The sequence below is a fragment of the Zonotrichia leucophrys genome, chromosome 3, assembly GCF_028769735.1.
Source record: "Zonotrichia leucophrys gambelii isolate GWCS_2022_RI chromosome 3, RI_Zleu_2.0, whole genome shotgun sequence".
NCBI lineage: Eukaryota > Metazoa > Chordata > Aves > Passeriformes > Passerellidae > Zonotrichia > Zonotrichia leucophrys.
This window is the reverse complement of record NC_088172.1, coordinates 88071480-88142503: the sequence shown is the minus strand read 5'-3', so window position 1 is coordinate 88142503 and position 71024 is coordinate 88071480. Positions and strand designations below refer to the sequence as shown.

Genomic DNA, 71024 nt, shown 5'->3' with positions numbered 1-71024 from the left:
TTTCCAGACCAAAAAGCTTAGGAAAATTTTATCCTCTGTTTCACTTATAAGGCTTTTTAAATTTTTTGCCATAAGTAACAAAGTTACTCAGCTTTGCTAGTAGGGGAAAGATTTTAAATATCCATGGTGCTTAGATTGTTTCCCCGCCATGAGCTACTGTCTTGATAATGTCATCCAACAGGCACAAAGGAAGAATTAACTACTGCAACTCGTTAATAAAAATAGTTTTAGTCCTTGGGATTGTTTCAAACATGTTCTTCTTGCATGGATTTTTGTGCTAAGAACAACGTTTATCCTCACCCACAAATCATCTAAAACAAAGGGCCATGTAGCTGTTGATTGTCTTTTAGCAGTTCCCAAGTAAAGAAGGAAATTATATTCAGGCAGGCCTTTTAAATTGATTTGGAAGTCTCATCTGGACTTGTCTTGCATGAGAGCCCTCCACTTCACTACCCCTCTGCTGTGTGCAAGCTGGCTCTACTCCTCAGCTTGGCAAATAATAACCTCAAACGTGGGTTAAACTGACAAGCGGCTCCTCAAAAAAAGCCTTTTTAAAATGGCTCTATGAGAATTTCCAGCAAAATGTTTCAGGAACATTGGATCCAAAATTAGCTCCTTCTGATTGACTTCCATGCAGCAGGCTATTGTGGGGCCACCTTGATTCTTCCTGTTAATATGGTTTACTTAAGGGGCAGAATAATTATAGTCTTGCAAAGTGCCTGCTTTTTCAGGATTTTTGCTACAGTTTTGATGACTCAGAATTATCAGATGAGATTCTTTTGAATTGCATATGGCCAGTAACTGTTAACACTTTTGCAGGGTATTAAAAATTTGAAACTGCTTCATGGTAGCATTTTTGTTAGGAAATAGGAAATGAGGCTTTGCAGGCTGTGCAGAAATTTAGTGCAGGTTTTGGTTTCCTCTTTTTGTGAGGCTATTTTCTACAAAAATAAGTACTCCTTAAAATAATGTTTTAGTTCATGTAACATTAAGAAAGCTTTTCATTTGGAGCAAATAATTTCTCCAAACTCTAGATAAGGGTGTGCCTAATGAACTTGAAGAATTGATTTTGCTTAGGAGCCAGCACCCCAAGTCAGACTTTGGGACTCACCTTTCATGAGACAAAACTGGGAATGGAGCTGCTAGCTATGGTACAGCCCACATCCCTGAACCCAAGGGGAATAAAAAAATCACTTTTTGTGTGCAGCTCCAGATCACTGTCTGCTATTACCTTGCTGAACATTTACTTGCTATTTTGATTTAAGTGGAAGTCTGTTCAATGTCTCCCTTTTTTTCATCTGAAGTGCTGACTTCGGAGGACATTTTCTCTGAGACAGTGGGGAATGAGATACAATTTTCCCTTGAATTGCTTCCCAATCCTGTTCCTATCTAGCCTAAATTAGCCCAGCAGGACCAAAGGATGGCCATTTGTGTTTCCCAGTTGGGAAAGGATGCAGCCTGGAACAGCAGGGAGGTGGTTGGCTGTGTAACTGGTGTTTCTGATTCAGAGCAGGGAGACAAGAGATGGAAAGGACTGTGACCTGAAAATTAAACTATGAGCCCACTGAAAGTTTAGAATAAAGATTTCAAGGCTTTTGTTGACTCTCAGATGGTTTAGATGTAAATGATCCATCTGACCTTCGAGTGAGGAAAATGCCATTATTTGGAGAAAATGCAATGGAGCCACAAAACTCTCAACTCAAGGGATGGGAGCGGGGATGCCTCTGTGGATCCACTGAGATGCTCTGAATATCCTACCCAAGGCTGTTGCAGGAGAGGTGCGGCTGCAGTGGAGTCTCCACTCCATTTTGAACCTTGCCACATGGATAGTGCAGCCTGCACTTACTTTCTGTCTGAAATACTTAGGGGGAAGTGTGGTGCACTAATGGGAAGCAGCTAAAAATGAGCAGGCTAAATCTGTTTGGATCCACAATGTATTTCAACTTTGGCCTTTCATAGCTTTGGCTGCCACTGTCTCGCATCTTCTTTTATCAGAGACTTCCAGTCTCATGTCAATTTTAAGGCATGGGCTGAGGGCCCTAGGGCAAATATTCACTGGAGATTAGGAGAAGACTTTAATGAGCACAGTGCAGCAGAAGCACTCGCACGACAGTGCCTTTTGAAAAACCTTTCTCAGGGCAGTTGCAGTAAATCTGGAGCATGCCCTGATTTTGTTCACTTGAGATGCCAGCTGCAAGGCTTGTTGTTCCATGTGAATTTTCCTTTGCATTTCATCCACTAAAAATGCCTGCTCTGTGCCTGCTGGGGGCTTGGAATGAATTTGGGAACATGTCCAAAAAATGGTGGGTGGGTACGGTGCGTGGGTGAAGGGTAGTGGATGGAAATCCTCATTAGATGAGGGGATACAGAGAAAAAATGGTGCCAGTGCACACCCTGGCCAGAGCCAGGACAGAGGGAGGCAGGAAACATTTGTTTCTACAGGGAACCTCAAGATGCTGACCCAGATTTGCAACACTGCGGTGGTGGGGTTTTCGCAGCTCTGACTGCACTGGCAACAGCTCAGCAGGAAATGGCTGGTGCAGCATGAACCTTCCATCACATCCCTTCCAGGGTGATGAACCAACCACCTGAATGTCTCTGAAGCCTGATGGATGGATTGGGAATTGCTTCCCGCTTCTTCCCCTCTTCTTCTCTAATTACCAGAACTCTGTAGAAAAACTGAACAGTGGGATCAGGCTGCAGAGCCAGCTGCATCTCTGAGGCAAGCCCTGCTGTGAGCAGGTGATTGTACAAGGTAATCCCCAGAGATTCCACCTGGATCACCAAAATCAGTGGGTTTGTAGTGATATGAGTGTGGTGTCAGGTCCCTCAGGATATACCCACCCGTACAGAGCTGGCTGCAAGTGCATCCACCTGCCAACAACCTGCTTCAGTAAGAGTTTATCCCTTTTACCTGTGTCTTAATTAGTTGCTCAGTGACTAGAAAATGATCTGATCGCTGCTTAGTCTTAGAGTTTCCCCACCTTCAGTCAAGTAAAACTGTCAGTGTTCTTTTATGTCTCATACAGTTTTGTTGAAGGAAATGGTGTTATTCAAACACATACAAGATGCAGAATTTGGACTGACTTAGAGCTTATTTAATAAAACTCTGTAGACTTTATTGACTTCTTCTTTCTGTTCAAGTTACAGATCCACATCCTCCTTTCATTTTCACCTGCCTTCAGAGTTCCAAGCTCAGACCTGTAAGAAGCACTAGGGAAAACAGGAAGGCTGGAGTTGCTGCTAAGGCAAGTCTAAGGTCTAACTCAGTCCTGCTGAGATCTGTTTAAACTGTCATGGACTTCTGCTTCCTGTTTTTGATCCCTTTTCTCCCTCTAGAACCTGGGAGTGATTCTATTGGCTTGCCATCAAAGCATTAAAAAGCTAAAGAAGTAGAGGCTTGGAAAGAAGCAGGCAAAGCACCAACTGTGGCAGCATCATGCAGTCCTCAAGGAGATTGTATTTACTTCATCACAAAGCAAGGCCACTGGGAAGGTCATGGCAGTTCGGCTTCTTGCTCAACCCCTCTCCACAGGATTTGGAGGGCAACTCAGCCTGGCTCCAGCTGTGTGTGAGACCTCAGGTCTGTGGATGTGACTGTAGGGTAGCAGTTCTTGGGATTTTTCAGGTTTTTCAATTTCCATTTCTGATGCGGTAGCAAGAGAAGAGCTTCTGGTCTGCTCCATGTACTGAAACCCAGAAATGTCACTACTCCAGTTTTGGCAGATGAGTCACAACCAATGTTACCCTAAGTGAAAATCACCTCCTTATGTCCCATGAGGAGCTGTGATGGGTTATCTTCCTGCAGGCCCACTTCTCTAGTGACTTGGCCAAGCAGGAGTTGGGTCCCTTATGAGGGACAGCTTCAGGCTGGCAGCAGGGAGCTGTATTTTGGCACCATGCTGGGCCCCCCCTTCATGCATGAGGTGACATAATTTTAACCCTTTGTGCGGGGAGGTGTCAGCTCCCCTCACTGCTGAGATCCAACACATCACTGCTGTGTGATGCCAGCCCCGTGTCTGTCCTCAGACATGCTCATCGTGCCTGCCAGCATTGATTTAATTGAAGGGAAGCCCTCAGTTCAGTGAGCCAAGTTGTTGGGGGTTTTTTTTGGTTTTTTTTTTTTTTTTTTTTTTTTTTTTCTTGTGTCAGGATCTCCTTGGCACAGGAGAGAGGGGTATTTGTCAGGAACTGCAGCTATCCCTGAGGTTTGCTGGTAGTTTTTAAAGTTACTACAGTCTGTGAATGCCCATGGAGGCTGCACCTTTCAGGTCACCCAGGAGGGACTCAGTCGCTCCAGGCCATGGCATTCTGTTGGGCTGCTTGTTCCAGCCTGCCCAGCGAGATGAAGGAACAATTCTTCCAGCACTATGCTGGATAAGGCCATTCTCCATAATGGAATGGCCTTAATCTCCATAATGACCATTCTCCATAGTGTGGTTCCTGTGGTCAGGATATGTCCCCTTTGCCTGGTTTGGGTTGCAGAAGGGCTGGAAGCATGGGGAAGACCTGGCTCCAATCCATGTGACTCTCCCATTTGCTGCCTCTTCAGCTGAACTTTCCCCTAGCCCTGGTAGGGAAATGCCAACTCAGACATGTCTAATTCTTCCCTGTCTTTCTCAGCCTGGACTTCTTTCCTTATCAGAGCGGCCAAAAATAACCTCTGCCTCCTGTCCAAATGTTCATGCAAGATTGGCCTCCCACTACCCACATAGGAGAGTAGAGTGCACAGCTGGGGTTTTGTCCCTAGGCAAAAAAGGACAGTAGTGCAGTGAGCAGGGGATTTCCAGAGGCAAGGTTTGTCTGCAGCTACTAGGGATTTTCCAAAAAGGATGATCCAAAGTGGAAGCCTTGAGCAGTCCTCACTGCATCTGTTTGGGTAGGTCGTATCTCATGCCCTATGTATCACAAAACATTGCAGGAAAATATTAGTGTTTTGGATTCAGAGGGTTTTTCTTTCTTCTCTTTTGAAACATAGATTTTTTTCCTTAATTGCCTTCTTATTTTGCTGGGCTTCTTTGTGGTTACTAGGTGAGAGACAGAAGCACTGGTGTAGAAATGACCTGTATGGAAACAGAGACCTTGATATGGGTAGATAGAAAGGGGCCAGATCTTCAGCAGAAGGTAGATGGGTGCAGGGACATCTGATGCGCTCAGAGATTGTTCCCTGCACACGTGAGCCTCCATGGAGGTGACTGCTCAGGCCAGGGCAGCCCAGGCACAGGGTGCCCCATGACCATGAGCACATCAGGGAGACGTGTGGGAGTGGCAGAGGCTTTACAGCAGCTGGGACTCTGAGGAGAAGGGGCATGATGTGGCTAGAGCCTGCCTGATGCAAGTGCTGCACGTCTCTTGCATGTTTGGTGCATGAGATACAAGGAGGCATGGGGAAAATACTTGAGCTTTGTAGGCAATTGTATTCATATGTTATTTTAGAAGGCTGTTCAGCCATCTCCATCCTCCATCTCTCATTCATTCAGCAGGGCACTGCTTCTCCTGGCATACCAGCACAGGGGAGAATGGTAGCACTGGCTAAACCTTACGGCTAGCAAAAGTGTCACTTGAAAGTCAGGATTAGAGCCAGGCTTTTGACATAGCAATCTCCCAGCATGGCACTTAGTAAAATTTTCCTTTTGCCTTGCTCTTGCATGATGTTCAGCTCTTCCATATTTATCTGGAGACTGGATTTAAATCTGCAGCACCTTCAGTAGGGCCAGGATGTTGATTTCACTGCCATACCTGGAACAGAGATTCTTGAATTCTGGGCACCACTTATGCATCATTAAATAACCATTGTAATTATTTCCCAGGGCTTTTCTTCTCGGGAATCAGGTAACCTGAGCATATATTAACTTTGAATGTGAGCTGGAGGTGCTGGCTCTGTCTTCAGCTTCATCAGGCAAGCCTGGATAGACCAGTGCTGCTGTTATGCCCATCCCTGCTGGCTGCAGATCTACTCTATCCATGACAGTGGAAATAGCTGGGGGGGAAGACTCTTCCCTGGCGTCAGGATCAATGTATCAGGACATTGAAGCAATATCAGAGTTCACCACTAGCTTCTCTGAGGCAACAAAATGTTAAATATTTGGCCCGTCAGAATTGCTCGAGGGATGTGCTTATACGGAGTGAAGCCTTCAGTCAGCAGACTAATGGGTCTGATAGCAATGGCAAAATGTCTGCCCTTCTTCAGATTGTTAAAGGGATTTCTCAATAGCTTCCACTATCTCTTTGTAAATGAGGGCATGGCCTCAAGTGGCCTGGGAGTCCAGCTGCAGCTATTCTGCCCAGTGTGATGGGGAGTGCTGGCCTGATTGTTACCACTGGCCTTCATTACTTGTTTTTCTGATTTCCACTCAGAATTACTCATACCACTTTTTCAAATGGGATATTTGTGGTGATTAAGCAGAGTTGAATGAGTCTAGGACAGTTCATGATATCTTATGATAAAATAAGGTCTTATTTTTAATGTACTGGTTTATGAAAAGTATATATACTGGGGGAGGATGGGTATTATATATGAATATACTATATACAGGATCTCTGCTTGTTGTATCAGCTTTCAGGCAGTTGAAAGTGATTCCTATTTTGTATGCAACCATATAGAATTGGATTTAATGCTCCATGGGGCTATGTGAAATGATGCACTGAGGGAACTGGGACGTAAAAAGGCATTTAAATGCACTGTAATATTTAGCTCCCAGTGTCTGTACAGAAAGGAATGGTCTGAGACATTTGCCAACACTTGTCCACAGCTGTCCCAAGAAATACTATCCCTGATGTTCCTGCTGTGTGGTGGGTGTGCAGTACTGACAGGTTATTGTGCTCCTCTGACACTGGAATACCAGCTTTACACGCTTGGTGGGAACAGCTTTCTGGTGTCCATTTGCCTCTGTGGGCCTAAAAAGCTGGGAAAAGTTAGTTAGCAAAGAAAAAGACTAGGAATCCTTTGTTTTTTGCTAAAAGAGAGGTATCTTCAGAGGTAAACAAAAACAAACTGGCTGATTTTGTCTTGTAGATCTGAGCTGAAAAGTCAAGATCCTGTGATATCCTGCCTGTGAATTTGTATCATGCATAGCATGTGCTCAGGAGGCTGTGGAGCTGCAGTATTGTACCAGCAGGAAGGTGTGCTGCAGCTCAAGGAGTCTTGAGTTCTTGAAGTCTCTCGAATCTCAGGAGGGACTGCAGTGTCCTTAGGGAACAACTGTGTTTTACGGCACATCCACCTGACTGCTGAGAAACTGTGGCACCACAAAACCCTTGAGAAGATGTTACATCTTCCATTGAAGGTGGCATTTCAGCAAAACCCCGCTCCTTGCACCCAGCAGGGCTTATTCTCAGAAAAGAAAATCATCTCTCTGCAAGGTGCTGGTGAGCTGCATGCAGGTTGGAAGGTAGTCACTGAAAGTTTTCACTACCTTCCCGGTGTAATTACCACCCCTGTGGCAGTTTTGATTTCTGAATGGTTAAAGCTTATGAGTCACCTTCTGTTTCTCTTTTCCACAGCTTGATAATGAATGCTTTTTCCTTTAAGTCTAGCCATGACTGATGAACTCCAGTCATCACTGCTGTAAATGATTGCAAATTGTGCAATATTGTCCCTTGATGAAAATTTGTCCCTGGATTAAAAGGGGTGACTTCATCGTTTAGGACCCAGTGTGACTCTTCTCCCAGGTATTTTCTTCATTAACAGGGGTTAAAGTCACAGAGGAGGAGGAAGGCTCCTGTAATGGGAAAGATCAAACCCAAAGATTTGGGAATGGCTCACTGAAACCACCTGAGATTGTCACAGCCCTTTTCACTCAGTAGCTAGCACATGAATTGAAGTTAGCACACCAAATTTGTATGTGGTTCTCACAGTGTGGGAGTATCCCAGAAAAATTAAGAGGCAGTGAGTGTGTGGCAGAGTAATAACACTGCCACACACTCACTGCCTCACATTTTACACACGGTATAATTAACACGTGGAAATTCCTTTCACAGAGAGTCTCCAGGTCAAGATGCAGGAGAGAGAGATTAAGAGAGTGAAGGAAACACTTAGAAGGCTAATGAGACTGCTCCTAACAGCTCTGTTAGAAGGAATCAGAAGCACTAAGGAGTTTCCCTTCACAAGTGTTTGCCAAGGCTTGGATATTGTTGCTGTTCCTTGGTTGTCCACTGAGGGGGTCAGTCAATTTTTTGCTGGATCTCTTTGCTGTCAGAGGCTCAAAATGGAGTAGTTGGTCACAGGGGTTGCACATAATGCCGATTTGTTTGTGTGGCATGGAAAGAATCAGCCAAAAGCATTTTGTGTGTGTGCAATTGTGCCTATGCGCACAATGTTAATTGGAATTATTTAATATTCAGAGTTGTTCAGAGCTCACTAAGTTTAATGGCCAAAAAGTCTGAAGCCATGACATTGTCAAGGACCAATGTTGCATTTATCACCTTTTTGCTTGCAATCCCCATTTTATATACTGACCTCAGCAACTGTAGCAATGATGACAGCAATATCAAGGGAAAAAAATAAAAACAAAGCCTCCTGGCTGCTTACACATGCATGTTCCCAAATCCTCCAGTGTGCTCGGTTTGAGCTTTGCAAAATCTTTTCTTTATACTGGGCTGAACAAGCAGTTATATTAAAACAACCTCCTTTTTCCTTCCTCTTCCCTCTCCCTACCCAAATGTGCACTAAGATCTTCACTCCAAAATTTGCTGTTGAAATTAAAATTTCTGAGTTGTTCCTGATATCGGTGTTTCTTTGGAATATCTTAGTGAAATGTGCATGTCCTAATCCTCTGAGCAGTGGCTCAAGGTCCCTGCTGCTCCCCAGCAGGCCAGGCTGCAGGACATTGAGCCAGCCAGGATGACAGAATGCTTGGAAGCTCCCATCACTCTCCTGAGCCCAAGCTAAAGTTTTATTTACACGATTTGTCAGAAAAATGTTAGTCATGAATTAAATATCCATAAGATCACTGTCCTCCTAAGCTTTTATTTAATCTATTTTGAAAGGATGTATAACCCTATAATACAACAAAAAAATGCAGTTGTTTAAGAAATGCTGTGGATGAGAGATGACTTGTATTTACAGTGACAAATGGAACAGATGAAGAGACCTATTGTATATGGCCCATGGTGGCAGTTACATACATCTTTGCCTGATGATGTAATTTCTTATTTATGTATTGAGCACTAATTGTTTGTGTTTGCTCCATGTTGAACACAGAGGACATTGCTCACTCCCCTGTAATTAACTATGAGTGCTAATCATGAGCAGTGGAGTCAGACTACCACAGCGAGTAGTATACAGAGGGCTGCTGATTTTGCTAAACCTCGAGGTAGGAACATCACTATTACCCTCATCTGGAGCAGACTTTCTCCCTGCCAGGTGTCCTGTAGTATCCCAGGCCCTGCTGGGAATGAAGGTGGGATTGAAGGGTTGGGAGGGAGCCAGCCAGAGAACAGGATGAACCTGGGATTCTCTTCTGGTCTTGAAGCCCTGATGAGAGAGTGGTGGGAGGATGAGGGCAAAGGAGAAGCAATGCTCTGGCTGTGCTTGGGATTAAAAATGTGTTCGCTGGCAGGGAAAGCTTTGGAGATTCATTATCAGAGCCTCCATGGGTCTGAAACAATTTTACTGCACATTTCTCAATCCCTGTTCTGCTCATTCTGCAGATAACTAGGTGACAGGCAGAGACTTTTGAGAAAAAGAAAAAAAGAAGAAAATTCAGAAGTCAGAAGCAGCATCAGAGCAGCAGCTGGCAGAGCTGCTGCAAATAAGTCTTTTGACAATTTCCATTAATCTGTTGCTTGAGTGTTTACGGTTCAACCATTAAAATTAGTTCAGAATTAAAAACTGACCTTGAATTGCTTATCTCTAAAACTGAACACAAAGAAGGAATGGTTTTTATAGTGAAGATCTCTCATTCTTGGCAAAATTAGTAGTAAATAGATTTGCCCCCTCTGTTAGCTGCAGGCACAGACTTACATGTACGTTTTGCAGGTGCAGGGCACAGACCTTCATAGGAAATTACCCAGGTGTAAACTCAGGGCTTTGTCCTCAAAATGTGCAGGCAGCTGTATGGATGAATGTGTAATGTACCCTAGAGCTTCTCCATGTGTGCCAGTGACAGCAACACACAAACACACAGTGGTGGACTTGGCTGTGCTTGCTTCTGTTTCCGGACGCTCAGCTGGGGTTGTGACATTTGCTGGCTTCTGTCTGGCCATGATACCAGAAAGAATTTTTTTAAATTTGAAGATAATGCAAACTCTGTACTAATCCTTTACATTTTTATTTTTGGAACCTGTTTAGGTGATGAGGTGTGCCCTTAAAAGGATAATGAAGGTCCAGCTCTCATCCCTTTCTGTCCTCCCAACAGTGCTGCTACTGCTAATAGTTGTGTTGTGAAGCTTCTCCTGTGGGCAGGGAAGTACATCTTTGGTATACAAGGAGAAAAGTCCCTTTGGAGTGCTTATTTCTGAAGAGGTCATCCTGCAGTGTAGGAAGTAAAGAAATAGAGAAGATAAATCTTGAATATGCATTATGCCTGTGCTGACACAGAGGGATCTGGTAGCTGCTGTTGTCAATGCGTGTGATATTCTGGAAATACTTCTTGGGACAACTGTTTTTGCTTAGTGATCCTCTGTGGTGTTTCTGAAACACCAGGTGTGCCTGATCACTGCTTATGGGGTGGATTTTCTCCAGCCAAGCAATGAAGCAAAATGGGAATGGGGATGTGGAGGGCCACCAGGATATTCAGGCTAAGAAAGTTGGGGCTGTTCAGCCCAGAGAAGAGAAGGTTGCATGGAGACCTCATAGCAGCCTTCCATTATCTGAAGGGGGGCCACAGGGAAGCCACAGAGGGACTCTTTGTCAGATGTGTAGTGATGGGACAAGTGAGAATGGCTTCAAACTGAGAGAGGGTAGGTTTAGATGAGATATTTGGAGGAGATTCTTTGGTGAATCTCTTGTGAGTGAATTGGTGGGGGTGGTGAGGCACTGGCACAGGTTGCCCACAGAAACTGTGGATGCCCCATCCCTGGAAGTGTTCAAGGCCAGACTGGATGGGGCTCTGTGCAACCAGGTCTAGCGGAAGGTTTCCCTGCCCATGGCAGAGGTGTTGGAACTTGATGATCTTTAATGTCCCTGCCAACCCAAGGCTTCTATGATACCTTACACCAGATGAAGCGTGCAATCTCCTCTGTGAGGGTCGGTGTGGTAACTGCTCATCAGGGAACATTAATCTCATAATAACCCAGCAGACCAGGGTGGGTCTGTTGTCCTACCTGAAGACAATAATCTAGTCCAAGCTCCCACATGGTCACGTGTGACCATGACTTAATTAACACTCAACACTCATCAAGAAAGAATCTTTCGCTTCATTATATCATCACTTTTTATTTTTACACTCCTTTGATAAAAACCTTGAGTAATTACACACATGGCTGACTTTGGCATCTCCTCTTAGATCTCCAGGGATAAGCAGTGGACAGGGAGGTGACTCAGAGCACTCCAGTGATGTGGGAGGCGCTGTCTAATTTAGGCAGGGACAGTTGGGTGCCTCATCTGGGTGGTTTGGCTGCCTCATCTGGATGGTATGACTGCCTAGAAAGGAAGAGGACTAAAATCCTGATTGAAAGTCCTGTGACAGGATTCGGAGCAGACCTGTATGATATCTGGAACGACAGTGTTCACCATGGTATCGCTGCATCTGGGAAGGAGAAAAAAATCTGTTCTTTACTATCTTGCTGGCCACATAGGATTAGTCTGGAAATTAGGAAAACTACTTTAATCGGACTAATAGTAAATGTACACCTTCATCTAGGAAAAATCTTTTTTATTTTCAAGGAAATCTGCTTGATTTGCCTGATTAGCACAGCCCAGAAATATTTGCACAGTGCTCTGTCCTGGTGTGCAGCTGATTGTTTTACTTGCTTTTGCTATCAGAACCTTTCTCTTCTGCTAGGTTACAGCTACTTACACTGGCTTCCACAGTATTTTAAGGCTGAGTCACCATCTCATAAATAACATACAAAGTCCTGCAAGTTTTCTGTACTTTTATTACTCTGCAGATATTATATCTCTGTTGTTAATGGCCTTATTTTGGAGAAGAAGGAGAGGAAGCAGTGTTCTTTAAGTGTGTTTATAAAGGCAAAATTGATCAACATTTTAGGAGGAAGAGCAGAATTTTAACACAAGGATGAAGACCACCAGGCATTGTTTATGCCATCAGCCCATCTTAGTGTGTTGCTGTTAATTCACATAGAACTGAAATTCTGATGGATGTCCTGGCATGCACTTAATGGTTTGGTCTTGGGGCTGCCCTGGATTCTTCTTTCTGGGATTGCTTCTCATCCTTTTATGTCCTAAACAGTCTGGATTTAAGTCACCTGGGATCTCTGACCTACCAATGATGCTCCATTTTGGACAGGATCTTATCGCTCAGATGGTCACTTTGGAGCCTGCAGGGTCGCTTCTGGAGTATGGCACCCTCTGTGTGTGCCAGGTCCTCTTTCCCTGTTTCAGGCAGCCAGCAGAGAGGACTGGTCAGCATGCTGACAATGCTCTCAGGATGGACAAGAGCCATTGCTATGACCTCATGCAAAATGATGAGGTGATGAGGCACCAAACCACCATCTGCATCAGATGAGGCAGCCAAATCATGCAGATGAGGCACCCAACTGCCTTTCAGTGATGAGGAAGGAGGAAATCCTGGGGGTCAGTGTGGTTTTCATCGTGAGAGTGGTGTGGGCATTGCTGCCTCAGCCATGGAGGACTGGCACCACCACAGTTTTCATCTGTAGTGCCTCATTCCAGCCAGATCTCAAAGGATGAGCCAAGGGCACCGTGGTGAGGTGATGGAGCAATAGGGTGTTGCAGGGTGATGATCCTTAGAGTAGTGACAGTCAATCCCACAGCTGCCTGAATATGGCAGGCTTTAATCATAGCCCCTTCCCTGCTTTGAGGCATCCAGCTCCTGACATCTGCAGTTTGCTGCTGAACATAGAAACAACGGCTGAGCTGACCAACCCCAGTAGCAGCCAGTGGAGTGGAGCTGCAGCAGTGCTCCACTGAGAGACTCCTGCGGGCAGAGCAGAGCTGTGTAACCCAAACTGGGACATGAACATCTCACTAGGAGATGTCTTTCCAATACATTGCACCTGCAGCAGGGCAAAATGCTTCTTCTGGGATCTGGAGCCAGGGCCATTGGTGCTGGCAGGGATTTTACAGCCAACTCAGGAGCAACTATGTGGCTGCCTAGTGAGAACAGGATACTTACAAAGACTGAAGGAGCTCATCAGAGGTCAGAAGAACGACAAGAATTGGCCTGGACCAAGAAAAAGGACTGGTTAGGTAATGGCTGCATGCCAAATTGCTTTCAGCAAGTAACAGGGGTGAAAACGTTTATTGGACCAACCAACTCATTAATCTCTCAAGGAGGTATCTAAGTAGATGGTAGGTGTGGTGCTAATCCTCAGTGGGCTGGGGAAGCAGGCCCATAGTATGTAATCTCGATTGCTGACATCTCTTGTGTGTGTCCCTGCACCATGGTTTCACAATCCATCAGCTGCAGGATCGTCAGCGTGGGAAAACAGAAGTTATGAGAAATGCCTGGGATATTAAACCTAAAGGGTTTATATTTCGTACCTTGCTATATAAGAAAAGGGCACTGCGATTTCCTACTAGGAACAGTCAGCCTAACCTGAGCTGGGTAATCTCCCTGCTAAGTGAGAAAAAGCATTTTGCACAAGATCTGTATTTACTTGCTGTGCTCTCAGAAGGGGGCACAAGGAAGCCCTCTTCCTCTACTGCCTTGATTACATTATGCCGTTTTCCTTCTACCCAGAGGGGTAGAGGTCCCTTAGGAAGTCCCTCAATCTCATGAGTAAACCAAGCAGGATGTGCCATAGAATGTTTAACAATTTCAACCACTGATTGTACTGTCTCACTGCCGTTACTAAATTACGTGGCAGGAGTGTAGTCTGCCTGCATAAAGTTTGGTCTCAAGCATGCATCACAGAGAGACAGGCTCACCTGGCAAGAGCCAAATTGATCTGTAATCTTCTCTTACCCTCTTCAGCCATCAGTGTCTTTTCCTCATCTCCAGGTGGCTTTGGTACATTTGACCTCACAAAGGAAGAGGGGACACCTAAACCATAGTGAGAGAACACGCTGTTCCCCTTGGAACAACAACTTTTTTAGAGGCTCAGCAAGGCCAGAGCACCACACTAAGATAAAAGTGGTGGTGATCTATCAAGGAAGAAACTTTGCAGCAGCAACAGGTGAGCTGGTGTCCCATATTGCATCACCTCACCTGTAGGGATTAGCAGGAGCTTGGCCTCCTGTACCCACTCTGGCAAGTCTTGGCAGCCCCCAGAATTACAGCTGTTGGGCCAAAATTAAGGGGCATCCCAGGCAGGCTGCGGCACTCAGCTGGCAGCTCTAAGAGCAGAAGGAAGTGAGGAGAGGTTTTCTGGTTGGAGGGAAGCTCTTTGAAGGCAGGAGATGGTTTTAATTAAAATCTCATCCCTTTCAAAGGGAAAATTTATTTAATGAAAGCTGTGTAAACTCCAGCGGGCCTCACTAGCCTTTGGTACAATTGACAGGCAAGGGAAGCACCCTCTGCAGTTAAACTGGTTTGTCATATCAGCATGAAGAAAAGGGTGAATGTAAATATTGCTCACTGTCTCAGGAAAGTGGAGGAGGAGAGAGAAAACCTTGTCCTGTGACCCAGAGCACTTTGCTCATTCACTAATGAGTTGAAATTCTGGAGCCTGTTAACATGAACTCCACTCTCCCCGTTGCCTGGCTTTGGCTGCATGGGGGTGACCGCTAGTTGCTTCACCATAGTGGGAGGAATGGGGTTTGTGAGACAGGCAGAGGGGGCCGAGAACTCGCTGCTGTACCTGCTCACCCCATGCTGGTGATAAAGCAAGCTGTGGCTTGCACTGAGGTAGTCATAAGTAGAACAAGGTCAACTGTCTATTTCAGTCAACATGACAGAAATAGAATTGATCTCAATAAGAGCCCAGCTCTTTCTTCCTGTTAGCTCCTCAGTTCCAATTTTAGGATTGCTGTAATCAAGCTGAGGAAGAAGCTGTTTATCCCATGGAGGGGAAGTTGCTTAAGGCCCAGGCTGGAGAAGAAGAGTTGCTTGAAAATATGCTTGAAGAAAGGTTTTGCTAGCCCATGGGGAGGGTGTGTGTTGTTCAGGAGCTGTTCCCAGCAGTGTAGAAGGTATGCTGGTCAGAAGAGGGCCTGTTCTCCTTCTGCTCTGGCAGCAGCTGCACTGAAGGATGGAAGTAGTTGGGCTAAGCCATCTAGTTGGCCAAGAACAAGTTTCCAGGTTTGCAAGTCTGCACACTTGTTAAACTGTTAAAACTGTGGCTTTGCATAGAGCCTCCCCTGCCTGCTGCCAGGGAATATTGATGTTCTCTTCACTGAAAGTGAGATGCTGACAGCTCTGTCTAATACAGACAGAAATGGAGTGGTGTAGAAAGTGGCACTGAATGCTCATCCAAATGCAGCGACTCGTAGTACAAAGCATTCTCCATAAGCAAATAAGTGAGGATGTTCTCTTAGGACAAATGTTTGGAGCGGTTTCATGAGAATTCAATTAGTTTCTTCTGAAACACCTGCAAATGCCAAAGTGCAGCGCTGCTTGTGGCTGACTGAAGTGCTTTTCCTTGAAGCCTTCTTGTGTGGTCCTCCACGCCCTCATCTCTGTGGGCTGGTGGGAGGGCTGGGAGCCTGGTGTCCTTCCACTGCTTAATCAGGTGAGTGAGCCGCGCCATTCATGCCTCGAGAGAGGCTGAGGAGGCTCAGGTGGTCTTTGAGCAATGGAGCAGAGCTGATGATTTGCCTGCATGGGTGGTGTTTGCCTGTGGGTCCCTTCTGCTCTGCGCCCCTTTGCTGCTTTGACACAGGGCCTGGTGCAAATTCAAGAACACACCTGGTACAAGGAGAGGTAGAGGAAGGGGGATCTGTGCCTCTTCTGCTGGTTCCTGGCCAGTGGAGGCCAGGCAGCGAGGCAGGAGCAGCAGATGGAGGTGATGCAGGCACAAAACCCTGGGTTAAAAAGTTGCCTGTAAATCAGGGCAGCTAATGCCAGTTATCTGGGCTGCTATTTGACCCCTGAAAGTCAGGTCAGTTATGTCAATGAGTGAGGCTGGTGAGAGCTCGGCTCTAGTATTGACACAAATCTGCTGTCTGGGAGGGCTTCTTTTGCATTGCACTTTTCCACACCCCTGACCTTCAGAGCCTGACTAGTGTTTGCAGGCAAGCAGGACCAAAACTGTGGTCCAGGTGGAAGGACTTATGTGAAAGCTTGCTCTGGAGGATGGGAACCAGGAGCTACCCTTCCCAAATTAGAGCTATACAGTGCTGCTGCTCAAGCAGCTACAGTTGAATTTGAAAACAGTTGCAATTGAAACCAGCATCTCTGATGATCTGTCCTGGCACACTTCCAAGTGCAGAAAACTCATAAAGGTCATATTCCTGTCCTGCTTCCCCTTTTGTTTCTGGGAGTGGAGGCAGAAATATACCAGACAGGGTATTCTCACTGTTGTGGCTCAGGAGAGAAGAGCCACATTGGTTCATGAAAGAAAAAAAAGGAGGGAGAGCACACCAAAGGTAAGAGTTGTCACTTTTAGCAGGCAGCGAGCCATCATTCCTGGCATGAGAAGCAAAGGCTTTGTCACCTGGCTTTGCAGGGGGGTAGGAAGGCTTAGGTCTGCCCAGGACGACATCTAGAGCCTCTCTCAGCCGGGGTCCTGAAAGGGTCCCCAGAAGCACTCCGTCCCACTGTGTCAGCCCAGCCTGCCCTCCTCTGCCCTCCTCTGCCCTGTGCACGTCTGCCTGCAGCTGCCAGGCCAGGACAATCGGATATGTGCCTCTGGGAAGGGGACCCTGTGCACGGAAGGCACTGTTAGCTCTCACGGCATTGATTGGGAGCGTTGGGTGTGACGGGAGTGGAATTTGACCCAGCTGGCTGTCAATAGCTCTGCAGCACTCTCAGCTCACACCGATTGTCACAGCAATGACTGTCTGTGCACTTATTTTCCAACAGAGCCAATTTGGATAATTCACCTTTCCTGATCTCTTTTTAAAGCCAGGAGGGACTAGCCTTTATGACCCCAAACTGCTGAACAGAGTTATGGGAGTGGCTCCAACTGGACTTTTTCCAGCCTTCTTGCTCTGCTCCTCATCACCAGTGTCTTCCCCTTTGGCTCTACTAAGAAGAGACATAGTGAGGGATCTCACCCAAGCTCTAAGAAAATGGAGGCAATTTATAAACAAAGACCTTCAGAAAGCAGTTTCCTTTTTCTTTTCATACTCTTTTACTCTTTTCCTCCCAAGCCGTTGTTCCCTCCCGGGCAGCACAGATGTGCCTGCCTTGTCCTGTCCTACTGATTTGCTCTTGGTGTGCTCCTGATGTGTTGCTTCATGCTGGTGGTGTGGAGGCTGTAGGAACACACCTGAAGATTTCTTGTAACCAGAGTCTCTTCTGCTCTCTAAGGCACAAATACCCTGGGGAGACCAGTAACTGCCTGTTCACTCAAACAGACACAGTTTAAATGGGAAAATCACAATGATAAAAGGACTGTTAAGAAAATAATAATCTCTGTCTGTCCTGCTGAGATTCCTGGCCATGCTGCAGCCAGAGATGATAAGAGAACCTTAAATAAAAATGAGCATGTTGGACCCAGGCAGGTTTGAAAAATTAGATGTCTTTACTGAAGCAAACTCCTATTTAATCATTCTTCTGTTGCTTCAAAGGTGGAACATACAGCCAGGTAAGTGGAAATATGGTTTTTTTGAAGTCCTGGGTAAATGTCATATAGAGGAATTAAAATGTCAATCTGTAGCTGCATTTGTTTAATGAAATTGTATAAACAAGGCTGGGAGTACACATCATCTCACTCCAGCACCTTAAAGGTTTTGAACCACTTCCCACTCCTCTGAATGTGCAGCCATCCCCACACTCTGCTGGCAGAAGGGTCAGGGGGATGCTGATGGGGTGCTGGAGGCAAACTCCCCCAGGCTGGCTTGTTCCCTAATTCATCAAACTAACTCATCCATCTGCAGCAGCTCAAGGTATTTGCAGGGTGGTCTTGAGCTGTCACCTGCCACCAAGCACAAGGGCTGCCTGCAAGGGCTGTGGGGTGAATATGTTAGCACAGCTCCACAGCAACGACTCAGAGCTGGAGCAGGCATGGTCAGGAGACGTGGGCTGACTTCACCTGTCTGACTGCTTGTATTGCTGCTTTGTTTGAAGGATGCTGCTCACCACCATGACTTCCTTGCCCTAACTCTCCTGTGGTGTGTCCCAGGGAAGGGACACCTGGCATCCATCACCTGTGCCGTACCAAACCCACACAGGCTGGTAACTGTGCAGCAGAAGCATCCACGTGGAGTTACAGTGCCAGAATTGTTGCATTTCAGTTTCTCACTTAGGTAATTTTATAGCAGCTTCCCCACTGGGGATAAGCCATAAAAAGCACACAGGGTGCATCTTTATGTTTACTACTGGCTCTCATTTTCCCTATAAATTCATGTTGTGCACAGTTTCAATCCCACCCTCTTGCTTAGAAGATGAGCTGTTTGTCAAAAACAGCTTGTTTCTTCTCATATCAGATGATCACTTAGGAGGGAAGCTTGTATTTTACTAAGGTGCCTTTAAAACAGGCTTCCAAAAGAAAGGAGAAGGGGGGACATCCTTTTCTTGCAAAATGGCTAACAGTGGTTTCTCAGCTTTGCCTGTGTAGTGAATTGACATTTCTAGCAAAGACAAACAAAGGCACCATGCATGTATTAAAACCAAACAAGAATCAAAGATTGCCTAAAAAAAACAAATGGGCAAATTTAAGTAGTGAACACATAGATGTTCAGTCTAGCCCCCAAGGACATTTTCTTTTAGCCAGTTCATGTGATACCTGATGAAGTGCGAGCTACAGGTTTGCAGTTGAAATACTGTGCTGATTAGCATCTTTGTTTTCCCCAGTTTCCCAATTTTCTACTCCACTGTGTAAGCTGTTGTGTTGCTTTAGAGAAATCACTCAGCCTCTTGCTTCCCATTTCTGCTGGTAAAATTGGGAACTTGCATTGCTCTTTTCAAATTACAGTCTCAGGAGGGACAGGGGTCTGTCCTTTGTTGTCTTTACACTCAGCCTGTTACTGTGAACTCCTGGCTTTGGTTGTTACTGTGCTCCTAAAACCAGAATAATGCTACCCCAGAGAGCAGCCAACGTTGGAGTGCCCCATTCTGCAGTCATATGTACAACAGGTGAAATTCTTTCTTCAGGCATGACCCCAGAGATTTGAATGTTCAGGGGACAGGACAGCACACCTTCTTCTCTACTTAGGTGCAGGGCAGGTGCTGTACATGGCTGTGTTGATAAAGGCAATTATGTTCTGGGTCTTTTTCTAATCCTAAACAAGATAAAACATCCCTGATTGTAGAGTAGAAGAATGGTTGATGTGCAAGAAATATTTCAGTAAGAAGGGACTGTTGAGTTTGAGAGCACTTAAGGGGTTGGTAAGAATTGTGATGGCTTCTTTTTCACATCTGTTAAATATTCAGCATGTGCTTTTAGCAATTTTTACCCTTTTTGGGAGGTTGAATAGGTTTGATTGGGTTTTATGCAATTAGTATACTGTGAGAGTTTGTGAGGATTTGCTTCAATTCTGAGATGATTTCACTTTGTCTGCCTGTGGTTTTCTTCAAATGTCTGAGCAAGTGCACCATGGTGGCAAAAACATTTGAGGAAAATAAATGTCAAAATCCCATGTGTTGCTACTGCTGAAAGTGGGAATTTAACTAAGATCTTCCAGATTTCATAGTAAGTATTCTTGTGTGCTTTTCAGAAAACAGAAATTTAGCTTTTAGGGAATTGATAAGTATTGTCTGTTTTGGGTGTTGAATTACAGAGAGCAAAATCATTTAGAAAGCTGTTCATTGAATATGCTCAGAACAAAAGTCACAGCAGGCTACGGTTTCTGAGAGCAGGAAAAAAGGCCAACCTTATGTCATAGGCTAATAAAATGTATTAAGCATGAAGTCAGTAAAGTCGTGTAGGAAATCCTCTGAAGCTGGGGTGGAATAGCAACTTACTGTCAACATTCTTAGAAAAATTAAAAGTTAAGTCAAATATCATACAAAATAACATTTGGCCTCTCTTTGTATCATATGAAAACTTGGCAGAGTATCCTTCAGAAGGGAGCATTGCTTGCTGTGAGTAGCTTCTGCACAGCTCTCCTGTGAGAGCTGCTCCACAAGCAAGTCACAACACATTTTCTTGGTGCACATGGTTAGTACTGTACTGAGAAGTTTTGTCAGAAAGTTAAAGGTTGCTAAATCAATGACTCTAAGTGTTTTCTAGCAAATATTTGCCTTAGGAGATGTCTAGCTTTGGGAGATGCACAAAGAGGAACACAGTTTCCAGCTTCCCGGGTGGAGGGCACTGTTTCAGGTGGTGAACTGAACACGAGACCATGGGAAGCTCCTTCCGCAAGTGCCAGCGTGGCCTGAAAAGGGAGGGTTTGAGGGAAGCATGAACCGCCCCTCCTCTGCTGTGAGCCCAGCGCCAACCTCAGCCAGCCACGGACAAAGAGGAATAGAGAGCATGGAAATGCTCCAGTGGTGTCTGACGGCGGCACCTCCGGGGAACTAACCGGTGTTGGTGGACTCTGAGTGGGACCAGTGCATTTCTCCATCGAGCTGTTTGCTCCCTCGCTGGGGAGGGCAGCTGTTCATGCAGCAGGCTGGTTTGCATCTTTGCTGGGTAGCGTGGGGACTTATATTTTATGAATATTTTATTCAGAAGGTAATACCTCCAGACTGTGGTCTTTGTGGGGGGAAGTCACTCTATGACTTAATTGCTCAAAGTCTTTCCCCACATTGTTCTCAGCAGAAGCAGATTGTTGGAGGTGAAGCTGTTACAAGTGAGAGCCTTCCCCCACTTCCCCTTCCTTCCTAGTGTGCAGGGGAACTGGTGCCCGGTTGTGGTATCACAACACTGGAAACCAAAAGCCTCAGCTTGTGCTGGATGAGTTGCTGTCCCACAAGGAACATTAAGGAGAAGCAACTGATTGTTTAAAAATGGCTGTGAGAAAAAGGATTTGCTGTTTACCTCAGAATTATTAATTTAAAAAAATAAAATATTCAGGGCTTCTAAAGTCTTGCTGTCTGTTTCCATAATTTTTTTAACTGAGTTGCTGGATGATGATATTACTGCATTATATATATATATTATTATATATATATATTTATTTTTATATATATGTAATATATATATATATATATATATATAAAATAATATATATATATTATTTTTTTTGCAATTAACCCCGTTGGATTGGTAGTTACAGCTTGAAAATCCCAGTTGAAAAATGAATTATCTGCATACATCCCAGAGCCAAAATCTTTGGGGGCTAATTTAGATTCAGTGTTATCAAGCTGACAACTTCTTACCAGCTCTAACTTCATCTTTCCTCCTGTAGCTCGAAGCTTGGTTGGCATTCCCGGTTGGTGAAATGCTTTGTCACCCCTACAGTTAGGAAGGACATGGGAGGATGCATTGCTCTGGATATGCCACTTTCCCTGTCACTGACTTGGTGGATTGATATGTGATGGACTGGACATGATGAGATGTGGTTGCTGAACCAGGAAATGTGTAAACAGATTGCACAGCGAGAAAGGAAGGGGAGCAGAAATCCTGTGCTGCTGCCAGGTACTCTCCTAGTGTGTGTGAGGAGCTGATCCATGTGGCTTGAAAATCAATTCTCACCTTGTAGTGCTCACGCAGCAAGGGTGAGAGCTCATTATTTTGCCCATGTCAGCCTCTGACAGAAAGGATGAAAGGGATTCATGCTTATTCTCAAAATCTTGTCCTCCAGCCTGTGCTGCTTTCCTTTTTACACTGACTGGACTGGGAGAATCCAACCTAATCCGGACATTCAGGATCTTTACTGGACAATGTGCCAAAGCTGGGTTTTATCTGAGTTTCCATAACGCACCATCTGGGGTTCGGGCAGGCAGGGACCTCCAGGCCTGGCTGTCTCCAGGCAGTGTAGGGCACATCTCCTGCCCTCCCTGTGATTTAATGATTTTCTGTGAGGAAATTACTGTTCTTCTGCTCCCAACAAGTTAGCGTGGGCTTTTTCTTATCTGCTCCAACTTCAGCCTTCCTCCTGTAGCTCAGTGGGTTTGCATGGTGGGCTGTGGCTGAAACTCTGCAGTGCTGCCATGGTCAGGGTGGGACTGGTAGGATGGAGATGCCACTTTCCCAGTCTCTGCCTTGGCGGATTGATGCATGATGGACTGACCCAGGAGCAGACGTGGTTGCTGGGTTTTTCTCCTCCCAAGTACCTCAGGAGGGCTTGTTTCTGTCAGGGGAGGACTGCTTGGAAAAGCATCTATACAGCATCCTCTCGGGTTGGCGCCGCTGGTTCACGGCCGAGCCTCTTGCGGCGGGGCTGGGGCGGACCGGCAGCACCGCCCGCTGTCTCCGCAGCCCGGCAGGGGGGCTGATGCGCTCCTGGCCCCCGTGCCTGGTGCTGGTGCCGCCGCCCCGCTCCCGCGGCCACGGCCGAGCGCGGAGCGCTCCCGGGCGCGCCCCGTCCTGCAGGGGGCGCTGCCGCGGGGCCGCGCACGCGGGCCGCCCCCGCCCGTCCGCGGGGAGCGGCGGCTGCCCCGGGGCTCCCATTGGCTACCGATGACGTCACCGCCCCGCCTCCGGGCCGGCCCCCGCTCTTCGATTGGTCGGCGAGGCCGCCCGTCGACGCGGGCCCCGCCCCCGCCGGGCCGTACATTTACGCGGTAGCAAAAGAGAAAGTAACGAGGATGGTGCGGGCGGCGCGCGGAGCGCGGGGCGGGCGGCGCGCGGGGCAGCGCGCGCGACACGCACCGGCACGAGCGGCTCCTCCCGCGGCGGCCGCCGTCACCTCCGCGCAGCGAGCCGGAGCGCGGCGCGCCGGTGAGTGCGGCGCACGGCGCGGAGCGGGGCCGCGGCCGCGGGAGCCCGCGCCAGGGCTGCCGGGGCGGGGAGCGCCGGCCCGGCCCGCCGCGCGATTGGCGGTAGCCCTGGCTCCCTGCGATCGCGGGCAAAACTTTAGCTTCTCTCTTCTCCTGGGCTCTTTCGTTGTCTCCCCTCGCTGGGGTAACTGGGTTGTCTTCCTCGTTTATTAAATAATTTTAACTGCGTCAGGCGAATGCGCTCGGGGCGCCCTTATCCTAGTTCTTATCCTAAATAGGGCGAGGGGAGGGTTGGGAAAAGAGCGGGCTGGGGAAGTCTCTGGAGCGAGCGAGCCGCCGCTGGCCCCGCTCTGCCCAGCCGCGGCACCTCCGCCGTGCCCGGGCGGGCGGGTCGCGGCGCCTTTCCGCGCTCCGGAGGCACCCGCGGGTTTGCTACGTAGAGCGGTGGCTGCTGGAGGTGGCAGTGCCCCCCCGCCATCCCCTGTTCGGGATGGACATCTCCCAGCCGGCCCGGTGCAGGGCCGGCCGGGCGGCCAGCGGGAGCTGCGAGTGCTCGCCCCGCTCCGGGGTCTTGGTGGAGTTGGTGAAGTTGGTGCCGGGATGGGTTTCTCAGAGAGAGCTGCGGCTGCTCCCAGAGTTGCTGGTGAAGGTGACGCACTGTCAGGCTGGCTTTGGGTGTTTTGTTCCCGTCGTCTTCGTTGTCTGCCGAGTAGAAACGGGGGGATTCAAATCCTGCGTGCTGCGTCTTAGCAAATGGGAAGGCAAAGGTGGGGCAGGCAGTGACCTTGCGTGGGGCGGAGGGGACTACTCTTTGAAGAAGCTGTGAAATGTGGTGGGTTGCGGGAATTTACCTCACGGACTGCTAGAGAACAGCAGACATCCCGAGCCTGGAGCTAAGGGCTTAACTGGGATTGGATTCACCTCTAACAGGGGGAGGGAAGTGCAAGGTGCACGCTTATAAGGATCTCCAGAAGCTAAATTTTTTTTGTTTTCTATTGGGTATTTTTTTGTTTAGCCTTATGTGTTCAAGTTTGTAACTGTCTCAGAAAATTTATTCACAGGCTAATTTTATTCCAGCATGCTGGAAAAGTTGCAGATCACCTCTGACACATTCAGCTATTCAGCTCTTGCGTGTTCCTCCCTGTAGTGGATTCAGCCCAGTAGTTGCTTTCTTTTCAGTGAGCAACGGGGTAAGGGAACATGCCTCTGTCGTTATCAGTGGTGAGCTTTGCAGCCTGGGATTTCGGAATAGCTCAGTACCATCTGCATGTAGCTAAATGTCTTCTCCTGGGTGTCACTGCACGGTCCAGGCTGCTCATGTGGATTCTGCGTGCTATGGGCGCACATGCAGATAGCTGAAGCATTCTCTGCAGCACTGAAAAGGTTTATGAGCAGCTACTGTGAGCTGGCAACTGTCAGAAGGGGTTGTAGGGATAATGAATGTCGGTAAAATAAGTTGCTGGATCTCTTGGTTTATGTGATTTCATGATCTGTTTTCATCACCTTTTGTCTTCTTTCTCTTCTGCTTTTTCTTTTTCAGGGTGATCTTGCATTCTTCTTAACTTGCTAGTGCTCAGCCTCCTCATGCCTCCATCTCCTTTAGACGACAGGGTAGTAGTGGCACTTTCGAGGCCAGTGAGACCTCAGGATCTCAACCTGTGTTTAGACTCCAGCTTCATTGAATCTGCTTCTTCTGCTGGTGAGAGCCACTCCAGTCTGCTCGGCGGAGTTGTCGTGTCCCTAAAGACTGCTAATCTCACGTATATGCCCTCATCCAACGGCTCTGCACGCTCTCTGAGTTGTGGATGCAGCAGTGCCAGTTGCTGCACTGTGGCAACTTACGACAAGGACACTCAGGCCCAAACTCAAGCGAGCACCAGCAGCACCCACGCTGGAGCCTCCCCCGCCTGTGCTGCCAACCAAATGGTCAACAGCAATGAGAACGCCGGCAGCCTGAGCCCACTGGGCGGCGTGGGCAGCCCCGTCTCGGGCAGCACCAAGCAGCTCGCCAGCATCAAAATCATCTACCCCAATGATCTGGCCAAGAAGATGACCAAATGCAGCAAGAGCCACCAACAGAACCAAGGTCCTGTCATCATTGACTGCAGGCCCTTCATGGAGTATAATAAGAGCCACATTCAAGGGGCTGTCCACATTAACTGTTCTGACAAGATCAGCCGGAGAAGGCTCCAGCAGGGCAAGATCACAGTCTTGGACTTGATCTCCTGCCGGGAAGGCAAGGACTCCTTCAAGAGAATCTTTTCCAAAGAAATTGTAGTTTATGATGAGAATACCAATGAGCCAAGCAGGGTGATGCCTTCGCAGCCACTCCACATAGTGCTGGAGTCACTCAAGCGAGAAGGCAAGGAGCCCTTAGTCCTAAAAGGTAATCCTCCTCGTTGCCCAGACACAGTGTGTTGGTTTGCTTTGCAGTGTGTACTCTCTGTTGTTAGCCTTGCTGATGGTTGCACCTTGAAAGCATCTGTTTATCTCTGGGAAGGCCTGGGTGTCTCAAGTCACCAGTGGCAAAGCAAATGCCTTCCTTGGACAAATCATGGTGCTGGTAGCAGAGAGGTGCTTGCTTTTCTCTGGATGTTGTCCTTGAGTAGCAGGAGGGGTGAGAAGTGTAAGGAGGAGGAAATGTGTTTCCTGGTGTCTGTCTGTGCAAACAAAGAATTTCCCCCAGTGCTTATTCTGAGTATTTATAGCTCAAGGAGCAGAGGTCCAGGAGGGGATACTTCTCTTTTAGTTTGTTAGACTGACCTTTACTTAGCAGCCTTATTTTAGTCCATGTAAAACTGGACTCATAGGCGCTGGAGATGGACAGTGGGAGAGTAGAAGGAGGGGGGAGGAAAGATTAGGGAGGTCACTTGGTCTGAGGCATTGTATCATGGACCAGTCAGCACAACTTGAGCAATCAAGCCCAGTTTTGGTGATACAGGGTCAGAATACTGGACAGGGGGAAATTATTTGTTTAAAGAGTGATCTGAAAGTGGTGTGTTTCTGTGTATGAGTGCTTATGTATGTATATGGCTTTCCTGTAAAGGCTCCTGTTTTAATGTGGAATTTGGTTTATCCCTTAATGCTCTGGTGGAGATGAGCCCCACCAATTAAGGCATCATCCAAGGACACTTCACTTTATTCTCCAGATCCTATTTATAACAATGCTGTCCTCTAGATTAAATTTCCTTTCCCCTGGGTGCTTATGCCATTCGGAGGTATGGTTGGCAGAGACTGGCTGTGGCAGTGGGAAACTGTGGAAGGATTTGCTGCTTAGCTCATACTGTATGTATTTAATTTGCTTAATTTTTCTGTGCAGCTTGCTACTTCCAACCTGCACAGTGTGGCAGGAGAATGCAGTGGGCTGGTACTTTATCCCTTTTCCTCAGCTGAGTTTCATGGCTTTGTAGGATCTAGGGATCCTGTGAGATACTCCTCTGTGTATCTTGTGGAAGCTTGAAATTGCTGAACTGTCCCCCTTGCTCCTGGTAAGAGTGTAGTCATGCTGGGCTTGTTTTGATACTTGCAACAGGATCCCAGTATGCTTTTATTGAGTCTCTGGGGTCACGATGATGCCCTGCATATGTGGAAGGAGGAGATGAGGCGCTTGGCAGAGTGAGGCTGCCACTGGAGTTGTGCCTTTCTGGTGGTAATCCTTCTGTTGTACAGCCTTTGCAGCTGGATAAGTGGTTGTAGTCTGCAAGCCTTCCTATCCTTAGAAAAGTGGAGTGCTGAAGGTGTTCTCTGTGTTTCTCTGAAAACACTGTAGCTTCTCGGAGCCTCGCATGGTACTTCTTCAGTACCTGGAATGAGATCCTGGCTGAGATGAAGCTGCAGAGCAGTAACTGGGCAGCGCTGAGCTGCTGGGCCGTCACCATAACTCCACTCCCATTCTCTGAAGCAGGGCTCCAGCTGGGGTCGGATGGAGTTGAGCCTGGGATAAAGCGACATTTAGGAAGGCTACGGCTGGCTTTCCGAGCTGGGGGCGTGGCGCTGGAGGCACTCGTTATTTAGTTTCACTTAACAGGTAGCGTTTTTTCCGTCGTGCTTCAGCCGCCCTGGAGCTGGCTCGTCCCCGTCCCTGTGTTCGGGCGCTAAAACGAAACTGGGGGTGGCCGGGGAGCCCTCTTTGCCTGGATGTGTTACTCTGAGTAATTTCTCTCGCTCTCCGCTGCCCGGCGCCAATTTATTGCGGTCCCATCTGATGCCCGTGTTGTGTTTGCAAACACTGGTTGCTAGCCGGGCTGTCCAAGCGCCGGCCCCGCTGCGGTGCCCCCTTGTCCATGTTTGGTGCTGCTGTCAGCCGCGGCCGCTCTCGGTCCCATCGCCGGGCCGGGGCTTGGGTTACGGCCCTTCCCCACAGCCCTGCCCCACAGCCCCGCCCCACAGCCCTGCCCGTCCCCCGCCAGCGGCTCGGAGGTGCCCGAGGCTTTTTGAGCAGCACAGAAACCCTCTGCTGTTTTCCAAGGCCGCGCCGTGATCTATAGATAAATGTATGTATAGCGTGCCTTATTAGGCACGAGTTAAAGAGGTAGTGTGGTTTATTTTTAATGTAGCATACCAGTGTATAAACTAGCGATGTGACAAGAGAGGGTTTCGTGTATGCTGTGGCATGGAAGATTTTAAGACTTCAGTTCCTCCCTTTCTATCCATGCCTCTTCTTGCTACTTCCTTTAACATTTTTTTGGTCATAAATGTAACACATGCATAATTTTGATTTAAGCTCTTAAGAAAGATTTGCTTATTTCTTTTGCCACAGGGCACAGCAACACTTGAGACAGGCATAAATCGTCTATTTTTACAAAAAATAAGCCCATAAGAATCCTGTATTTGGTAGTCCTGCTACACAGGCAGTAACAGCCTGAGCTGTCCTGGCTAAAGCTGCTGCTCAATCTGTTTATAAACAAAATAGGAAGAAGTCCTATTTCCCCCAACGCCCCATGACCATGACCATGGTATTCCATGTTTGCTGAAAACTAAAGGCTTCACTTTTTGTCGATGCTTTTGTTTTTTTAATTTAGTTTTTTTTTTTCTTAGCATTGAAATGGAGATGGGGCGGTGATATGAGCCCAGTGTCCCTTCTGCTTGAGGCCAATGTCAAAGCTGAATTTGGGGAGGAGAGGAACGTGGTGCTGTGACCCCAGGCTGGGTCAGCAGCCCTGGCCCTCCTTGGTAGGGCTGTGCCCCTTTCCCTCCTGCAAACCCAACAGTGAGGCATCTCTGCCCTCTCTGAGCACCTCAGCTCATAGCAAAAGTTTCCTTGAGTCTTGGGGGCTGGTATGCTTAAGATTGCTCCTAGGACCTCAAAATGGAAAGTGGGAAATTCATTTGCATTCAGATGAAAAGTACTAGCTTTCCATGACTGAAACATTTAGGCTTGGAGTTCAGCTTTTTTTTTTTTTTTTTTTTTTTTTTTTCACAAGCTAAATTCAATCTCCAAAGGAAAATAAAATGAAAAATTGAAGCATCTATGCCAGCACATCTTGGCAGCTTTTAACACAAGAGGAGTTGCCTTTGTCTCGCTGACCAGGGTCCAGTGGCTTTGTCTCCATCCTGCCGTTCTTCCTTTTCCCTCAAGACCCAGCAGCAGGAGCCTTGTGAACCTGCTTAAGTCTTGCATTTAGTTTGTAAGGGCTGCTGTGTTTGACTTCAAGGAATTTAAAAGCAGAGATGAAAAATATGATTTGGCTTTTTCTTTTTAATTTCCACTGTATGCTGTAAACTCATGCCTGGAGTTCTGCAAAGGAGATGGGGAGGAACCAGCTGGTTCCTCCACAAAACCTGGTTGTTTCTTTGTTCTTGTTCACAGTCTGAAGAGTTTATTTATGCTCTGCCTTTCAGTCTTCTCTCTGCTCATCTGACAGGGAAATAAATGAAGTGACTTGCTCTCATTATAGTGGGGAGTGTAAGACCTGCCAAGAAACCACTTCATGCTTTCTGCCATGGTCTAAGAATAGTTTCAGATCTCTTACCACGCTAGAGTCACATATCAGCAAAGTTGAAACAACTACAGAGGGGCTTTGTAAGCAAGTAATTATTCCTTACAAAAGGAATAATTATTTGCTTTATATTCTCCTACATTCATGTAAATACTGTGATCAGCTGCCTTTGGAATACCTGACCTGGTCACTTGTACAAATACCTTAATTATTACTTTGATTAATTATAGAATTTAACAGTGTCAGTGTTGCTTTAAACCCTAATTGGATTACACTGCACAAGTGTATTTGAAAGTAAAACTTGATGTAATGGTCAACAAATCCAGCTGACCAACAAAACATGTGCCTGGCACTTATTTCCACCAGAGATCTCCACTGAATAACTATTAGGTCATGGTTGTAATAGGGAAATGTGTAGTTTTAAAAACACAGGACATTTCACATGAGTCACTTAGCATTTAAAAATAAAATTTATTCCCTCTGTGCTGCAGAGGAGAGCTGGCCCTATCATTCACTGGGGGAAAAGCTTCTGCTAGCTCTGTCAGAGCTGAGATTTCACCTTCAGTGTTCAGGCTCTGATTGCTGGTGCTTAAAGTATCTTTCTACTGGAATAAATAATATTTTTTGCCATCACACTAGAAAATTGTTTGTATGTGTCATTACCTTTTGCATATAGATAAATTGGGATGATGGTGTGGCTGGAGACCAGGGTCTTTGACATATTTTGAGGGTACTTCTGCAGGGGAGAGGTACCTCTACACTTTGCCTGTTCAGCTGTAATGGTAAATGTGGCTTTTTCTCTGAGATTATGGCATCTGAGAGTTTGCTGTGCTGGTTTGCATGGTGCCTATCACATTTTAACTGTCCTTGGAAAGAGAGCAATGGCAGTGCCTTGGAAAGGGAGCAATAGAAAGGAGATTTCCCCGCCCCAGTTTTTGCTCCCCAGTTTCTTATACCCATGGAATAAAGAACCAAAATGTTACATTAGGCAAACCTCTCTGATGCTTGTAAAGAAAAATCTGGTTCCAGTTCTGTATAAACTGGGGTAACATTCCCGATGATGTTCCTGGTAGGTAGATGTTGGATTATAATTAGCTGAATGCCTCATGTGCTGCCCTTACCCTTACCCTTGCCCTGCCAGAGAATTTCCTCGACTGAAATCTCTCTAGGATGATGTGCTCGTCTATCTTCTGGCTTTTTGTTCTCGAGGTGAACAGAACCTTTTGGAGAGGCTTGGGATGGAAGGGTAGCTGTGTTTGAGGTTTGAGTGGTGTCTGGATCTTAACTAGTACAGATGGGCAATTTTAAAAAAAAAGTGTTTTGTACTGTACATGTGTGATTTGCTTCCAAAGCAGCAGCCAAAGTTTTCACTACACTTATGAGCACAGAAGTTTTTAGTGAGATTGCCTTGGCTTTATGATGCATTTGAAGAGGGGGCCCATCCCTTGTCTTTAGGCTATGACTTTTTACTCTGTGAAAAGCCCCATTATATTTAGGGGTTTTTATTTATGCAAACAACTCAAAAGTGAAGAAATGCTATAAATATAAGCAGCATACAGACATCTCAACGTTTCCCTGCTTTGCAATTTCACCAGCTAGCCAGGAGGGAAACACCTCTCAAACATTCAGCATCAGCTTGCAGGGCTGTCAAGTCATGCTATTTAAATAAATAGATAATGGTAATCTGAAGATAACCTAGTGCCTTGTCCGTCTGTGTGTGAGATGAGATTTTGTGTGGTGCTTTAGCCTTGTTGGGAAGTCCCTGGTGGGCTTGGGAGAGTGCTGGCTACAGAAATCACAAGGCTGACCTGAATTACTGTGAGCAGCTGTTTTTCTGAAGCTTTGAGTCTAAGTTCTCACCTGAATCAGTCTGTAGCAGTTTTTTAAACACCTCTGTACTGTAAAAGTTAATTTGTTCTTAATCATAAAGGTGTTTGGTAAGCTAGGGCTTAAAGAAGAGCAGTGTGTTTATCATGGACATCACCTTTCCCTGCCTCATGGAAAAGTAAAGGCTGCAAAGAGTCTGGTTGAGAGGAGATTGGATCAAGGTGCTGTCTTGAATATTGCATTTGCTTCAGCTTCCTCTGGCAGGCTTTTCACCTACTCTTGATCCATTGAGTGTTGAGGGTTGTGGGAAAGCTGAAATGTGCACTAGTGCTCTTGGCTTTGGCCACCAGTGCTGGCAGTGCCACTCAGGACACCCTGTGACAGGGCAGAATGGGGGCTGCTGTGGGCAGGAGGCACGGGGGATTCAGGGGAAGTGTTTTTGCAGCTGGGAAGTTCAGGGGTGCTCATGGTCTGTGCGCAGTGTGTTGATGAATGCTCTGTGGTTCAGTAGTGAAGCTTGGGAGTTTTGTTGTTTCATTTTGTTTAAACATCTTGTGACTTTTTAGTACAGGAAACTCTTTGCTTCAATCAGTGTCTATGGTGAAGGCAGCCTCACATCTGGGAGCACTCTGAAGGTTGTTTTTGGTGAATCCTCTGCTGCTTAGAAAGATGTTGATTCCCCATGGACCTGTGTTCTACCCAGAGGTGGTCTCTGACCTAGTTCTGGAGCAGCATTTTGGGGACTGGAAGGAAAGGGGAAGAGATGGAGAAGCAAGTCTGTCCGCCATGTGGTACAAAAAGGGAGGAACTGGACTAGAGGGATAAATCTGGGCCTAGATAGCAGGGCAGTCTTGTGGCCAGGGGAGCTCTGATTAAGCCAACACAACAAACTTGCCATGAAGTGTAGAGAAGTCATTTTCATCTGATTTGGATGTGTTTGTTTTTTGTTTTGTTGTGGGTTTTTTGGTTGGTTGGTTTGGTTTGTTTTTGGGTTTTTTTGGTTTTGTTTTCGGGTTTTTTTTGTTTGTTTTTGTTTTGTTTTGCTTTTTGTTTGTTTGGTTTTTTTTTAATGCCCTTTGCGCCATTTGTTACACAGAGCTTATCTCTCTCGTTGCAATTGGTGTTAAGTGTGTTTGACCCTGGCTCCATCCACAGTCCCAGTGGTGCCCTGGGACAGCACAGCTGCCTGCTGCAGAAAGTGGGAGATGGATTTTGGAGCACCCTCTTTCTTCCCTTGATTGTGCGTTTTTGCACATAATTTTGCAAATTTTAGGCTCTGATTTGCCTCCAGGAATTTTTTTTTTTAATAGAGGTTCATCTTCATGTGTTTCTCTGCTTGGGTGAGGGAATTGCCTCCTTTTCAAAGGAATGCTCTGCTCCCAGTAAAAAGAGTGGGATCCAGAAGGGGCACAAGCTTCTGATCTCCTGGCACTTGGTTTCAGTGAGCCTGTCCCAGGAGAGTGTGTGCAGAGAGACCCAAACTGGCCAGTCTGCAGGGAGCAACCGGGACCTTGTCGGTCTGGGTGCCACCTCGTCCCTCTTACGTGAAGGAATGAGCTTCTGATTGCTGCTGCCTGGAGCAATGCCACCCTTTGTGAGCCCAGCTACAGCCACCCACAGCTCCTGCAGTGGGAGCTTCTGCCTTGGGCTGTGCCCACCCGAGGGTCTGGGCATGGTGGGGTCAGGAGGGAATGTAAATCTGTCATTGCCTGCTGCTGGAGGACAGGAATGCTCCCACTGGGTGGGAGGGTTTGGGAACCACCGCTCCTGCCAGGGTTAAGTGCTGCTTTGTGTGCATGCAACACCCTGCTTACAAGATCAGGGCTTTGAAGGAGTAAATTGGAAAATATAAATTAAGAGAATAATAATAGAGATGTGAACGCATTTGTTTCCAACTCCTTTACTATGCCCTAGCTTTAAAAAGCCTACAGCCTCTCTGGATAAATTCCCACTTGATTCACTGCAACAGAGAAGAGCTGCTTCTAATTAAAGGTAATAAAAAGAACAAATGTTACTCTGTCCACACATAATTATCATATATATTTTTTTTCTTACAATGGCCTAAAGAAAATAGAAGAAAACTTGCAAGCTTCTGTCATACCAGTCAAATTGATTGTCTCCAGTTCATTATGCCAAAGTGTGATATTAAGCCTTATGTAAGCAGTTGAACACTAATGCTTTAAAGCAAAAGCTGCTGTTGGAGCAGTTGACCTGCACTATGTTGATGCTGGGCTCTTAATTATTCTTGTTTTCTGTTAAGGTAATGGGAATCTGTCTGTCCAGTGGATGAGAGCTAAAAATAAGATTTTTGCTGCTGCTTAAAATTTGCTGGCATATTTTAGGTACACAACCACTCTGATTGTTTACAATGAAATTATTCTTAAATTCATATGTGTTAGTCCAGGAAGGCAGAGCATCATCACTGTTGGAGGACAACAGAGTTCTTATGTTTCCTGGGAAATATTAGTGGAGACAAGGAGTTATTTTATTTGGACACAAGGACTGATTTTCATTTAGCTGGAAATATTCCTTGTTTTGTTGCTGTTTAGCTCTGGATTCTGTTAATATGCCTTTTTCTCTTTGCCCTCTCCCTGCTTCCTTCTTGCCTTGAGTCTGAAGAATATGGATGCAATCTTGGTCAACTTTCTCTTTGCCTATGGGGTTTTTGGGGGCTAGCCTTGGTTCCTTGACCATTTAGACTGGGATGTATGTGCCAGTGGAGCTGGCCCTGAAGCTTTTGCCAAAATGGGGGCTAGCATACACCTTGCTAGTTCCAGTAGTGTGCTGGTTTTAATTTGGACTCTGTGGCACTGAGATATGTCAAGAAACCATCCTTTGCTTTCCTTGTTTTTCCTTCATGTGTTTTGCAATACCTTGCTAGAAAATGTCAAATCAGAGCCAGATATTGTTATTTCTACATAAAAAGGTAGAAACTTTTCAGTCTAAAAAGAGTTTAAATTCATCAGGAATGGATGGTACTCCCAAATGAGAATGTGCTATATCAGCACCCTGTTTTCCTTTCATATTAATGTGCATGGTGCTGGTGTTTCTGATGTAGAGGAGCAGTGGCTTGGACTGGAAAAGAGCCTGTGTTATTCTCAGGACAAACAAAGCAGCCTGCTCTCTCTTTAGAAAGAAATTGTCCTGGAGAGGTTGTCCTTAAAAGGGGAAAGAGAATAAATGAGTGGCTGAAGCATGAAAATGTCAGTGTTCTCTAAAGCACTCGGATTAAACAGAAAGGTCTGCTCCTACGCATCCAGGATTGCGTGTGTCTGACACAGTGCTGGGACCCTTCTGCCTCCTCAGACATGCTGAGCCACAGCTGCCCGCATCCTGCTCCTGGGCTGGCTCTGTCCAGGCCTCTCGCCTGAGAGGTGCCTATGGTCATGGCCAGGGAGGGAACTGATAACAGATTAAAAAACAAATGAAACTTGCTGTTTTGGGCAAATCTGCTCAGCTCTACCTCTGTCTGGGAAAACAGACCCATAGCTCTTTGTCAATATAAAACCATTTGTGGTATTGTATTGCATTAAAATAGTTTCTGTTCCTTCCTCCTCACTTCTCCTGCCTCTTTTGTACATAGCTTTAGCATTTCTTGATGACCTTTTTGTTAATATGATTTCCAGTGGGAGCATTTCACAGTAGAAGTATGTATTCTTTCAGGGTTTATGCTGACATTTCCAGTGATTATTTAATTGGACTTCATGTTAGCCTGCATCCCCATGGGAACACATACTTTTGCCATGAGAAGCTGTAATGTGACTAATTTTGAGTTTCTGCTATAAACGCTTGCCCTCCAGGGAGAGCACGTCCAGTCCTCCTTGGTGGCTGCAGAGTTGTCACCATAGTGTGTTTGGGATGTGGGGTTTTTGCCTTATTCCTATTGACATTCTTGTATAGTTTAGTCCTTGTACCAAAATTCAGAGCAGGCCTTCTCTTTCACCTTCCTGACCGCTCCCCAAGGATAACACAGTGGTTTGAAGAAAGCTAGCTTGTTTTCCTGTGAATACATGAGTTTTTATTTTCAAATAAGCAGACTCAGCACTCCCATAACATAGGGCAGATTTCCAGTTACAAGTTGGAACCACTGCCTTGAATACAGAGAGGGGGTCCCAAATTATTCAGGGTGGCTTCTGGACAGGCTGATGAGCCCAAAAGTTAGTAGCATCTCTTGGAAAAGCTGACAGGTAAAGGGGTGATATGGATGGGATATGTGGGTTTGCTTGGGTGTTCAGGGTCTGAGAAAAAACCCTAAATTTAAGACAAAAAAAGTATAAAGAAGAGTTAAACTGAAATTCAAGAAAGGTTTTCTAGTGGCAGGTCAAGGAAGAAAGATTGTTTTTTTTCTAATTGGAATGGATTTAGATGATCTAGTAATCACGAGAAGAGGAAAAGTGAAGAGGTGAAAGCTGATAGTGGAAAAAAGCAAATCATGTGTTGAGGTGTGGGAGGCTCCTGGGGGGTGATGGTGTGGTTGGGAGGAGACGAGAATGAAGCTGGACAGAGCCAGCAACTCTGGCACAGTCTGGCAGGGAGTGGGGTTTTGGATGGCTTCTCGCCTGCCTCCCCAGGATGTGACCCTGGGAGAGCCAGCTTTGCTCTGCTGGTGTCAGAGGAAAAAAATAAAAGTGGATGAGGCCGGAGACCTCAAAAGCCAGTGAGAGAGGATGTGCTGTGACGAGAGGTGAGAACCATAGTGAGATTAAATTAGAAATAACATGCAAACATGTGTGCATGTCCCTTGATGTTGAGGGGGAACCTTTCCTCTTTATCTGGCGTTGCACTCTTGACTTCTAAAGGGACCTCAATGCCATTGTGTCAAGGATGTCCTTGCGACTCCTCTAGGCCAGAATTTGTGTACAAACTGACCTCTCAGGATACTTCCCACACGGAAAAAAACTGACCTTGCAAGTTCTTTGGAATGTGAAGTTTTGCCTTTTTTTTTGAAGTGCTGTTGGCAGCTCAGTTTGAGGGAGAGACTAGATTAGATTGAGTGTATCGAGGTGGAAGCTGTTCTTTGTGTGTGCTGTTTACTTTTACTTTTTTATGTTTGCTCAAAGCTTAATCTTTTGCAGCACAGCTGTTGCTGAATGCTGTGTGGGTGACAGGGAAAGCCACAGGGTTTCCTTGGAACATCCCACAGGCAGGTGAGCAGTTCACTAGTGTCACCTGGCTGCGCGTGGTCCAATAGGTCCCCACCCCTGTGGATATAAGGGAGTTGTCCTTCCTGCTCTGTGGGCAAATACAGTATTTCCAGCCATGTCAAAGTTGCTACAGCAGTGAGGGCAAGCCTTGAGCACTGCTCAGCTGTAGCTGTGGTGAGGAGATGGCATCTGCTTGGAGAGTAGGAGCACTCCTGCAGTGATCTGCTTGGATTGGCCCTGTTGCTGTAGAAGAAGTTTGGGAAGCAGAGCCCTGCTTGGGCAAGGAAAGTGTGTGTCTTGTGTTGTTCTGAGATCTGAGCATCCCTTCTTTCAGTGCCTCAGGATGGACAGAGCATAATCCCCAGGACACACCAGGAACCATCTTTGTTATGGCTAAAATCACTCCAGCAACATCTGTGAGCAAGTGTGATGGCTGCATCTACTACTGCAAGGTGGCCTTAGGCCCTGTGCCCGATGGATGCAACCCCAGTGCCTCCATGCCCTCCCTGACAGTGTCCTTGGTGCTCAGCACACCTACACCTGCAGCCATAGCTGTGTTGGTGGTGTGAAGAGATGGTCTAGGTTGTTGTCCATATCCTAGGAGTGGATTGGGTCTGTAATGGCAGAATTCTGCTTCAACCTGTACAGCAGCATCTGCCTTGGCGGAAGGCCCGTGGCCCAGGAGCAGGCCGCATGGTGGCATTGCAGTGGCGGTGGCTCAGCAGGACCAGTGTGCCACCCTGCAGCAGGACCTCTCCACACTGCTGGGAGCATGGTGGGGCTGGCTGTGAGACCTGGGCCCTCCTGCTCAGGAGGCTGAGGGGGGAGGAGAGCACTGGGTGGGCAAAGCATCTGGACAATACCTAACTTCTATTTTTACATGCTGGAGTCACGTTTGCTTAACCTTGAGGCATCCTGTGCTTTGAATCAACTTGACACAAAGTCATCTGTTCATTAATAACACAGGAGCAGTTTAATTGTTGTCTTAGTGGAAAAATACATGAGACTGTCATCAGCTGTTGCTTCTGGCAGTGCTTTTCTGCAGTAATGTAAATAAATGAGGTCACAGGTTTAAAGGAACAGGCTGTATTGCACAAATTCAAAGCATTGTCTTAAACAGATACACACCATTTGTCTGAGTGTCTCTGTCCTGCACCCCAAATGCTCTCTGTGACATTTCAGCCCTAAATTCACTCAAATACAGCCGCAGGCTTTGCTGTGATGGTACTGACAGGGCACATGCAGAGTGGGTGTTTTAAAGCTTGGCTTCACTACTGAGCGACTAAAGGTTGTGGTGACCAGAACTGTGATAACACCAGATTCTCTGCTGTGCACCCCACAAGAGCCCAGCAACATGAGAGGAGGGAAATTTACAGATTGAACATCTCTTTCACTGATGCTTCCCAGTGTCCTGGAATTTCTGTTCTTCTTGTGCTTGTGTGTGCATTGCTTTTCTTTTTTTTCCCCCCCTTTTTTTTTTCCGAGATAGCTTTGTGGTATTGTAATCAAGGATGAGCAGATCCAGAAATCTGCCTGGACAGCTTTGAAAACCATATGAAAGGTCTGGTTGTCTCCTAAGACCACGTGCTTAGTCTAAATGTGGCTCCCACATCTGCAGTCTGTCATGTATAAAAGTATGTTCCTGTTTGCAGTGGGAGCGGGAACACCCAGTACCTGCCACGCTCAGAACAAAGTATATCCACACCGATGAGGTAATGCAAAGGTGTTGCTTTGTGGTGAGGGTATTTGACTGTAGCTGCCTCTCTCTAAGCTCTCCCACTGAAAACAAGGTCATTTACTTCCTTAACTTTGTGGCAAGAACCTGTTTCCAGATAGGAAACATTGCAAATGTGCCAAAGCATATTGTGAGCCCAAATCCTAGTTTGCATATAGTAATGCAGCCAGAGAGCAGCAGTGGTGGCTGAAGGAGAGACAGAGGAGGAAGCCAGGTGTTACTGTACTCCTTGTACTTAAATTCTTAATATTCTTGAACAGCAAACAACAAAAACCCTAAACTAAAAAGCTGCCATGGTACAAACAAACAAAAAAATCCCCTCAAACAAGCAAATCCCCAACCAGCCAATCCACTTTTATAAATTTGTTTCTCTAGATTTCTTTGAAGATGATGCAATTTCAAGGCTATAGTCTCTCATAAGAAGCTGGCTGCCTTATTCTTGCTGTGCCTTTTGTGCTTGTTTTGCATATTATTTGCCCTCTTCTGATGGCAGGTGACGGACACTGTGTTAAGCATGAATTTATTGCCAGACCCATGATTCTTGTCTTTTTTTATTTGTTCAGAGCTGCTTTGGCTGCTGTTCAGCTGCTCACCTGGTCTTGCAGTGCTGGTGTGAGCCCTGGGGTCCTGGGTGGCTTTGGAGCTGGAAAATCTGTGTGCAGCTGCTGCTTGGGTGCTGCCTGATGGGAGAGTTTGAGGAGCATTAAGTGAGATGTTTATGGGCAGATGGCTGCAGAGAATTTGAACAAATGTGTGGGAATAGCTGGAGCACGTAAGGTGCTGACTTAAAACTTCTCCAAAATTTTTGAGGTCTCAGACACTCCAAAGTCTGTTGTCACTTACTAACTGTTCTTGCAGGGCAGGATGTTGGAAAATGACATGCAGTTACAACTGCAAGAATGGTTCTGCAACTTGGGTCTTGCATCAGTGGTGAGCAAAGAGCCCTTGGTGTTCTGTTGTATTCTGCTAAATGCCACACGAGGCCATCTGCCAGCAAGGATTCTACTTCGGTGATTGATTTCCTTGTGGAAGAAATACCTTGGGTTGCCCAGAGTGCTGAGTGTCCTTGTATGTCCATCTCTGTTTGGGTAGGTTCAACCCTCTGAACACCTGCCCAGCAGCCGTGCTGGAACAGAGCAAAGGCACTTGGGATGTTGTTCGTGCCCATGCACAGGCTGCATCCCACTGGCTGGGCATACTTCCTCATGCTTTAGTCATTACAAGCTCTGTGGAGTGTTTAAAGCCAGGGGAGATGGGCATCCATCAGTGGCTCATCTGCCTGCTGGCATTTTGGTTGGTCACTGAAGGTGGCTGCACTCCTGAGTCCAGACTCTGTGGCTGTGGTTCCAGCAGACTGCCATGCATTCCCATGGGCTTTCTTGGTGGATATATTATGTTACCTCTCTACTTAGGTTGTCTCTATATGATGAAGGCTTTTCCCATATTGCAAACAGCATCTGAAAAGCTGCTTTTAAAATGCAGCTTTTGTGCTAGTAAGAGGCTTCTGCTAAGTTGTGCTTCTTGGCCACTGGCGCTGTTATTGCCCTCTGTAGTGCTTCCTTCATTCCCCAGGTTTGGAAAGGCTTGGGCAGGGTCAATCACAAAGCAGTTTTTGTTACAACCCCAAGCTGTGTCTCTGCATCCATGCCTTGAGGTCCCTTATGATCTGGAGTTGTGGTCAGTAAGCAGTGGTGTCTTGCACCTTACTGAGTTTAATGAATCAACTCTTAGACCAGGCTTGCAAGAGATTTGTGTTGGCCTCTGGTGTGGGAACAGCCTCTTCTCTCCCACCTTTTTTACTCTCCCTAAATGAAGACTTGAAATGAACCGAAATAACAGCAGCTCGCCAAAGGAATACAGATGCATTTGAATACTTTGTATGTTGTATTTATCTTTATGTGGAAAATCCATCCCTCTCTTTCTGACTGATCATTATTAACTTTGCTTGGACCTGTTTTGGGAGGTAGTCTCAAACTTAAGAAAAGCCTGAGCATTATAGGTGCTTGAGTGCCACTTAAATTACTCTAGTGCCTCATAAATCAGTTTGTACAAGGATGGTGTGTGTTGAGAATGGAACAGCACTCAGGAGGTGTCTGGGTCCGTTTTGGGACCTGCATGACTCATATGGCAGCACAGATACAAGCTAAGCTCCTGCTCTTCGATTAGAGTTCAACTTGCTGCCATGACTGCACCTTGCTGCATCATTTCCTGGGTACCAGTGTTCTTGTCCAGTCCTCCCCAGGCTGACATGTCTGAGCCAATTCAGGTTAGTCATCCTCTCCCCAGTAATGTGTTCTTTCAGGAACATTTGCTCTGAGGGTTGCTTCAAATATTATTTGAACTGACTTTTTAACTCTCCTCTCACATGAGGAGATGATCAAGGAGAGTGGGGGATGTGAATTGACATTAGGAATGGTGACACTGGCAAAAAAAAAAAAATTACTGTCTGTAAAAAAATTGTGAATGAAGGTATTATATGTCTGGCTACTCCGCTTGTTGGGGCATCTTCTGTGTGTTGTATTTGGGGTCCCTTCCCATCCTTTGCCCTGATATTCTGCTATGTCTTACAAGACAGCTGGTGAAGCAAGATGGTGTCTGCCACACCATCAGTGTGTCCCCATCTGAGTGAGGAACCAGTGGGGTTCTACCTCCAGCTGTGGCTGCTTATTCCCAGAGGTCAGCAGGAGAGGTGGAAAATGAGCTCTGGGGTCACTAAAAAAAAATCTTTTTCAGGGGTTTTCTTGGGAATCCCAGCATGCTGTAGCTATTGTTTAAACAGGGGTATTCAAACTGAATGGATTGCTTGCCCATTCAGAAAGATGGGAATGTGGGTTAGGGTTTAGTCTTTAGCCTAGACTGTAGGCTGGGGCTGTTGGTTTAGATGAGACTTCAAACATCTTCAGCTTAGGGGCCATCATCTTGTTTATTTTCCTGAGTGGACTGAGAAGACTTTTCAGGCCCTGTTGAGGCCAGGTGGTGCAGTTGAGCTTTAGTTTTTGTCCTTGCTCTTCTTTCTAGCCTGATCCCCTGTTATAACAACTTAAATAATAGAGATCTTTAAGGCAAATCTGTTTTCTCTGTGTCCTATAAACAGCAGAAATAGCTGAAGACAAGCACATTTTTGAGGCAGGGGAAATATTCTGCATTTTGTAGGCATTTCAAGGATTTCAGGGAAATGACGTTGCTAGCAGTGCGTGAAGGACATGAGTTTGGATGTAGAAAAGAACACTTTCATTACAGGGGCTCAGATGGTTGTAACTACTCTGAGTGCCTTGTGCCCTTGAAATACAGCACAGGGCACCGAAATGGGCCTGGGTGGGTGGGGGTCCCACCCTGAGCACGTCACAGACACTTGAATTGGACATTTGAATTGCAGCCCTCAACAGTAGGCATTGAAACCCTTTGCTGTGTCTGATCCAGAACCTGAGTGGAGGCATATTTTGCTTCACTTTAATGCCTTCACTGGATCACTGTGAAAGAGCATGGAAAAGACAAATAGCTTCTCTCTTTATTTGTTTTCCTTTTGAATAACATTATTGGGAGGGTGACATTCCACATTTATTTTGGCTAGTGGGGCTCTTTCTAGTAACTTCAGAGTCGCTCTCCCCTCTCCTGGGTTTTTTTTGGCTTGCAGTTCACAAAGTGCAATTGAGCCTGAGCACTTGGCTCGTGTTGATGCTGAGCATGACTTCAGGCATCCCGGTACAACAGCAACGTGCGTGAGGTGGGGGGGAACACATCCCTGCGTTTCTCCTCTTTCCGCCCTTTTCTTTCAGAGGAGCCACCTGTTAGCATTACATCAGTGACTCCCAGGAACGCTGCTGCCTCCTACCAAAGGCCTTGCACAAAGTAGTAGTTCTTGTATTGTTTGCACTCAAAGAGCTGATGTCATGCCAGCTGATGTCATTGTGTGCTTTGTGGGATCGCCATGGAAACTGAGCAGGTGGGGAGCCTGCTGCTGATGTCAGTGCAGAATGAGGTGTAGAAAGAAGGTCCACTTTGCTTGCTCCAGCTCTGTGAAGCCACCCTCCTCAAAAAAAAAAAAAAGAAAAAAGTAAGGGGAGGGTAATGGTTATTGAAAAAGCCAGCAATACAGCAGGAAAGGCATGAGCTTCCTTCACTGAAAAACTGACTTCTCCCTTCCCCCTCAGATCCATTTCCCAATCCATTTTAATGTCCTAAAAATAACTCTTGCTAGATATTTTCAGGTGGCTGGGGCAGCAAAAGGAGAGCTGTTTGCCACATGTTAAGCAAGCACCTCAGTCGCTGTTAGGTTACAAGGAGTGGTTTTCTTTTGTTTGGGCGCACAGACGGTACATGCTGTTCCCTGCAGCGATGCTGGGGTGAGCTGCTCCCATCCCCCTCGGAACTTTTGGGTGGGGGGGATGCCCTGCAGGCCTGCTAAAGGGCAGGTAAAGCTAAGACTGTCCCAGCTGGCTTGCTGCTCTGCTCTAGTGTGCTGATAGCCCCTTGGCCCCTTAGTTTTGGTCAAGTTTCTTTCTTGGAACACCTTCCTTGTCGTGCGGGCTGGTAGGTGAGGCAGCCCCAGCAGGCTGATGTTGCACAGAGGCATGTTTGTCTGTGATCCCTGTTGTTCCTTGGCACCATCCACCGCGCAGAGGGAGGACAATGCCTGCTCCTGATTCATGCCACCCTCGCTGTTGACAGCCCAGTGGCACTGTTACAGCGGTGATGGGGACAGCAGAACCAGCTCCAGTCCTTGTGGCCCCACTGTGTGCTCTGAAGCAATCTTGGGGTATCTAACCAAACTATCTGCTTGATCTCTCTTCCCAGGAGGACTCAGCGGTTTCAGGCAGAACCATGAAAACCTCTGTGACAACTCCCTCCAGCTGCAGGAGTGCCCCGAGGGGGGAGGAGGGGGCAGTGCCTCCGCCGTGCCCCCCGTGCTACCTCAGTCCATCCCCACCACGCCAGACATTGAGAACGCTGAGCTCACCCCCATCCTGCCTTTCCTTTTCCTCGGAAACGAGCATGATGCTCAGGACTTGGAGAAAATGCAGAGGATGAACATCGGCTACGTCATCAACGTGACCACTCACTTGCCCCTGTACCATTATGAGAAAGGCATGTTCAACTACAAGCGGCTCCCAGCCACTGACAGCAACAAGCAGAATCTCAGGCAGTATTTTGAAGAGGCTTTTGAGTTCATTGGTAATTACCCTTGCCTGGAAATACTCCTGTTTGTTTTTTTATTGTTATTATTTTTACCCGTTATAACAATTGAGAATGAACTTTATGCTTCGCCAGCAACTCTGAAGGCTGGTTAAGGCCATATTTCCTTTAGTTTGGGTTGTCAGAAATGCTGGGCACGTCATATTTCTGTCCTTTCTCATCTCTGGCCCATCTGGTTAAGTAGCCTGAGGTTACAATTTTTATCCAGTGATAGTAACGCCTACCTCCAGGCTTCTAAATTCAGGAAACTCAAAAAAATTGAGACTTTTGTCATCCCCTCTTTTTGATTCCTTTGAATTCCTAGTTTCTACACAGTGGCTTTCAGCCAGTTTTTCATAGTGACTGTTCTTAATGGTCTCTCAGTCTTTGCTAACTTAATGAGAAAACTGACAAACTTTCACACTTGGCTTGTTCCACCATTAGATTTGTAGCTTCAGTGTATGCGTGGTTGAGCGGATAGTGATGAAAACTTGCATTAATAAGCCTCTAAACCCTGTAGGCTGTGTGAGAGAGTTCACCACAGACACACCGCTTGTTGTGGAGATCGCTGAGGAAGTGACCCAGCAGCGTTGTTCTGGACCTCATTACAATCAGCACAGCACAGCACAGCCCTCAGCCACGTCTGGGGCCATGCTCAGCTAAGCTAAAGCCAGATGGCCACTTCAAGCAGGGCTGGTCAGACAGGGCTTCAGCATGTGGTACTGAAAGCTTTTGAGGACCTTTCCTTGCCTGTCTAGATGTCTTTGTGGACACTGCTTTTGTGGCATAGTAAAGGTGCTTCACTAGCACAAGTATGTGTCCTAAGAGGTTTTCTGAAATATGCCAGGGGAACCACTGACATAACATTCTATTTTCTTGTGCTGAGACTGAGCTAATTCCTTTACCAATACTTCAGGCTTGATGGAGGAGTACTAGACAAAGGAAGAAGTGTGTTTGTGTGTGCAGCACAGTGTAGGTCCTTGCCTGACCCCATAATGGCAGGGAGGTGCAGAGCCTTGTTCCTCCCTGCCCTCCTTTGTGCTGGCTCTGCGCTCAGGTGCACTCAGGCTCCGCAGGGATTGGGCCCCAGCTGTGGGAGCAGGGAGGAGGGCCGGGCTCAGCAGGTTGCTGTGAGCCCATCTGCCCCTGCAGTGTGCCGGGCAGGGCTGGCAGCTCAAGGCAGAGGCTCCTCAGCCTTGCCTGCCTGTGTCTGGCAGGGGGTCATGGTGTGCTGGTGCCTGTGCTCTGCAGCCACACTGCTTTAGTGGAGTGAATAGAGAAATCACTGCTTATGCTGCAGTTCAGGGGACTCTTACCACTCTGAGCCTTTGGGCTTGTCTTCTACAGTGTAAAGTACCATAAGATCTCTAACTCAAATTTTCCCTTGGTTCTTAACCCAGTCCCAGCAGTACCAGTAGTGCTGTCAGCTTCCCAAGCTGCTGGTTACTGTGTGCCTGGGAAGGTCAACACTTGTTTGGGTGAAGGGCAGAGGAAAGGAAACCTTGCTTTGATCCTCTAGGAAAACAGCTGTATCAAGAAATCCAGAAAACCTTAAACTTCAAGTTCAACAAGATGAGGAGATGCAATAGGCTAAGCTAAGGTAAAGAGATTGAAGCTCCATTCAGGTCTTTCTGAGGTACAAGAGAGAGATTTCTGCTCCCCTTATCCCTTGAATTGCAGGATTGGAGTTCTCAAAACCGCTGAAAGATAGTGTTTGGCTTGTGACCTTACCAAGAGCAGAGAGAACAGCTTTGCTCTGGAAAGATTTAGAAAGCCTTTCAAAACCCATTTTACTTCCTCTTTAATAATTACATCTTGAGGGTCTGTCTTTGTTTTAATAAACAAATATATCTCCATTGAGAGTTTTTCTTCCCTCTCAAATTAACCAGCTGGGGAAGTAACCGGTCAAAACTTTCCCTTCCTCAGGGTAAACTTTAAATTGCATTTGAGATTATTTGGAAATGTTTAAACTGTGAATTGTTTTCCTATGTTTCTTTAAATATGTCTTCAAAAAACCACAACCAACCCCAGGTTTAGCTAAGACTAAAGCCATAGGAGGAAGTGAAATCATCTCTGGGAATGTGTGTCAAAATGCATTAGAGAGTTTCAGCTTTCTGAAATACTAACTGGCAAAAATGTCTAGAGGGAAGTTGGCTTCATTTATGCTCTCACAGTACAGGTTGAACATGTGGGGTGGGTTGAACTGTACTCTTGGTGGGGTTGGATTCGTGCCAAAACCTGCAAACTAAATTCATGTTCCTCCTGTGGATTGAAATAAAAGAAGTAGTTGAAGTGTGACTTCCTGAAAGTTCCATCTCCTGTTCTAACAGCAAGCTGTGGCAGATGAGGATGGTATGGTAGTGACTGTCCTCTCTCATGTCCTGTTAGCATGTGATTAGAAGGACTCTATCCCCCCTGAATGCTGGCCAGGGTGCCTCCCTGTAAGTGATGAATCTTAGTGGGGGGGGTGTCTGTGTGTATCCGGCTCCTCCTTTTGCAGAGGCACCACAGCAGAGACACCCACTGAAGCTCATTTCAAGAGTACTTTTGTAAAGCTTCAGAGGACTGGGCATTGAAACACATGCATTGTTATGAATTGAATCTGAAAATATCTGGTTTCTAGAGGTGGTTCCCTGCTCTGAAAAACAGGGAGGTTGAGCTGCTGACATAACGCAGTGGTGTTGCAGCTGAGGTGGAAATGAAGCCTGAGATGCCTCATCATGGACCTTCCCCTCCTCACAAAATGCTCCCTGGCAGTGAAGCAGCATCTCTCAATGCATGGTTCCACTAATAAAGAGCAGAGAATGGATGTGAGGATTTTCAGTGTCAGAGTGGACTGGGGGTTTCACATTCAGTAGCTCTGAAACCTTGGGGGAAGATGTGCTGGATGGGAGGAGGAAGAGACACCATGAAAAGTCCCAAATCAAGGAACTTTTCACATTAAGTTACTCTTGATTGCACTGAGCTTGTTCTGATTTACAAACAGGCAGAAATCTTACCTTCTTTTGTCTGTCTTGTTTGCAGAGGAAGCTCATCAGTGTGGAAAAGGTCTCCTCATCCACTGCCAGGCCGGTGTCTCCCGATCTGCCACCATCGTTATTGCGTACCTAATGAAGCACACACGCATGACCATGACAGATGCCTATAAATTTGTCAAAGGAAAACGACCAATCATTTCCCCCAACCTTAACTTTATGGGGCAGTTACTGGAGTTCGAAGAAGACCTGAACAATGGAGTCACCCCGCGAATCCTCACACCAAAGTTGATCGGTGTCGAGACCGTCGTGTGACGGCCATGCTGCGAGGAGGTGGAACCTGTTCTTCACCTGATTTGGGGCAGTGATGGGTGGTTGTGGGGTTTTCTTTTTAGCTTTCAAAGGGGAGTTTTGTGGCAAATTTTTTGTGAATAAAACCTTTTTTGTAAGGAAAGGTTTTTAAAAGATCCAAGAACTTTGCTGGGTTTGGGATGCTGTTGTGATTTCCTTCTCAGACACCGTCGCAGCAGGGAGGCTTCAGAGCAAAAAGAGTACTTTTTAAAATAAAAACAACAGGAAGAAGAAATGTTGGGCTTTTTTTCTTTTAAATTTTATTTTTCCCTTCTCTCCGGCTACTTGTAGAGTTTATGGCTAAGTAGTCTGTGCAGGTTCATAGACTGAAGAAACCTAAGTTGAAGATGAAACACAAATAGCCAAAACAAAGCAGAAAAAAACTTCCCTGAAACAGAAGGGCCTTCGTTCTGCAAAGACTGTGCAAAACGCTCACTGATACAAAGGAAATCAGAGCAGCTTAAAAGTCTGCAAGGCACTTTTCACACTCCTGACTCAAACTAAAGAAGAAAACAAAGTTTATTTGGCGTGTTTCATGTTCCAGTTCTATTTTTCTATTTTGGGGTGTTAAGTTTTAACATAAGGGACTTCGATCATTCTATGCCATATGCCTTCACTGGCTTCTTGTGCAATAATAATTTGGGGTTTGTTTTGAGTGCTCAAACCAATTAAGAGTTGGCTGCCCACTAATAATAAGATAATAATTTTTAAAGTCTAATAGTGCAACAGCAGCCAGCTTGATTCAGAAAGGATAAATGAGAGCAATTATTTCTTTCCTTTGTATGATTTTGATCCTGGTTACAGTGCCATAAACCTTGTTACATATGTATATCAGAATGTACAAAAATGTAGAACAAGCAAAGTTTATTTTAAAATATTTTTCGCACAAAATATTGGTGTGTTTCAGTTGTCTATGTAAAAGAAATTTGATTATAAAACAAAAAATCTTTTGGAAAGTGTGTGTCCTTTTATTTCTTTAGCCATTCTCCATTTTCTTTCTATGGGATGGGGTTTTTGTTTTGTTCCCTTTGGTTTGTTTTTTTGTGGCATTGTACCTCTCCCATTGACAACATTGATCTGTCTTGTTTGGCATCTCCCCTTCAGTGTTACGTTCCTGTCCTCTGCTGGTGGAACATGTTTTCTTTACTTTCTACTGTACTCTTCCATCTCTCTGTAACCAGGTTTTTCTTTCTGGTTCGGCTGAATTAGCACTATTGGTAAGGGCTTTTTGGAACAGACCTGTTACTTCTACAGCTCAGTAGCCATTTGGAAAAATAGAAATAAACAATCTCCACTGATTCATTTTCATATTCCTGTAGTTAGCTTATCTTCTATGTTACAAAATTGTCCAGTTTTTAGACGTATGTTGGTCACATGTGCTTTTCCCTGGCTTTTCTACAGCCCCCTTGTTTAGCAGTTCCACAATTCCTGGGAATTGTCCTCCTGGGATTTTCCCCTCCCTCTTGCCCTTCTTCCCTTCATGCCCCTCCTTTTCCAGCTGTGTCAGTGTTGTGTGGTGTGTATTGTAGGGCTGATGTTTCTGCCTGTGTCCCTTGGGCAGCTGACTTTCACTTTCCTTGTTTGTACTCACTTATTTTAATGATATGGTATGACCTGATCTGTTCTGGATTGTTACCACCTCTAAAGTTTATTTGTATGACCTTAAAAGGAGTTAGAAAACATTTTCCATGTGATTCTGTTGTGCAAACTGATCTGTCCCAGGAAGGCTGATAGCAGTAAAGGCTTTTCCTAGATGAAAACTTACATGGACTGAACCAAGTGTAAAACAGGACCTGTTGGAAAACTTAATGTATAGTCACATTAGACATGTATATTTTTGTGGACATTTTACTTAAAATATTGTTACTATACTGATACTTTCTTGAAACTTATCCCTTTATTAAATTATTTTTCTACTGGAGTTGAATTTTAATTTTTTTTTCTTTTCTATGATTATTATTGGTCCTTTTGTTGAAAAAATCCTTGGCAGTGACAGTTGCCCAGGAAGCAAAACTTCTTGAACTGTGACTGCTCCTGGAGCTAAGGGAGAGTGTGGCTGGACAGAGAGGGTGCCATTTGCTGGTTGGGAGCCTTTGTGCTTTGGGAAGGAAGGAAGTCCCTTAGCAAAGCTGGTCTTCTTCCCTCCCTGCCCCCTTTCCCCATGTTTGGGCCCAACTTCTTCCAGCCGTTCTCCATGAGCTGCAGGTGACCCTGGTTAGGTAGGAGGGAAGAGGTTAGAAAACCTTTCTTACCAGAGAACCAAAAGCAGAAGCAACTGGCCTGGGGGCTGGCTGAAAAGTTGGTCCTTGCAGCCTGTTTGTGGCCATAAACACTGTGTTATTCACCAGAGGTGTGCAAGCTGCATTCTTGGGACCCAGCATGAAGGGAAGGAGGACTTGGTTCAGAGTTATCTTCCACGTTACTGCTTTTCTTGTTCAAACACTGACAGGGAGGAAGGTTGTGCTGCACCAACACGACTCACAGCATCCTCTCTTTGGTTCAGCCTTGGCCACTGCATGCTGAGTGCATTAGGATGAAGTTTGCAGCCATATAAGTACTGGTGTTTAATTCTTATTTGAGCCAATGAGTAGCTCTTGCAGCCTTGAGTGAGTTCCTGGTAGCAGAGGATTTGATGTGTTTGCCTCAGTCAGGCTCAGCAGTTTGGCTGCTGCTGCTCCATGCATGGGTGTGGAGCTGGAGTTTCTGGTGCAGGAGCCCTGCCAGCTTGTTCTTGTCACCCTGAGGAGCTGTGCCTGGTTTTATTCTCTAGTGTGATGGTCTTGGAAATGGTGGGGCAGGGTAGTGTAAGGCTGTGAGTGAGCAGAGTTTGCTGTGAGTTTGTTGATGGTGGAGGTGGGCTGATCAGACCCCTCCTTGGACCATTCCTTGGAGGGCACTTCTGGAGGGTTGTGTCCCACTGAAAGCAGTGCTGGGAAATGGTAGCCTGAGAACTGCTTCCCCAGGGAACAGGTTGGAGGGTAATGCTGATTTTTTTCTTAAGGCAGAATTTACTGAAGCTAGTAAATGATCACATAGCATCTTTATGCTAAGGGCAGGAGAAATTTGGTGGGGGTTTGAGGAGTCCTGCCTGTGTGCACATTTTGGATCTTTTTCTGTTATCCAGTATGATGCACTGCAAATACGTGCCTGCGTGTCAGTCAAAAGCCTCTGCCTGAGCCCTACATGCTCCTACCCAGAAAAAAATAGAAGATCTGCCTTCATTTCTGGGAGGAAGCAAGGCTGAAGGGATGGGGGCCAGAATTGTGATAGGGTTTAAACAGGAATTGTTATTGCTGTGGCACAGGAACACCAGAAAGGTATTTATGACTTTAAGGACAGAACTGAGGCTTGATCACCAATCCCATGCTCTTACAGATGGCTGTGACACCTTCCTCAGCCACTCCAAGATAAGGCATGGTTAAAAAAAAAGGGAAAATCACTCCTTTTATTCACATAGCCTTTTATTCACACATGAGTGTCAGTGAGACCAAGACCTGCTTTTCCCTGCTTGGCATCAGCATTGTGCTCTTGTGTGAAGTGCGCTAAAATAGGCACGGTTTTGGAAAATTGATTCCTTCATAACTCATTTTCCATTTCTCCCCTGAGTTCTTGTTTCTGAGAATATTGCCCAGGTCCTGTGAGTGGCTCCCTGAGATCCATCTTGCAAAGCAAGGCAGACATTGTGAGCAAGTGCTGCTTGTTGTTGGGAATTTACTTTCTCTTTACAAATGGTGACCCAGCCATGTGTGAGATCTGCTATAAAGCTCTGTTAAAGCTAAAACTGTTCAATTAGTCCATCTTGAAAGCTGTCCTGACTTTAGGGTTGGACTTCCAGAGCCAAGAGATTGTTTAACTTTCCACACTAAGCAGCTCATATGCTTTATTCTTCTTGATCACACTGGGGATAACAGAATCCCCCTTCTTGTCTTGGCAGATGTTTTTCTGAGGCTTCCTATGGCTTTATCTTTCACAGATGTACCAGCATCCTTTGGAAGAAGACAGATGAAAGGTCCCTACCCTACCCTCTTGACAGATACAGACTTGGAGTGTTTTGAGCTGAAGCAAACGTGTGGGAATTGCATTGGTGTCTTACAGTCACAAGCTCTGCCAAGGACTCCTTGCAGGGAGGTGTGTTCAAAAGCATAGGCAGGAGCTGACAAGGCTGAAGAGCCACAAGGGGTGTGGGAAAAGGCAGATAGGAGGTGTTTTGGCCTCCAGTCCTACTTAGCCCTGGTGAAGCTGACTCCTGGCATGTGTGTACCAGCAGCAGGAAGGTCTCTGGGGACTGAAGATGCTGATTCAGCAAGGAGGACAAAAAAGCCTCTGGGAACTGAAGATGCTGATTCAGTAGTGAGAACTGAAATAAAGCCTGCTCTGTCTCGACTGAGCTAAGGAGGAAATCAAAGAGAGATAATTAGTAGTTGAGGGCTGGCTCCTTAGCAGGTATCTGCTTTCCTGTGGCCTGTTTCTCTGCTGTTCCTGTAGGTACCACAGAGGTGTTACTGATAAGCAGGTTTCAAATGGTTTGGGCCAGGCTGAGATCAGTAGCTGATAATCAGAGCCATTTGTTTTCTCAGTGAGTATACAGGTGCTGGAAACAGAGTTCAGGTCCTGTTGTGTTCCCAAGAGTGATCCTCGGTGCTCCAGCCCCCATCATCCTCCCACTGCTGTGTGCAGTATTAATCCCTCTGCTCAGTCCAGAGCTCCTTTTGCTGAGGGATTTCTGGCCTCTGCTGTCTCCACTCCTTCTCTTTGGCCCTTGTCCCAGTGGAGCATGAGCTGGAGGAGCAGGCTCCTTGCTTTAGCTCTTGCTTTAGCTGTCTTCTGCATCTTTTTCAGTCTTGTGATTCCTCAGACTGGAGGAAAGCAACTTAAAGTCAGTAATTTTTAAGGCATTGCAGCAGGGTGAATTTTTGCAATGATCTTGATGGACTTCTGGCGTGACTTGGTTATTATCAGGCATCAACTCTTCCTGGGAACCCAGAGCTCAAGATGTCCTGCAGCAATTCCAGCTTGCAACTGCCTCCTTATTAGAAACAAGGGGCACTGTTGGGATGGCAAAATTGCGTATTTCAATCACCTGCTGAGCATCTCTATTTGGTGCTGGCCAAGTGGAGAGGCCTCTCAGGTAGCTGGAGTGAGGAGCAGTAGCAGAACTTACCCAAGGAACAGTCAGGAACCCTACTGCTGACTTGGTGACTGAGCTGCCCTGCTCTTTGCATCTTTATGGAGTCAGTATCCTGTATCCTGCAGTATGTAGAGATGCATTCCCTGGCCTTGGAAGCTGTCTGAGGTCCTGTTGAATTTGACTGCATCCAGTCTGGCTTAAATCCTGCCCTGTGAGATGCCCATCTGTTCAGTGTCTTCTCGGGATGTGACGGGAGTTTGTCACACTGAGCCAAGAGCCTGTGAGCTCCTACTTCAGGGCTGGGTTCATTTCATTGCCAAGGAAAAATAACCTAAAGGTTTATTCCTGAGGATAAGAATGGCTGTGTCTTGGAGGAGAAGAGTTCAGCACAGTACAGAAATGCTTGAAAGACTTGAAAAAACCTTTGTGTGAACCAGAGAGTAAGATTAAAAATGTAACAAGCTATTTCTGTTAGATTAATCACTAAATGAGAAGTTAAATATAATTTGACTCATATGCCTTGTCTTCACACTTCTGTACCTTAGTTTCTTTGATTGTCTGTATATAAGCAGTGACATTGGAGAGCATGAATTTATCCTGAAGATTTATTTGTCATGGAGGGATGAAGGAGCTGTCTGGCACTTGTAAGCTTCATATCGAGTTGCGCTTCTGGCAGACACTAGTGGAGCATTTAAAGAAGATCATACTGTAGAGCAGCATAGTAAGTTGCTGTAAGGATGGGCAGAGGTTTGTTTGTGGTGCAGGGTCTCTGGGTAGAGGGCTGCTGGGTTGTAGAATCTCTCTCTGGTCCAGGACACATGCAGGTACAGAATGTCTACTCAGAGGCATTGGCAGCAGCTTCAATGAGAGCATGTTGGTTGTTAAAATCTGTTGGGGTGATGGAAGAGGATTCTGGTGTGAAAAACAGGTACTGGCAGGTGGCTAAGGAGCTGTTCATATTTTCAGAGATCTGAACAAGGTCTGCTGTCCTGAACCAAGCTTTGCCTTGCTAGCACCCATTTGGAAGCTCTTTAAAGGCATACAGCATTGATGCAGTGTTGTGCATCTGCCTCAGTGTTTTGCTGTGTCTTGTAACCTTTTAACGCCTGTGACCGAACTTTTGCAATTACTGATAGTAGCTTGTAGGGACTCGTTTCCAGTGTGAGGCAAACAGGTACTGAGGGGCACACTGATGGATTATTTTCCTCCTCAGTTTTCAGCTGTGCCTCTTGAGTGGTGCGGGCTGTGGTGACCATCAGGATATGGTGGGGAGTCTGGCTGTTCGCCTGCTGGAGTGTTTTCTGTTGGAGAAACTCCTCTGGGCTGGGATCTGTGACAGTACCTGGGATGGAAACTCCAGTGCCCTGGGTGAGCTGTTTCTTCCAGCTGACTTAGCTGAACTCTGATGTGTGTAGCAACAGCAACAATCTCAGGAAGTTTGAAGAGTCCGTTTCTTACCCTGAATTTTGGAGCATATTGACGATTGGATGCACAGTCACAAATATGTAACCTTTGTCAGGGAATCTAGGCAGATGAAACATTTACTGCTCCATAGGAGATGTATGAAACACAGTATGTTGGACATAAGAAAGGATTTGGTTTATTTAGAAGTCCTCTCTGCCTTGAAGTATCACCCACACTTGTAAATAACAACATGGAAGCAGGAGGCAAGATTTCATCCTTTAGACAGGTGCTGTTTCTCCCATTCTGCAGCTGGGGCAGATGAGAGGGATCTCCATGGTCAGAGTGAGGGACAGAGCCCAGGAGCTACAATCCCTCTTCCTTTACTAATGTCACAAAACCATTTCTTATGCTGATAAATGTGGTGATTAGCTACAACTTCAGACACTTGGGGCCTTCTCCTTGCAGCTGGAGCAAGTCAGGTGCTCCTTGTGTCCAGCACTTGTGTCCTATGAGCACTGAAAATGTCAGAGGAACTTTAGCTGCCACAAAGTGACACTGTTAGTGCCATTCCCCATTCACCATGCCATTCACCACAGTGGCACTTGTTAGTGCCATTCACCAAACCCCTTTCTCACTTTCTCTCTAGTGCTGTATGAGCATTAGCAAGTCATCCCCCACACCTTAGCTCCAGGGGCAGAGCAGCGTGTATATGTGGCTGCTACCCTCCTATATTTAACAAAGCTGTGATTACATGCAGATATAGAAGGAGCTGATAAGCTGTTTGATTGCTCAGCAGAGAAATGGCACCAAAATAGTTGTAGTGTTGTTTCTAATTGCAATGGATGAGCAGCCTGGCTCATTAATCCTCCCTATCAGCAGCACATAGCCTGTCTGCACCAGAATAGCCCTGATCTCAGCAAACCTGCATCCAGCCCTGGCCTTCTGTTTTCGACGTATTTGGAAAAGACCGGCTTCCCAACACAGCCCCAAAGGGGCATCCGCTTGGCTGGGCTGACCATCCACGGCAGAGATGACCCAGGGCATGAGGAGTTCTGTGGTGTTTCAGGAGGCTGCCAGGGTGCAACACGTCTGTGCAACCCTGACCTTAGGCTGAGCAAGAGCGCTGCTTTGGCAGGTGCTGCAGTGCAGGCGCTCAGATAATCACAGAATGACTGAGGTTGGGAAAGTCCTCTGAGACTGAGTCTGACCATTAACTGCCCCTGGCGAGGGGTGACCCAGTGCCCTGGCATGTACCGTGGCTCGGAGGGTGGTGTGCAGGTTGCTAAATATGGTGCAGGCAGGAGATTTGCTTTGGGGACGGGCTAATAATGCCTGTTGAAAGGTGTGAGGTTTTTTTCCTCATCTTTTTTCCTTCATTTTAGTTGTGCATGTTGTATTGGCTTTGGAGGCTGCAGAGCTAGCAGCATCCTACAGCGCACTGCTGAGGTGGGATGTGTCACTGAGTGCTGATAGCTGCCTGGGACCACTTGGTCAGTGCCAGCACATCTCAAGATGGGCACCTGCAGAGCTGGGCCCTTCTCCATTCACCACCTTGCCAAGAGCGTCTTGAAAACCATCCAGCCTAACTGCCCTCCCAGCTGAGTTCCTGCGGTGGCTGGGCTGGATGTGGCTGGACAAACCACTGGGGAATTAAGTAAATAAACTCTTGGTACCTTTGCCCTGATTTTGCTGAGGTGACTGTACATTGTACATGAGGAAGCGGAGGAACCATGGCTTGGTGCAATCTGTCAGAGTAAGGGTCACATGTGGGGAAACTCGGCAAAAGGGTTTCTGGATCAACCTAACATCCCAAGGAAGTTTGCTATAGTATTTTTGCTTCTTCAACCTCTCCTATTCTACGTTTCTGTCTGCCAGGTGTCTCCAGTAGCATTCCAGGCTACAAACCACAGAATAATGATGGTTTGCCTATTGAAATTCTCCTTTCTGTTTCAGCTGGAAATGGTGTTTCTCTTTGCTTCCTTTTTCACCCTTAAAGTGAAAAAAACCCCCAGGCTTTTAATGATTGAAGGGTGGAAAAGACATCATCACCTTGCTGAAAAGTAAGGAAGATGTTTAGAGGAAGGCACGGACAGGGAAAATTTGGCACTGAAGTGAGAGTCCCCGTCACCCAGATTTGAGGGATAGTTTCAGGTCTCTCTTAAATGGTGGGGATTTGGGAACGCCACCTCTGGCAGCTGATAGCAGGACCTCTTGAGGTGAGGTGCTGACCAGGGATAGAAATGAGTCCTAGGAGCTGGGCTGGAGCAAACCCCACTACTTTTGCTTCACTCATTTGTTCATGATATTGGCCTGGTTCAGAGAGATGGGAACAGTGACCAGAGAGGCAGGGAGTTTCTGCGTGGCCAGAAGTCACCCTTAGTCCCTGCTCTGGGCAGTGGTGACAGCTGGGCTGAGGTCAGGCACCTGAAGAAGAGAGTGGAGTAACTGTGTCCATTCAAGGTTTGAGAACCTGGTGGATCCCCACCTTCCCAGGATGGGCCTGGAGCCCGCTGGCTGAAAGCTGGTTGGGTCCAACAGGCATCCTAATGCTGGGAGATAAGTCTGGATGCCCAGCCACTGGCAGATTTTCCTATCTGAGGTCCATCTTGTCTTCCCTGCAGCCCTTTTGCCATAAAGGTTAAATTCTTTTTCCTCACGGAAGGGACTTGTCACTTTGCCCTGCTCACTCTGTCTCACTGTAGCTTCCTTGCACTTATCATGAGAAGGCTCAGGTGTCTGTTCCTCGTAGTTTGACTGAACCTGAGCTATTGAGGTTAAAATTTTCCATGCTGGGTAGGTGCCAAGGCTAAGCACCCCTTTATGAACATCTGAAACTGATTTAATCTATTTCCATTGTATTCTTAGGTATTTCTCTTTTAACTTGAACTGATAAGAGTGCTTGGAATAAGATGTTTGGATTTTATTCATGAGGAAGATTAAAATAATTTAAATTTCATTAGGAAAATTATTAATTTCATTAACAGCAAGACATTACATAGAATGCATAATTCTCTTAAGAGTTTTGTTTAGAAGATAATTGGAAAGAACCTTTTGATAAGGTCAGAACATGTCACTTTAACATTTTTAATAATGGAACTGTTCAATTGCTCACCCCCTAAAAGGGTTTCATCTTCTAAATGCACGTCTAAAATGAAATCAAGTTGTTGGTCAAAAGAAGTGACCAACAAGTTTTGGCTTTCCTCAAAACTTTTTGGTCATCTGGGAAGAAACAGTTTTTAAATGGCTTGGTGTAGGTGGTTTTTGAAACTACGGTGTTTCTTCCAATAAGGTATGCTTACATTTCCCAAGGGATCATAATCCCAAATAGTAAATGTAAGAGAGAGGGGAGCTTTGTCTGCCTGCCGTGGTTGTTTCACAGTCTTTGACGTCCCCTGAGGGTGTGGAGGTTCCTGGCCAGGGGCTGGTGTGGGTCACCAGCAGGAGCACTGGTGCCATGAGTGTGACCCAGGTCTGTAAAGGTTGTCAGAGGGGTGTGCTGACATCTTGAAATATGGTTGCTGCTCTTCCAGAGGAATCCAAGGTTTCACCTGTGTGAAGTGTCCAGCCTGGCCATGGTGAGAGGGAAAACACAGAGAGGGGCTCTGGTGTTGAATTGTCTTCAGTCAATTCATCCCACAGCATGGACTCTGCAGTTGTGCTGCTGCTAAATCAGATTTCATGGGGCTATGGGTGGGAAAGAAAGATGGGAAAATGTCTGTGTCAGTGGTGGACAGCACTTGCAAGGCTTCTGTGCCTTGCCTGGAGGATGATGGCAATGTATTTGTTCTACCAAGACTGTCTGGCAGCAAAAAGGGTACAAATAGACTCATATCTCTGAATTGGGTCTTAACATGAAGGTGAAATTCTCTTTATAGAAAACCATGATGTATTCTCATGTTCATAAGAGATCTTAAAAAATATTGACTTACAGAGACTCCACAGAGTTTCAGGCTTTCCCAAACAAAACTTCAGTCTCTTCAGCCTGCCAGACTTTGAGGGAAGTGAAGCTTCCCTTCTAGATGATGGTTTCTAAAAACAAAGTTTATGCAGGTATTTATTTTCTTTCTTCCTAATGCTTGTCTGATCCCCTCTGGGGGAGCACTCAGACTAGAAGCACTCAGCTGTGCTTACTGGGAAAATCCGTCACTTGATACCCGGAAAGTGTAAGAGAAGGACTTACGGGAGTTTTGTGTTTGCAGTCTCGACAAGTGAACTTCTCATTTGCAGTTGAGCTGAGACTGAGTTTGAGCTCGACATTCCCTGCTGGATATCCCTGTGAGGATGTGGCCCAGCTGGAGGCCATGGAAACTGTCAACTCCAAGCCAATATCGAAAGCAAACCACAGAGCTAGTGATGCTGCTGTGGTTATAGCAATGCTGTGCCCACACTCTGAGGGATGTGAACTCCTGAAACAACTCCTGACTCAGGGCTGGCCGCCAGCCAGGGCAGCAGTGACAGCTGGGACTGATTTCATGATCTGGGAATGTCACCTTACACCTGTGCCAGTGGAGGTTTTCTTGTTTCTGCTTCTCTTTCTGGACAAGCAGGCAGGCATTTATGTGGTAAAGCATGGTCTTAATTCTCACTCTCAGCATTTCATCTCTACTATGAGGGAAGGGAAATACATCTCAGGGCTCAGTTCTGCTTGCAGAAAGTGTGGGTGCAAGAAGGCAGGTAGGAAGACCTTCAAGAGAACCTGTAGCCTTAGGAGCAAATAATGGAACACAGAACAGGTTGGGTTGGAAGGGATGTTAAAGATCATCTGTTTCCACTCCTGCCTTGGTGCAGCTCTCTGGATTCACCCTGAAAATGCCCAATGTGCTGCATGAGGTGTTGGGATGGGAATGCTTTTTATTAGATCATGAACATTCAGAGATGAAGGAAAGGGGTTTAAGTATTCACCAGGGGTGTTGGTGATGAATTAAAGGAGGCTTGATAACCTAGTCAGGAAGGGAAGAAAGCAACACGTGGAAGTTGTTTTCTCTGTGGTAAAGGAGAACAAGCAGTAAAAACTAGTAGAAAGACCCACAACACACTGTGAGAAAATCAGCCCAAAATGTGCTGGAAAGAGAAAAATCGTTCATAATAATCATAAGACCATTATCCTGTGAAAACCTGCCATCTACGGTTGAGTTAGAAGCAAGCTAATTATGGTTCAAAGGGATTTTAACGTTTTCAGAGATATATATTATATAGTTGGTAATTTACCTTTTATTTCTTATAAAAGCATCTACCCCTTTTCTGCAGGGCAGGTGTCAAAGACATTGGTTTCATTTCCTGCAGATAATTCCACTGATGAGGTAAAAAGTATTATTTTAAATAACTTTTCAGCAACTTTTCTTTATTAAAATTTCAGAATTTTATGTCTTGTATGCACAGTTTTGGTTTTCATGGACGATACTAAGGTTGGTTCCTCTGAATTATTTTGTAGAGATTTGTGGCATTTTTTGGAAGTTGCTAGCAAAATTTTTATGGACCTGTCATCACAGCTTTTAAGCAACCTAATTTACTCAAAAGAATCCTTGCAATTAGCAGTTTGAGTAAATTTTTAACATTTTTTGAAATGTTTGATTTTTGTTTTTACTGCTTTGGGGCGAAGGTCCCCAAAGTTTCTAAGCTTCTGCAAAGTGAAACCCTCTCAAATGTCTGATCTCAAAAGCCTTGCAGGTGCTGCCTGAACCTGAAGCTCTCAAGGACCTGTAAGTTTTTATTCACTTTCCACACACCTGGTTCCTCTTGCTCTTCTCCCCAGGTTCTGTGTTCTATAAATGGAAATTCTGAAATAAGGATCTTTCCCCTTTCCCCTTTTCCCCCCTATTATGTTTTGACCACTTGCTTATCCTGTTCCAGGCAGGATGCAATATTTCTCAGAAAAGGTGGCCCTTTCTTCTTCCTTATCAGCCCCACTACAACCCAGAAAATAAATCAGTGAAAGTTCAAATTCCAATCTAGTTATCAAAATCACAGAGTTTGAGTTATTACAAAATACATTTGCCTCTCTGTACCCACGCCTTCAAAATTACTCACTAATGTTGGCAGTTGGAGCAAAAATCTGTTTGTCTATTTGAAAGTGGCTACTAATAAATCCAGATTTTAAGCCTTGCCATGTTTAGCATCAGCTTTTTATCATTTTCCTGTAGTCCCTGACTTCATGGCTGGTGGTGAGCATCAGTCATGCTCATAATCTGACCCACCTCAATCCACTGGCAATGTATTTTTCCCACTACTGGAAGTTCATCCTGTTTATTATGCACTTGCTCAGCTTTCTTCCTTCATCATCTTCTCCTTACCTGACACTGAGGTTGAATGCCACAGAAATAATCCTCCACAAGCACTTAGCCAGGCTGTTTTCTGTCCTAGCTGGCTGATTGACTAACTTTATTTCTATTATTTAATTTTATTCAGTCAGACTTTAAAGGATTTCTTTCTGAACGCAAATAAAGATATAATTATTTAATGTAATTATTTTATTAACATACTTTACAGCATTTTTTACCTTAATTGTGTTGAGGCTTTTATATACTTAATGCATTACAGTCTTGATGGCAACACTGGATTTTGAAATTCCAATGAACAACTTAAATTAACTTTTAATCAGAAAGAAATAAAACTTATGCCTGACTTCTAAGCTACTCTGACCTGACAAATTCATTTGTGAAGCATCTTTATTCTGTGGTCTCCTTCCTCCCTAGTGGACAGCATAGTCTTAAATTTGTCCTTATGGAACCAATCTGGTGTTGAGTTTGAGTGTTAACTCTGGGTCTCCTGTTGACTGTGTGGCCTGGCAGAAGGGTGACAGGGTAAGTCCCTCTGTATTGTCAGGTCACTTCTCAGATCCAGTCCAGCCAGGTACTTTCCCAAAAGCTGAGAGATACCTGTGGCATATGAAAAATGTGCCAGCAGTGAATGGATTTAATCATCACTAAATCCCAGATGGGGGCTGGAACTTGCAGTCCTCTATTCAAATATGCTTTTTTTTTTTTCCTTCTTCTTCTTCTTTTTTTTTTTTTTTTTTTTTTATTTGTAAGGAATTTGATGATTGACAGCTCAGTCTTCACATTTTCAGTTTAAAAGCATTGCTGTTCCTGGTCTGTGTGCATGGGCAGGGAAACTGAGCTGCTGCCAGCCTGAAGGAAGTTCCTTAGCAGTAACACTCTTGCAGTGATCACTTGCAGTCTATGAGTATTCCATAAAAATAACAAACAAATCTGCTGCCAGAATCTATAGAAGCCTTTTCACAAATCCTGAAGCAAACTGGGGCCATAGTAATTGCTGCCAGGCAGGACTGAATAGTGTTTCTTTGTAGCATAAAATCTGGGGTGAAAAAAGTTGAATTAAATACCTCAAAAGAAGCAAATTTAAGACATTTAAAGAATAAGTAGCTTTCTGGATAATAAGCAGGACCATGATTCTCTCTGCACATCTGTCCCTTGTTGATAATGAAGGGGGGACTTGGTTACGAGGACATAGGTTATGGCTGAGATTGCTCAAGAAATAGCATTTTCTAACTGATTGGAAAGAGTGGAAGTGGGCAGTTGGGAATGAAAGTTTCCACCAGAGAAAATGATGGGTTGATGGAATTGTTATGCAGAGCTTAAACGGCGACTTGGAAACAGCCTTGGGTCTAGGACGTCTGTACCTTGCCCGAAAATGTCTGCACCAGATACTGTGAGAAATGTTCTAGTTCATCCTAACATAATGGTGAGTTTTCCCAAGAGATCCTGACATTCCTGATGGCTTCCCTCGCAAAGGGGGGTGTGCAGTGAGGATGAGACACTGTTTTATGCACATATGAGGTGCCAATGGCAAGTTACTGAAGTCTGTGTCACCATGTCCTCAGCTTGCTGTCCCCTGCCAAGTTTGCAGACACTCCTTTCTTGAACCCCAGTGACAAAGAATGGTGAGATGTGGCTCCTGTGTGCCTCTGCTCCCAGGGGTCTGTGTGCCCCAGGCCAACAGACTGGGAGCCCCAAAGGCAGACCAGAATCCAGCCTTTCATTAGAAGTGTGATATGAACTTGGAGTAAAGCTGAAATTAAATGTGGATTAAAATGCTGGATGTCACTTAAAACTAAATAGTCATCGACTGGTGTGAGGTACAGTCTCCTCACAAGGCCCTGTCTTATCTAATTAGATGTAATAGGATCAAAATATAACAATATCATTAAATTACAATAATTGCAGGAAAGTGTGAACCATAGCACAGCTAAAGTTCATGAAACTTGGTGTCAGTGTTCATGCATTCATTGTGGCTAAAGCAGCAGCTGTGGTGAAACATTCCTGACAGAGAGGAGTGGGTGACTTACAGGAGCTGGGTTTGGGGGTTTGATCATACACCAAAAAACAAGAGGATGTCCAAAGTGACTTTTTCCTCTTCTTCTTGCTCTTTTTCTGGCTGTGGATGGGCAGAGCTGGCAGCATTTGTCACCATCCTTCAGGTTCTCATGATTCCAAGTCCACATCTTCCCCTGCTTAGTGGAGAGCAAACTGGTAAATATGCAGGGCGAACTCCCCTGAACTTACACTGGGTTTTTCTGGAGGGTTACAACAGGATATCACCAGAGAGTGAGGAGTTCTCACCTTCCTCTTCCCCTTTCCTTGGAGGGAGGAGGTTCTGCTGTTTCCAGCTGGAATGCTATGGGTGTTGTGTGTGAAAGTGCTGCTGTGAACAGGACATGTACAGGCATTTCCCACCCTGCATGGGTGAGGCAGATGCTGGTTAGAGGGAGCTCTGTGTGGAAGTCACTAAAACAAAATTTGGTTGGTGACTGCTCCCTGCTGAAGAGGCAGGGAGACCATTTGACCAAACAACAAGTGATGGAGCAGAAAGGTCAGGACATTTTCAGGACATTTTCTTTTAATTTCCACAATTGGTAAGTGTCCAGCTTGATACCGAGGTTTCCAAAGGTGAGAACATTTGGAAACTTTTTGGTGAATATTTCTGTTTTGGCTTGCTTGGTGGATATATTTGCTCAGTTCCTTCCTGCTGTCTGTGGTCCTAAAGTCTTGTAGGGCCTAAGGAGGAATGAGACAGATTTGTGGGTGCTGGGACTTTTTCATGACATGGTGGTGTGCTTGTGGAGCAATAACTTTGGACAGAGCAGATGTCAGCATTTGGCCTTGACAATTACATGCCTGTGTGTGAGAAATGCAGCATTCCTAGGGAAAGAGTAGTGAGAGAACCAGGAGTTGTTAAGGAGAACCACAAAGCCAGCAACCAGCACGATGAGGTCATTGTGTCTGAGAGTAATGTGGCTCCTGGGAAATGTTTTAGCAACTGATTTCTTTTCTGCTCATGCAGAGACAGTTTTTGGGTCCTGCCAGTGGTCGATAAAAACACATCCATTGCTTCATGAAGCTGAAGATTACCAAGTCCCTGAGTGGGATTCTGTTGGTCTGGTGTGTGTTGGGGTATGTGGGGCTTGGTCCATGTGTGCTGCTGCTGATCAAGAAACCCTACATTTCATGCACTCAGGCTGCCTTACTTCCTCAAAGACACTCTGAATTTGTCCGCTCTTCTTCAGAAGGACGCTCTCACAGCGGGTAAGGCGGCAGCCCTGAGAACTGGTGCCTGAATTACTCAATGCCTCTGAAGTGTGTTGTTTGAAGAGGGAAGGATAGAAAAGCAGAGGAGATAATGACTCTGCTGTCTTGGCAAGAGCTGGGAAGGCACAGGGATGCAGAGGAAGATTGACTTGTCTCTAGGATACATTAAGACACTACATTCTGATCTGTAAAATGTTTGAGCTTCAACAATACAGAAATTAGAGGGATGGTGTCTCTAAGAGCAGCCACTGGCATGCTTTCATTTCATTATGACCATTAAAATGAGGCATGTCATGAAAACTGTGCCCCTCCACCTGCCTGAGCACAGATGTCCAGTTAGACACAGTGTTATTGATGAGCAAAGGCAATAAATGCCTGCAGGGACTGTGTGTGGCTTCCTGTGTATTACTAAATACTCTGCTGTTGTCTTACAGAAAATTAATGAAATCCAAGCAGTGGGAAATCAGTGCTGTGTTGTGGCTGGCAAGCAGCAGTGTGTCGATTTTCCTCTCCTTCCCCCACCCTCTGCAAATTATGAGGTGCCTGGATTAGTGACATAAGAATGAGTAAGGCTTTTCTGAGTTTGCTTATATAAAATCTAGTCCAAGTACATTTACTGAGGGGATACAGTTTTTCCTAGTATTAAATCACAGCCTGCTCTGGCAGAGATTCCCAAGCCTTTCCAGTAGGCAAAGTTCCCTTTCCCACCTACCACCAAGAAGTGCAGGCTCAGCCGCATCTACCCCCAGCTCTCTCAATGAGTCATAGGGGAGAAACATATGTATTTTATGGATGATTACTAAATTCTGTGGAGACACAATCCTAGTATTGCTCCAGGCAGTTCTTATGAAAGAGCTGCTGCAAATAAATACAGATGCCCTTTATAATTTTTTGTCTTAATGTAGGAATTGTTCATCTGTGAGGTGTGAACAGGCCCCATCACCACCACCCAGCAAGAAAAGGTCATAGGCCTGCTCCCCAGACTTTGTTAGTCCACTAGCTGCATCTGAACAACCTCTTAAAATAGTTTAAGATTTTGAACCTCCTTAGTGTCGGATCTCAATATCTCAGTCCTGAGATGCTGAGCCTCCGAGACCCTGGGGGGGGCTCGGGACTCCTGGAATGCTGCCAGAAGTGTCTGGTAGCTGGACTTTAACCCTGCACAGGAGACGACAGGGATGAGGGCTTCACCGGGTGAATGGTGAAGGGATTAGTTAATTAGAGGGTGAGAAACAGGATTTAGGATTTATGTACAGGGGGGTTTAGAGGAGCAAGATGGAGGAATTGGGGTGTGTCCTGTCCTCCTCCTTCTTCCTCCTCTCCTCCATCTTCTTTGGCCACGGTGGCACCTTTCTATTGGTTATTACTAAGAGTACACCGAGTTATAACAATAGATGGTATTGGGGAAAAATGATAAATATTGTATACGTAGCAAAGGGTATAAAGATAGGTGCCTGCCCCGGAGGGAGACAGAGTGTGCCCATGGCTGACTGCTGTGCAGATCTCTGTTCGGCTGAAAGAACATCTTTTAGATAAACAATTAATAAACATAAAACCAGAAAGAAGAACTGAAGCCTCTTCTCGTCCTTTGATACGCGGGCTGCGTCAAGGCCACCTCCGGGCCACCTCCGGGCCACCTCCGGGCCTCCCAGGCCCCTCAAACAGCCGAGATAACCCGGACACTTGGCGTCCCTGGACGGACCACGAACCACTACAACCTTTCGGGGGAAGATAAACCGGACATTTGGCTTCCACTGGGTGAGCTCTGACCACCACAACCTTTTGGAGGGGGGCACCACCACCACCTTCAAAGCCCTGAAGAAAAAGAGAGAGAAGAAGAAAAAAAAAAGCCAACACAGACTGCAAAAAAACAGCAGTCACTGAGAATTCCATCTCTCAGTTTCTGCCGAAGACAATTCGTAGCAGAACAGCCCGGACTGGAACCAGAAGGCGCCCTGGGTCCACCTCTCGTGATCTGCTGGACAGATCGAGACGTCCAGACTGCTCTGGCGACAGATTTGGTAAGAAAGCCTGAAAAATAAGAACATGGGGGCACACCTTCCCAGGAACAACGGGAAATTTTGTCCACCTTATAAGGTGTGACACAAACATACACAAAAAAAAAAAAAAAAAAAAAAAAAAAAAATTAATTAGCTCTGGCCTTAAAAGGCCAGGAAGGAACACCCCGAGACGCACCAGACGTCCGGGGGGGGGCCCTCGGAAGAGGGGGGAGCAATGCAAGTCTCCGGAAAAAATTAGCTCTGGCCTTAAAAGGCCAGGAAGGTAGACCCCCGAGACGCACCAGACGTCCGGGGGGGGGACTCTCTGAAAGAGAGAGGGGAGCAAGGCTCCAGGAAAAGATTAGCTCTGGCCTTAAGAAGCCAGGGGGAAATGCTCTTGGAGAAAAAAGAGCAAGAAATATTATTAAAACACCCGGTCCCAAAACCCAGAAACCCTGGGAAACTCCCAAAAAGCGTCCAAAAGGTCCAGAGAGCATGGAGGACTCAGGAACAGAGGGGAGAGAGCAGGGGGGGAGAAAAAGGGATCAGGGGAGGCGCTTTCTCGCGGCGGCGGAGCAGGCGGGGAGCGCGGCTGAAGAAAAAACAAAAGACGCGTGTTCAGATACGGCTTTGCTAAGCTCAGGGCCGGGGGGTGCAGCGGCCCCGGGGGCCGGCAAGGTAGCAGAAACGCCCGCGGCGGGCAAAACTCGCAAAAAACCCGGGGGGGAGAAGCCACAAACCAAAACCGGGGCGTCCGACATGGGCAGCGGCATGGGGAAAATTGCGCAATCCCAGAAAGGCGGTCAGGGAGACGCAGGAGGCGCGCGGTTGTGACGCAAAAAAAACCCGGAGCGAGTCGCGGCGGGCGCGGGTGCCGGCGGGACGGCCGCACACACTGACGAAAGGCCACACACACACACAGCGTCGGAGGAGGAGGAGACAGTCAGGGGCAGACCGAGGGGGGAAAATTCAGAGGCGGAAGAAAAAAAAAAAAAAATTACCTCGGGAGAGACACAGAGCAGCTCGGAAAGCACGCATGCGCCGAGCGCGGGCGGGGGCGGGCCAGACCCCCGGTGACGTCTCAGGCGAGGAGGGGCCCTCTCCAGACTTGGTGCCTTTGGTAAAAACCCTCGGGGTCCCAAGCCTCTCCCCTCCTGGGGAGGCTTGTGTGTTTTCTAACCCTATTGTCAGTTGAATCAAAAACTAGGTAACCCCTGAGTGAGCTTGCAGACAGCAACAATCGCGGAACAAAGAGGCAGTTGTATTCATGCAGTCGTCCCAGCCACGGAGCCCGGTGACAGCGCCACTCGTGGGGGAATGACCGAAGTGCACAACATGCCGGATGCAACTATGCAACGATTTTCCTCAACAAGATATAAGAAGAAACGAATACTCAGACAAAAGTCGGGACTCAGCCTGCAAAGGACAACTCAGAAGAGAAACAAGAGGAACGAAAGACTCTGGGGGGTTTTTTCTCTTTGGGGTCTTGAATATTTCTGTATAAGGACAAAAGACTCTGGGAGGTTTTCTCCTTGGGATCTTGAATTGCAATAAGCAATGGAGTAAATTTACCTATTACAGGGGAAACTGACAAAGGATCATAAATTGATCAGCTGGTAGATTTCTTTGACATTTCTCCCATTTGGAGAGGAATTTTAAGGGCAGATTTCTTTGACATTTCTCCTATTTGGAGAAGAATTTTAAGGGTAGGATTTTATGTTTTAATAGTTTAGGATTTTATATTGTAATAATTTTTCTAGTCCTCATCCATGTCGTCCCAGATGCCATGAATCGGATTGTAAAAGAGGTTTTCTTGGGGCAAACAGAAGGGGGAGATGTCGGATCTCAATATCTCAGTCCTGAGATGCTGAGCCTCCGAGACCCTGGGGGGGGCTCGGGACTCCTGGAATGCTGCCAGAAGTGTCTGGTAGCTGGACTTTAACCCTGCACAGGAGACGACAGGGATGAGGGCTTCACCGGGTGAATGGTGAAGGGATTAGTTAATTAGAGGGTGAGAAACAGGATTTAGGATTTATGTACAGGGGGGTTTAGAGGAGCAAGATGGAGGAATTGGGGTGTGTCCTGTCCTCCTCCTTCTTCCTCCTCTCCTCCATCTTCTTTGGCCACGGTGGCACCTTTCTATTGGTTATTACTAAGAGTACACCGAGTTATAACAATAGATGGTATTGGGGAAAAATGATAAATATTGTATACGTAGCAAAGGGTATAAAGATAGGTGCCTGCCCCGGAGGGAGACAGAGTGTGCCCATGGCTGACTGCTGTGCAGATCTCTGTTCGGCTGAAAGAACATCTTTTAGATAAACAATTAATAAACATAAAACCAGAAAGAAGAACTGAAGCCTCTTCTCGTCCTTTGATACGCGGGCTGCGTCAAGGCCACCTCCGGGCCACCTCCGGGCCACCTCCGGGCCTCCCAGGCCCCTCAAACAGCCGAGATAACCCGGACACCTTAGGTCCAAACAGACAGTGTTATCTCAGATGCCAGCTGCATAAAAATCCTCATGTGTTTCATGCCAGTGAAGCTGTCAGCCAGGTCTCTGAGCCATCTGAGACCCCCTTTGGGGCAAGGCACAAAAAATCTAAAGGAAGGTTTTCCTCTGACACAGAGAAATCCTATTGCTTGTGGTCATCTAGATGAAAAGGAAATTGCTAAGAAAAGGGACTGGATTTTAGGGATAAACATAACAGCACCCTAGAGAAACAGATTGCTGGAGATGTGGGGGGGGTGGGACTGTAGGAGTGGCTTGGCCATGTGCTATATGTCCTGCAACATGGAAAAAGGCACTGCTGTTTGGGTATGTGTATGGCAGTGCCCTGTGTCCCCTTGCAGAGCCTGGCAGAGCAGCAGGGAGGGCTTGGGGTGCTGCCTCCATCCCCCAGCAAGGGAGATTCCACAAGGGGTACATCTGCCCACCAAGCAAGAAAAGAGAGATATTAATTAACCCAGCAGCTAATTTGATTGGGATATGAAAGCCCCTTAACTGATCCTGCCTCAAGCACAGCTCTCCTCCCTGGCCCGGGAGAGGGGGAAGGACAGGAGCTGTGGTGCTGCAGGGGGAGGACATAGGTAAGAGCCAGCACTTGAGCCTAACTGAACCTGCCAGGAGATGTCACACCAATGTGCAGGGACACATCCAAGGGAACATTTATCTGGCAGCTTTGGATTTGACTTGTGGAGGCGCCTCTGAATGCCAGGTTCAGGTAGTTCAGCACACAGCAATTCCCACTCGTTCTGGAAAGGAGCTGGAGGATGTGCATGTGTGTGTCCCTGGCACCACAGCATTCCCTGCCTGTTTACAAACTGTGATTTTGTGTACACTAATGCTTGGCAGCTTACATAAACAGGCTTGCTGTTGGTGCTTGAGCAGCAGTGGGCTCCAGCTCTCATGACTGTGACTGCTGTGCTCGCAGAAATAGAAGGCATTTTTTAAGTCCTTCTGACTTTGAACACTGCACTGTGAGCCAATCTTTTATATTAAAAATAACACTTCCTTACAGAGCCTCTTTTGGAGTGCCTGTGTATCTCCGCTTTCCTTCCCTCTTCTGTGCTTAAATAAAGACTGATTAATTACTCAGGCTTTTCTCTGCATAAATGATGAGGATCTCTGGCAAGCAATACGATACTGCTATCTTCATGCTGTCCATTGAAATCTAGGGAAATCAAGCTACTTGCTAGTCACTGTCAGTGGTGCAAGACAGTGCTGTAGGTTTTGAGCAGGGAAAATCGTGCATAAAATATTAGATAAGGGCTTTATTTGAATGAATCTGATTTCCAGAAGAATGGGTTAATCGTGTGTTTTCTTCACCTAAAACTAAAAATGGACCAAACGTTAGTCCTCTTTGTGCCTGTGACCTGTATAAGGCCAGCACAGAGTTAAACCTAACCAAAGCAATATGGAAATTTTCAACTAAAAATTTGAATTTTTCATTTTTATTTTACAAGGACTCCGAACTGTTTCATTTTTGTTTTTGACTGGGGAGGGTCCCTTTTTCTTGGTTCATTTTGCTTGGTTGGGGGGTTTTTGACCTCCATATCAACTGGAATTTGTTGGAAGCTTTTGGAGCTCATTTCTGCAGAAAGATCTGCTTAGGAAGATAAAGAGAAAGGATTGTTTAACATATCAGTAGTAAATTAGATCCTCTTATCTGTGTTACTTATCTTAGAAGAGCCCATTTTGGTGTCGGGAAGCATGTGCTATGTTCTCATTTTGTACTGTCATAGTAGCCAGCTTTGCTAACCATTTTGTCTCCTCCTGCCTCTTCTTTCTCACTTGTAAATTGAGGCCGATGATGCTTTCCTCCTTCATAACATGCTTTAAAACCCATAGAAAGAGATTGCTGGTGGATGATCAAAGGGGAGCCTGATGGCACTGCTCAGTACATCAAAAATGGGGTTTATTACATCAGTTCTACTACTGGAAAGATTGAATTTACATTTACAGTGGTATGAGTCTGACTGAGAGCTCTCTGACGTCAATGCAGTGCTTTGCATTGGTTTCAAAGGACATTAAATTAAGCTTTATATAAAAATGCATGCTTCATCCTTTTTGCTGACTGCTGTATTTTCCATTTGTAAAATGGGACTTAATTCACTTGAACTATCAGAGGATATACAAGGCATATTTTGCAGCCTGAACAGGGCAGACTCCACAAAAATTTGGAGCAGAGTTCTCTTTGTGGTGATCTTAGAAAATCATATAGCTGTTTCTTGTCTCTGAAAATAGCAGAAGCACTATAAAATGGGGATTGGAATCCTGATCTTCTCCCTCTTCAGACTACAGAAATGTCTGCTGGGTCTATCCTGGCAAATCCCTCCCAGTGATTGAATGACAGGAATTCAACCTGCTAAAAGAAGACACAACATATGTGGGAACAGAAAATAGATAGAGACAGTTCATTAAGAAAAAAACAACATAATGTGTGCTCTTGAATTAATAGTGCAAGAAGAGATCAGCGATTACTTACGCACTGTCCCTTCCCCTTTGCTTGCAGTGTCCAAGGAGACTTTTGTGCCGTAGGCTGAGTGTGTACATGAAATCTCTGCCCTTGCCATTCACACTGCCCATACCTGACCCATGGTAGCAGTGAGTTGTGCATATAAGTGAACACATCCTTGTTAAACTGGCAGCCCTTAAAGACACTGCTCTCCCTTCCACACATAGAAATAAAGCAACTAGAGTCTTCTTTTCTAGATTATTCCTCCTGCCCGCAAAACCTTGATTTTTAAGATCTCAAATTAAGATCTCAAATCTCACCTTTAGAAGTAACTAATAATCCTGAATTTTTTATTTCTTTTTACTGATTACAATTATATGGTAGTATTGGAATATGATCCCAATATTACCGGATGGAACGTGTCTGGGCTCATCTGACCCTTGCTGCTGGACCAAAAGCAGCAGCTGTGGTATTTCACCTCACAGACATCTTTGGCTGGCTGGATGTGGCAGCTAGGCACTTGGAACAGGTCCAGGCATGCAGAAACTCAGTTTTACCTCTGGTGGAAAGGCTTTAGGCGATGGTGAAGGGAAAAGGAGACGGATTCTGCCAGAGGGTTTAATCCAGAGCTTTATTCCAGGCACACAGACATCTGAATGTTGCAACAGCTCCAACAGAATGCCAAACCGCGTGGTCCCGTGTCTTTTAAGCCTGGGGAGAGGGGGAGGGAAGGGGTAGGTGTGCCACCAACCGGGTAGGAGGGGGGAAGGCTCAGGGGACAAGTGACACTTGGATAAACCAATGTCCCCAGGGCTGAGAGGCATCTTTTGAACTTGGCCAATCACATGACACCCTTTCTAGAATGCCAAGATTGACGGACAGCTCTCAGCAGGGGGCGAGGGGAGGGGAGGGGAGAAGGTACTGGCACACCTGGGAAAGGAACTGGGATAACTGAAGCGGGATGTTGCATCACACTGCAACATGGCAGCTTTAGCCTCCTATTTTCTGCAGCAACCCAAAGGCAAATGCTCTGCTGAGTTATTTCAGCAGAGAATCAGACCAAAGAGGGGCAAACTGTGGCTAGGACATGGTCTGCCATGGACAGAGGTATGGAAAAATTTGCCATACGGACAAATCCATAGCAGTGAGACAACACTGTCATGTCAACACCCTTTTGTGGGACTTTTGGAGATAGATGCTCACCTGCTTGGTTTCTTTTGGTGAGTTTATAGTTCTTGACTATAACCTGAATCTGGGCTCTGCCTGTCTGAAATTGCAAAATGATCCTCATTTCCCTGTACCTTTCTCAGAATCAGTCCACTTGCAGCAGGCTGGTGGTGAGCCCTTTTTCTCCTGAAAGGTAGTTTATCCACCCATTCCTCAGAATGACCGCACTTATGGACAGTGGCAATTATGGATAAGGTTTGATAAATATCTACAGCATTTTCTCAAGTTCGTAAACCAAATTACTCTTTTCATCATCACACTGAGGAATATCATAGGTTAGAGATGGGTTAATATATAGCCTGGCTTTCGGGTGTATGTCTTCTACTTCCAAGAAACAACTCTTTCAGCAATCAATATAACAGATGTACAAACATCTATCCATGTGGAGCTACCGTGAGGTCATGGGATAACACAGAAGCAAAGGTGTTGCAAAGGTCAGAAAAATTGCCCAGATTTAACTATAACACAAAGTATACTTCAGAACTGGTCTAGGGCCTAGCTTTTTAATGAAAAGGTTAATTTCCTCAGCTGAAGATCCATCACAAGGTATTGGATATATGATCCTAATGATCAGTCATTCCACTCTTGCTATGTCTTTTGTTTCTAGGATGAATTGGCCTAGATTCATCTTCCATCAGTTGATTCCCACTATACTTTTGTTTGCTG

The 71024-nt window shown here is 46.1% G+C and overlaps 1 protein-coding gene across 1 annotated transcript; it reads left to right on the top strand.

Annotated features, from left to right (window-relative positions):
- Nucleotides 1–22845: 22845 nt before the first annotated feature.
- DUSP10 (dual specificity phosphatase 10) lies at nucleotides 22846–48012 on the top strand. Its single transcript, XM_064709165.1, has 4 exons — nucleotides 22846–22956; nucleotides 24496–25341; nucleotides 42395–42772; nucleotides 45797–48012. The coding sequence occupies exons 2-4, from the start codon at nucleotides 24540–24542 to the stop codon at nucleotides 46060–46062; spliced, it is 1446 nt and encodes a 481-aa protein (XP_064565235.1). The 5' UTR covers nucleotides 22846–22956; nucleotides 24496–24539; the 3' UTR covers nucleotides 46063–48012.
- The last annotated feature ends 23012 nt before the right edge of the window (nucleotides 48013–71024 follow it).

Coding starts and splice junctions, on each gene's coding strand:
- DUSP10 (XM_064709165.1), top strand. CDS start 24,540: ATGCCTCCATCTCCTTTAGACGACAGGGTAGTAGTGGCACTTTCGAGG. Junction 25,342..42,394: donor GGAGCCCTTAGTCCTAAAAG/GTAATCCTCCTC, acceptor CTCTCTTCCCAG/GAGGACTCAGCGGTTTCAGG. Junction 42,773..45,796: donor AGAGGCTTTTGAGTTCATTG/GTAATTACCCTT, acceptor TCTTGTTTGCAG/AGGAAGCTCATCAGTGTGGA.